Raw genomic sequence first — 60,948 nt, 5'->3', positions numbered from 1 at the left:
GACATTTTCGGTTTATTTTTCTTTCTCACACTTTTCAGACAGTCCTTTACTCCCAGACCCTTTTTTTTACTCGTTGCTGTAACATCAAAAGCTAGCTAGCATTTGTTTGCGTCTTTCTACAGCTATTTTTTTGAATTTAAGTCAGACTTTCTGCAGAAGAAAATGAGCACAAACGTGCTTCTTCCTCGTCACCAGTTTTGTTGTTAGCACACTGTATTACTAATACATCTAATACAAGGACAGGATATGAGACGGGAGTAGAAATTAATGTGGGCATTGTTTAATGCGTTTCACATGAAGAACATTCCAAGCATTTTAACGTAGGTAAGCAAGGGGGGTTACAGGTGCCCTAAAGGGACAAAACTAGAATATCAATGCACAACAGATCACCAAGGCCGTCCCCTACCCGAGCCACGGCCTGTTCAACCCACTATCATCCAGAAGGCGAGCTCAGTACAGGTGCATCAAAGCTGGGAACGAGAGACTGAAAAACAGCTTCGATCTCAAGGCCCTCAGACTGTTAAATAGCCATCACTTGCCAGCTACCACCCAGTTACTCAACCCTGCACCTTAGACATGGAATCACTCGTCACTTTAAATGGAACACTAGTCACTTTAATAATGTTTATATACTGCTTTACTCATTTCATGGGTGTATACTGTATTCTAGTGTATTTTATTCAATGCCACTCAGACATTGCTTAATTCCATTCTTTTACTTTTAGATTTGTGTGCATTGTTGTGATACCACCTCACTGTTGGAGTTAGGAACACAAGCATTTTACTACACCCGCAATAACATCTGCTAAATATGTGTACGTGACCAATATATATTGATTTTGATTTGATGCCCCTAATGTTCTTATATGTTCAGAAGGTTCAGTGCGTATGGCACAAATATATTTTGTACCTGAACAGTTTGCGCTGGGGAGTACGTCGCAATTCCTGGATGGCACAGCAGCTTGCATTGAGAGGCTGAGGGTTTAATGGTTCAGTGATGTGTTGGCAGCAGCAGTGGCTTCGCCGATCAAACTGTTGGTCTCCACAGCACAGGTGGTGACGGGACATTTTGGTCAGGACCTTCCTTCCTTTATCGACATGTCCACAGCAGAGCTGGTGGTCTTTATTGTAAAGCTCTGTGGAACAGGTAATAAGGATTGATCAAGTGCTTTCAAGCGCTCAGTTCAAGTGTTACAAGGTTGACAATGTGAAAGTGAACAAAAGAGCCATGAGGTGCAGGTGGGAAATTAGGCTGTCACAAAGACTTAGCATGAGAGAATTGGGAAACATCTCACAAACAGCTTTCGGAGTAGACAGACCTCGATGGTAAAAACAGTAAAACAACAGCACCTGTTTTTATGGTTTTGGGAAGAATGAAAGAAAAACACAACTACGTAATCGATGATGACAGCAAAGACGTCAATAGCTGTGATTAGACCTGATCTCGCTTACCTTTTCCACAACACTTGGAATGGGGTTGGGTCCTGGTTAGAATCTGTAAGTCACACTGGTTGAGTGGATCACAGGCCCTAGAGCCACAGCAATCTGACACCAGCTGGCTCACATGCGGAGTCAGCTGACCTGCAAGAAATGGTTGAATCACAGATAAACACATATCAAGCATATCAAAATTCATTAAAAATCCTACAATGTGATTTTCTGGATTTTTTTTTCTTATTTTGTCTGTCATAGTTGAAGTGTACCTATGATGAAAATTACAGGCCTCTCTCATCTTTTTAAGTGGGAGAACTTGCTCATTAATGTCTTAATCGAAATTACGGGTTGCCTCTTATCCGCTTGTCGTCCCCTTACGCCATAGTTTGTGGATCTCAATTGTCATTACAAAGCACATTTAAGCAAGTCAGCCATATCAGCTATGTTTCTTTTAAAGGCAGTAAATGAGGCTAAATCTTATCGCTGCCAGACAAGGCTCCGCTGATAGCCAGGTGTAGCAGTGGTAAGATGTTGAGGCTGCTGTTGGGACAGCTTTATGTAGGCCATTTGTGGGCACCGTTATAGTGCAATTAATGTATTGTTTAGTGTTGTGTAGTGGCTTTGCTGGCATGCATCCCACTTCTTATTTTTTCCCCACCAAGATTTACATGCTAAGATTGGCACTGCTCTCAGACTCAGACTCGCAAAGATGCACCCCTAGTCCGAAAGATAGGGAAAATATTTTCCACTGTTTATTATAGTGGAAACGCACACACACACACACACACACACACACACACACACTGCAGATAAGTAGTAAACCTTGTGCTGTCTTACCTGGAGTATGGCTGAGTGTTCCATCACAGCAGGTCTGGTCATGTGAGTAACTTTGTCCCTGGAGAGATGTAGGGTTCACACAGCAACGTTCTGTTATTGGGTTAAAGCAGGCACTTTGACCACAAGGCTTCTCCCCAGGCATACTGCATGTGGAGAAAGACACACACACACACACACACACAATTAGATGCATAATAAACATGTACATAAAGACACACATAAACAAACCATAAACATAATTATATGTACACAAATACACATGCTCAAGCTCAGTTACTCTTTTATTTATTTTTTAAATAATCCATAAGCATGTTTTTAATCATTCCACCCCTCTCAGACAAAAGGTTGACAGTTAAAGGTTGAGGTTTTCATAATATCAATGTGCTTGCCGGCAGACCATTCCAATGTCTCGGGCCAAGACCAAGAGCCTAAACCCACAAGGAAAATAAAACTATTTGTAACACCTACAAAGAACCTTCAGAAAAGCTGACATGTTTAAAATATATATATATATATTGCATCATTTAAAACAGGTGTCATTCCCATTGTGGCTTTGACCCAAAAGGACCACTTATGATTTTATAACCTGAATGTAAATGAAATGGTTGAATTGAACATTGAATAAAGAAAGTTAGACATGAGGTTCAGTGTATGGTTGAAGGGAAAAGGAAACCTTACCAGTTTGGAGAACTCTGAGCAATTGTTTTGTTCTGAAAAATAGAAAGAACAAAATACACACAAAGATGACAAACCATCATAATATGAAGTTTCATTACAACCATACAAAACGAGTAGGTTGCCTTTTACTAACATTAAACATTGTCCTTTCAGATGAGATATTTCTTAACGTTCAGTTTTTCACTGATATTTGCTTCATGTACAAGTAAAGGCATTGTGGTAGGAAAAGGTTCACAAAAAAGAGAGGCATGGCATAGGCTGTCACAAATCCCTGGCCATAGAGAGGCTTTTATTCTCTATTTTGGTTAGGACAGGGTGTGACTGGGGTGGGCTTTCTAGTTTCTTTATTTCTATGTTTTCTATTTCTTTGTGTTTGGCCGGGTGTGGTTCTCAATCAGAGGCAGCTGTCTATCGTTGTCTCTGATTGAGAATCATACTTAGGCAGCTTTTTCCCCACCTGTGTTTTGTGGGTAGTTATTTTCTGTTTTGTGTTTCTGCACCTGACAGAGCTGTTCGTTGTCGTTTTGCACTTTGTTATTTTGTTTCAGTGGTCAAGTGTTTTGAAAATAAATCATGAACACGTAGCACGCTGCGCTTTGGTCCTCTTCTTCAGACGAGCGTGACATAGGCTAGACATAACATCAAACAAAACAGCCTCCCCACCCTCCCCAGCTGAGGGACGGGGCTGGAGAAATGTAATCACTCTCTAATTCATAGAAAGAATCAATGGGTACATATTATTCATTTAAATGTCCAAAAATGGATGTAGCAACTGCTGATTGCCCCTTTAAGGACTTTTAACACCCTTCCACATTACATAACCCCCCCCCCATATACTCAATATTACACATCCCCTTAATATCCAAAATACCTGAATATTGCACATCCCTATAACCTCCCTTTTATATTACACACTTGGTTACATTTCACTGTAGTTCACTATCGCATGTTCACTAATGAGTGAGTCCAAATGTAGGGTGATGATGGCGCCGACAGACATGGCAGCTCTGCTTCTAGCTCCTAAGCAACTTTGCAGTATTTCATTTTTTTGTGTGTTATTTCTTACATTATTAACCCAGAAGGGTTTTTGTGTTATTACATACAGCCGGAAATAACTTTTGGATATCAGAGCGGTAACTCACCAACATTATAACCAGAAATATGACTTTTACCCGAATTGGATCCTTTGTTCGTACACCCCAGGGCAATTAACTTATCCCAGAGGCTGCTCCAAGATGCCACCAGCGGAGAAGAGATATTCAGAGATATACTTCTAGTCCAGTGCGACCAGCCACCGCTTCCGAGTATTTTACTCACTACTGTTTAGTCCCTGGATAATAAAGTAGATGAGCTCAGGGCGAGGATCTCCTTCCAGAGAGACATCAGGGACTGTAACATACTCTGTTTCATGGAATCATGGCTCCTTCCAGATATACTGTCACCGTCCATACAGCCAGCTGGGTTCTCAGTACATCGCGCAGACAGGAATAAAGACCTCTCCTCGAAGATGAAAGGCGGTTGTTTATGTTTCATGATTAGCTAATCTTGGTGTGCTTGTGATAATGTACAGGAACTTAAGTCCTTTTGTTCTCCCAGCCTAGAATATCTCCCAATCAAATGTCCACCATATTACCTCCCAAGAGCATTCGCTTCGGTTATAGTCACAGCCATGTATATTCCCCCTCGAGCCGATACCATAACGGCCCTCACTGAACTTTGTGCAAAGTGGAAACCACATATCCTGAGGCCACATTTATTATTGGCAATTCAACGGCTCAGACATGAGACGTATGTGGCAGGGTCTACAGACAAGCACGGACTACAAAGGGAAAGCCAGGCACGTTGCGGACACCTACGTCTTGCTTCTGAACAAGCTAAACACCTTCATTGCCCACTTTGAGGATAACACAGTGCCACCAACGTGGTCCGCTTCCAAGGACTGTGGGCTCTCGTTCTTCGTGGCCGACGTGAGTAAGACATTTAGGAGTGTTAACTCTCGCAAGGTTGCCGGCCCAGACGGTATCCCTAGCCGTGTCCTCAGAGCATGTGCAGACCAGCTGGCTGGAGTGTTTACGGACATATTCAATCTCTCCCGATCCCAGTCTGCTGTCCCCACTTGCGTCAAGATGTTCACCATTGCTCCTGTACCCAAGAAAGCAAAGGTAACTGAACTAAGTTACTATTGCCCCGTAGCACTCACTTCTGTTATCATTAAGTATTTTGAGAGGCTAGTTAAGGATCATATCATCTCCACCTTACCTGACACCCTTGACCCACTTCAATTTGCATACCGCCCCAATAGATTCACAGATGATGCACTCACCATTGTACTGCACACTGCCCTTTCCCATCTGGACAAGAGGAATACAAGTGTAAGAACACTGTTCGTTGACTAAAGCTCAGCCTTCAACACCATAGTACCCTCCAAGCTCATCATTAAGCTCGGGGCCCTGGGTCTGAACCCCGCCCTTTGCAACTAGGTACTGGACTTCCTGACGGGCAGCCTCCAGGTGGTGAAGGTAGGAAACAATACCTCCACTACGCTGATCCTCAACACAGGGGCCCCACAAGGGTGCATGCTCAGCCCCCTCCTGCACTCTCAGTTCACCCATGACCCATTACACGATGGCGCCGGAGGAGAGGGCTGCCGTCTTATTGGCTCTTAACCAACCATGCTATTTTGTTTGTTTTTTCTCTTTGTTCGTAACTTGTTTTGTACATAATGTTGCTGCTACCGTCTCTTATGACCGAAAAGAGTTTCTGGACATCAGAACTGCGATTGCTCACCTCAAGCTGGACAAAGAGTTCTTCTTCAAAGAGTCGGCCGGGAGGGATATACTACTACAGACACCTGACCAGGCCCAGATCCCCGTGATTCGCTGGAGAAGGAAACAGAGATTTCATGGAAAAAGATCAGGGTGCCTTGGGAGGAACAGGCAAAGAGTAGCTAATCTGACCTTGCCTTTCATCCTGTGAGCTGATGTTCAATCGCTGGAAAATAAATGGGACGAGCTGAAAGCATGTATGTCCTACCAGCGGGACAATAAAAACTGTAATATCTTACATTTCACTGAGTCATGACTGAACGACGACATTAAGAAAGGCTGGTCATGACTCACATCAACACCATTATCCCACAAATCCTAGACCTACTCCAATTTGCATACCGCCCAAACAGATCCACAGATGATGCAATCTCTATTGCACTCCACACTGCCCTTTCACACCTGGACAAAAGGTACTGTATGTGAGAATGCTATTCATTGACTACAGCTCAGCGTTCAACACCATAGTGCCCTCAAAGCTCATCACTAAGCTAAGGACCCTGGGACTAAACACCTCCCTCTGCAACTGGATCCTGTACTTCCTGATGGGCCGCCCCCAGGTGGTAAGGATAGGTAACAAGACATCTGCCATGCTGATCATCAACACGGGGGCCCCTCGGGGGTGTGTGCTCAGCTCCCTCCTGTACTTCCAGTTTACTCATGATGGCAAGGCCAGGCACGACTCCAACATCATCATTAAGTTTGCTGATGACACAACAGTGGCAGGCCTGATCACCGACAACAATGAGACAGCCTATAAGGAGGTGGTCAGAGACCTGACCATGTGGTGCAAGGGCAACAACCTCTCACTCAATGTGATCAAGACAAAGGAGATGATTGTGGACTACAGGAAAAGGAGGACCGAACATGTCCCCATTCTTGTCGACTGTGCTGTGGTGGAGCAGGTTGAGAGCTTCAAGTTCCTTGGCATCCACATCACCAACAAACTAACATTGTCCAAGCACACCAAGACAGTTGTGAAGAGGCAACGGCAAAACCTATTCCCCCTCAGGAGACTGAAAAGATTTGGCATGGGTCCTCAGATCCTCAAAACGTTTTACAGCTGCACCATCGAGAGCATCCTGACTGGTTGCATCACTGCCTGGTATGGCAACTGCTTGGCCTCTGACCGCAAGACTCTGTAGAGGGTAGTGCGTATGGCCTGGGACATCACCGGGGCAAAGCTTACAGCCATCCAGGACCTTTATACCAGGCGGTGTCAGAGGAAGACCCGAAAATGTGTCAAAGACTCCAGCCACCCTACTCATAGACTGTTTTCTCTGCTACCGCACGGCAAGCGTAACCGGTGCATCAAGTCTAGGTCCAAGAGCCTGCTAAATAGCTTCTACCCCGAAGCCATAAGACTCCTGAACAGCTAATCAAATGGCTACCCAGAATATTTGCATTGCCCCCCCCCTGCTACTCTCTGTTATTATCTATGCATAGTTACTTTAATAACTTTACCTACTTGTACATATTACCTCGATCACCTCGACATTGGTGCCCCCGCAAATTGACATTGACTCTATACCAGTACCCCTGTATATATAACCCCGCTATTGTTATTTACCTCTGCTCTTTAATTATTTGTTATTCTTATCTCTTACTTAAAAATATTACAAAAGTCTTAAAACTGCATTGTTGTTTAAGGGCTTTTAAATAAGCATTTGACTGTAAAGTCTACAACTGTTGTATTTGACGCATGTGACAAATAACATTTGATTTGACTGTGTTGCCACACACTCAATCATCACGTTTGCAGATGACACAACAGTAGTAGGCCTGATTATGACGAGAGAGCCCACAGGGAGGAGGTGAGGGCCCTGGGAGAGTGGTGCCAGGAAAATAATCTCTACCTCAACGTCAACAAAATGAAGGAGCTGATCGTGGACGTCATGGAGAGCACGCCCCTATTCACATCAACGGGACCGCAGTGGAGAAAGTGAAAAGCTTCAAGTTCCTTGCTGTACACATCATTGACAATCTGAAATGGTCCACCCACACAGACAGTGTGGTGAAGATGGCTCAACAGCGCCTCTTCAACCTCAGGAGGCCAAAAATATCATGTTGTATAGCACACTGTATTACTTATACAACTAATATAAGGACAGGACATGAGACGGGAGTAGAAATTAACGTGGACATGGTTTAATGCGTTTCACAGGAAGAACATTCCAAGCATTTTAATGTAGGTAAGCAAGGGGGGGTTACAGGTGCCCTAAAGGGACAAAACTAGAATATCAATACACAACATATTCCTCCCCTTTACCTTTGATGACTCATAAGGAAAAAGTAAATATTCACTGTTTTTCCTATTGTTTTCTTTTTAACATAAGTTCTCTTAATGTAAATAAATGAACTTTTCAGAATAACCTTTTCGAAACTAGGGAAAGAGGGTAGACTGCCTCACGTCCCAGACTTAACCCTGGGGTGTATTCTGCCCCAATGTCGGAAGTTAGTCTGAACTATATAGTCAACCTGTCAGGGGGTCGTCTTTCTCTTGCAGGGTAATGACGACGTACAGATGAGTCTACAGTCACATTGTCTCGGAGTCTTGTGATGATTTTAAAACTTGCTTCATCGTTTGGACAAACCTTTCAGCGAGGCCGTTCGTTGCAGGTTGATACGGCGCTGACTTGATGTGCTGAATTGCATATGCCATGAATGACCGGAACTCTTCAGCCACCAGTTGGGGGCCATTATCACAAACGAGTTGCGTTGTCAAGCCGAAGCGACTGAAGATTGACCGTAGCTCTTCGATGGTTCTCTCCGCTGAGGTGCTCTTCATCACTGTGACCTCAGGCCATTTGCTGTGTGCGTCAACTACGACTAAGAATATTACGATCCTCCAGTGGGCCTGCATAGTCTATGTGGACTTGCTGCCAAGGCTCTTCTGGTAAGTCCCATGGGTGTAGTGGCGCTAGGTGAAGCATGTTCCTCATCTTTTGACATGCAGAACATGACTTGACCTTGTCTTCGATAGCTTCATGCAATCTACTTCATTCGCACCATGCCACAGTGCCCTGAATGGAGTTCTTCAAGCACCTGCCTTCTCAGTGGCGGCGGTATGATAACTCGAAAACCCCATAGCAAGCATCCAAACTGAACTGTGAGCTCGTTTCTCCTCACTAGGTAAGGTTATAGGCTGTCCGGCATCTGTCCTTCTCCACGAGTGACAATATCCACGACCTCAGGCATCACTGGATCAGTGTGGGTGAACTTTTTCACTTGGACAGATGTAACTTGGGCATTCGTCACTTCCTTGAAGTAGAAGATTTCAGCCTGGGAGTGCTCAGTGTGTGCAACAGGTAAGGGGAGCCTTGAGAGGCCTTCTGCACTGCAGTGCTGCTCAGAACTTCTGAACTTGATATCGTAGTGGTGAGCAGATAACAATGATGCCCATCGGTGCACGCAGCTGGCTGCAAGCGATGGAATGCCGGTGTGGGGACCAAAGATGGAGGTGAGGGGTCTTTGTTCCGTCAGCAGTGTGAATCGTCGGCCAAACAGAAACTGATGAAATGTCTTAACTCCAAACACAATGGCGAGTGCGTCACGCTATATCTGTGCATAATTGCTCTCGGCTTTACTTAAGGTCCGTGATGTGAAAGCAATTGGCCTTTCTTCACCTGATGGCATGATGTGTGAGACAACCGCGCCAACGCCATAAGGCGATGCATCACATGCCAACTGTAATGGCAAGTTGGGGTTGAAGTGGGTTAGGGCCTCTGACTGAGCTAAGGCTGTTTTCACTTTCTTGAAGGCCTCCTCACATCTGTCTGTCCACTTCAACTGTTTGGTTTTGTTCAATAGTTCATGCAGTGGCTTTAACATGTTAGCTAGGTTTGGCACAAACTTTGCGTAGTATGTTAGTAGTAGAATTCGGTATCATTGAACGCTGACAACCGACAAAGACTGACAACCGCCGAAATATCTATTCTATAACGACATGAATGAATGTCACTCTGAACTATCCATTCTAACCACGGCCGAGAGAGAGAGAGGACGGACACTCTCCAACAGAAACAAGCTTTTCAACAGAGATCCCGATGACACGATGAGCATAAATATTTGGAAGCTAAAAATTACATTTAATATTTTCACCAATAATTTATATTCAAACATTTAAATTGAACAACAGTTCCATGTGAATCCGATAACTACAATGTGTAAACTTTCCACTGTAGAGTTTATGTCATCCAATCATTGATGACAATGTCTCAGATGACAACCAAACTTACATCATATTCATTAAATACCAACGCATATGTTCAACTGGTCGGATTACCAAAATATGGTTCATTTCCCCCCACCTTCTGATGTTCCCAGAATGTCTATTTAAAACGAGGGATTTTCAAATGTCACATCACTAGGGTAGAGAGAGGAAAAGGGGGAGAGGTATTTATGACCGTCATAAACCTACCCCCAGGCCAACTTCATGACACTAGGCTGCGCAATAGATTAAATGTTGTTCCTCTCATAACAGTCAAAAATGTTGGCACAACAACTTCTGCTTTAATTCCATTTGCCAAAAAAAGTACTCAAAATGTTCTGTGTAAGAACTCCATTGTTCTCCAGATTCATCAAATGTTCCTGTATTCAAACCAATGCAGACATTTTCGGTTTATTTTCTTTCTCACACTTTTCAGACAGTCCTTTACTCCCAGACCCTTTTTTTTACTCGTTGCTGTAACATCAAAAGCTAGCTAGCATTTGTTTGCGTCTTTCTACAGCTATTTTTTTAACGAATTTAAGTCAGACTTTCTGCAGAAGAAAATGAGCACAAACGTGAGAACGCTTCTTCCTCGTCACCAGTTTTGTTGTATAGCACACTGTATTACTAATACATCTAATACAAGGACAGGATATGAGACGGGAGTAGAAATTAATGTGGGCATTGTTTAATGCGTTTCACATGAAGAACATTCCAAGCATTTTAACGTAGGTAAGCAAGGGGGGTTACAGGTGCCCTAAAGGGACAAAACTAGAATATCAATGCACAACAGATCACCAAGGCCGTCCCCTATCCGAGCCACGGCCTGTTCAACCCACTATCATCCAGAAGGCGAGCTCAGTACAGGTGCATCAAAGCTGGGAACGAGAGACTGAAAAACAGCTTCGATCTCAAGGCCCTCAGACTGTTAAATAGCCATCACTTGCCAGCTACCACCCAGTTACTCAACCCTGCACCTTAGACATGGAATCACTCGTCACTTTAAATGGAACACTAGTCACTTTAATAATGTTTATATACTGCTTTACTCATTTCATGGGTGTATACTGTATTCTAGTGTATTTTATTCAATGCCACTCAGACATTGCTTAATTCCATTCTTTTACTTTTAGATTTGTGTGCATTGTTGTGATACCACCTCACTGTTGGAGCTAGGAACACAAGCATTTTACTACACCCGCAATAACATCTGCTAAATATGTGTACGTGACCAATATATATTGATTTTGATTTGATGCCCCTAATGTTCTTATATGTTCAGAAGGTTCAGTGCGTATGGCACAAATATATTTTGTACCTGAACAGTTTGCGCTGGGGGAGTACGTCGCAATTCCTGGATGGCACAGCAGCTTGCATTGAGAGGCTGAGGGTTTAATGGTTCAGTGATGTGTTGGCAGCAGCAGTGGCTTCGCCGATCAAACTGTTGGTCTCCACAGCACAGGTGGTGACGGGACATTTTGGTCAGGACCTTCCTTCCTTTATCGACATGTCCACAGCAGAGCTGGTGGTCTTTATTGTAAAGCTCTGTGGAACAGGTAATAAGGATTGATCAAGTGCTTTCAAGCGCTCAGTTCAAGTGTTACAAGGTTGACAATGTGAAAGTGAACAAAAGAGCCATGAGGTGCAGGTGGGAAATTAGGCTGTCACAAAGACTTAGCATGAGAGAATTGGGAAACATCTCACAAACAGCTTTCGGAGTAGACAGACCTCGATGGTAAAAACAGTAAAACAACAGCACCTGTTTTTATGGTTTTGGGAAGAATGAAAGAAAAACACAACTACGTAATCGATGATGACAGCAAAGACGTCAATAGCTGTGATTAGACCTGATCTCGCTTACCTTTTCCACAACACTTGGAATGGGGTTGGGTCCTGGTTAGAATCTGTAAGTCACACTGGTTGAGTGGATCACAGGCCCTAGAGCCACAGCAATCTGACACCAGCTGGCTCACATGCGGAGTCAGCTGACCTGCAAGAAATGGTTGAATCACAGATAAACACATATCAAGCATATCAAAATTCATTAAAAATCCTACAATGTGATTTTCTGGATTTTTTTTTTTCTTATTTTGTCTGTCATAGTTGAAGTGTACCTATGATGAAAATTACAGGCCTCTCTCATCTTTTTAAGTGGGAGAACTTGCTCATTAATGTCTTAATCGAAATTACGGGTTGCCTCTTATCCGCTTGTCGTCCCCTTACGCCATAGTTTGTGGATCTCAATTGTCATTACAAAGCACATTTAAGCAAGTCAGCCATATCAGCTATGTTTCTTTTAAAGGCAGTAAATGAGGCTAAATCTTATCGCTGCCAGACAAGGCTCCGCTGATAGCCAGGTGTAGCAGTGGTAAGATGTTGAGGCTGCTGTTGGGACAGCTTTATGTAGGCCATTTGTGGGCACCGTTATAGTGCAATTAATGTATTGTTTAGTGTTGTGTAGTGGCTTTGCTGGCATGCATCCCACTTCTTATTTTTTCCCCCACCAAGATTTACATGCTAAGATTGGCACTGCTCTCAGACTCAGACTCGCAAAGATGCACCCCTAGTCCGAAAGATAGGGAAAATATTTTCCACTGTTTATTATAGTGGAAACGCACACACACACAAACACACACACACACACACACACTGCAGATAAGTAGTAAACCTTGTGCTGTCTTACCTGGAGTATGGCTGAGTGTTCCATCACAGCAGGTCTGGTCATGTGAGTAACTTTGTCCCTGGAGAGATGTAGGGTTCACACAGCAACGTTCTGTTATTGGGTTAAAGCAGGCACTTTGACCACAAGGCTTCTCCCCAGGCATACTGCATGTGGAGAAAGACACACACAGACACACACACACACAATTAGATGCATAATAAACATGTACATAAAGACACACATAAACAAACCATAAACATAATTATATGTACACAAATACACATGCTCAAGCTCAGTTACTCTTTTATTTATTTTTTAAATAATCCATAAGCATGTTTTTAATCATTCCACCCCTCTCAGACAAAAGGTTGACAGTTAAAGGTTGAGGTTTTCATAATATCAATGTGCTTGCCGGCAGACCATTCCAATGTCTCGGGCCAAGACCAAGAGCCTAAACCCACAAGGAAAATAAAACTATTTGTAACACCTACAAAGAACCTTCAGAAAAGCTGACATGTTTAAAATATATATATATATATTGCATCATTTAAAACAGGTGTCATTCCCATTGTGGCTTTGACCCAAAAGGACCACTTATGATTTTATAACCTGAATGTAAATGAAATGGTTGAATTGAACATTGAATAAAGAAAGTTAGACATGAGGTTCAGTGTATGGTTGAAGGGAAAAGGAAACCTTACCAGTTTGGAGAACTCTGAGCAATTGTTTTGTTCTGAAAAATAGAAAGAACAAAATACACACAAAGATGACAAACCATCATAATATGAAGTTTCATTACAACCATACAAAACGAGTAGGTTGCCTTTTACTAACATTAAACATTGTCCTTTCAGATGAGATATTTCTTAACGTTCAGTTTTTCACTGATATTTGCTTCATGTACAAGTAAAGGCATTGTGGTAGGAAAAGGTTCACAAAAAAAAGAGAGGCATGGCATAGGCTGTCACAAATCCCTGGCCATAGAGAGGCTTTTATTCTCTATTTTGGTTAGGACAGGGTGTGACTGGGGTGGGCTTTCTAGTTTCTTTATTTCTATGTTTTCTATTTCTTTGTGTTTGGCCGGGTGTGGTTCTCAATCAGAGGCAGCTGTCTATCGTTGTCTCTGATTGAGAATCATACTTAGGCAGCTTTTTCCCCACCTGTGTTTTGTGGGTAGTTATTTTCTGTTTTGTGTTTCTGCACCTGACAGAGCTGTTCGTTGTCGTTTTGCACTTTGTTATTTTGTTTCAGTGGTCAAGTGTTTTGAAAATAAATCATGAACACGTAGCACGCTGCGCTTTGGTCCTCTTCTTCAGACGAGCGTGACATAGGCTAGACATAACATCAAACAAAACAGCCTCCCCACCCTCCCCAGCTGAGGGACGGGGCTGGAGAAATGTAATCACTCTCTAATTCATAGAAAGAATCAATGGGTACATATTATTCATTTAAATGTCCAAAAATGGATGTAGCAACTGCTGATTGCCCCTTTAAGGACTTTTAACACCCTTCCACATTACATACCCCCCATATACTCAATATTACACATCCCCTTAATATCCAAAATACCTGAATATTGCACATCCCTATAACCTCCCTTTTATATTACACACTTGGTTACATTTCACTGTAGTTCACTATCGCATGTTCACTAATGAGTGAGTCCAAATGTAGGGTGATGATGGCGCCGACAGACATGGCAGCTCTGCTTCTAGCTCCTAAGCAACTTTGCAGTATTTCATTTTTTTGTGTGTTATTTCTTACATTATTAACCCAGAAGGGTTTTTGTGTTATTACATACAGCCGGAAATAACTTTTGGATATCAGAGCGGTAACTCACCAACATTATAACCAGAAATATGACTTTTACCCGAATTGGATCCTTTGTTCGTACACCCCAGGGCAATTAACTTATCCCAGAGGCTGCTCCAAGATGCCACCAGCGGAGAAGAGATATACTTCTAGTCCAGTGCGACCAGCCACCGCTTCCGAGTATTTTACTCACTACTGTTTAGTCCCTGGATAATAAAGTAGATGAGCTCAGGGCGAGGATCTCCTTCCAGAGAGACATCAGGGACTGTAACATACTCTGTTTCATGGAATCATGGCTCCTTCCAGATATACTGTCACCGTCCATACAGCCAGCTGGGTTCTCAGTACATCGCGCAGACAGGAATAAAGACCTCTCCTCGAAGATGAAAGGCGGTTGTTTATGTTTCATGATTAGCTAATCTTGGTGTGCTTGTGATAATGTACAGGAACTTAAGTCCTTTTGTTCTCCCAGCCTAGAATATCTCCCAATCAAATGTCCACCATATTACCTCCCAAGAGCATTCGCTTCGGTTATAGTCACAGCCATGTATATTCCCCCTCGAGCCGATACCATAACGGCCCTCACTGAACTTTGTGCAAAGTGGAAACCACATATCCTGAGGCCACATTTATTATTGGCAATTCAACGGCTCAGACATGAGACGTATGTGGCAGGGTCTACAGACAAGCACGGACTACAAAGGGAAAGCCAGGCACGTTGCGGACACCTACGTCTTGCTTCTGAACAAGCTAAACACCTTCATTGCCCACTTTGAGGATAACACAGTGCCACCAACGTGGTCCGCTTCCAAGGACTGTGGGCTCTCGTTCTTCGTGGCCGACGTGAGTAAGACATTTAGGAGTGTTAACTCTCGCAAGGTTGCCGGCCCAGACGGTATCCCTAGCCGTGTCCTCAGAGCATGTGCAGACCAGCTGGCTGGAGTGTTTACGGACATATTCAATCTCTCCCGATCCCAGTCTGCTGTCCCCACTTGCGTCAAGATGTTCACCATTGCTCCTGTACCCAAGAAAGCAAAGGTAACTGAACTAAGTTACTATTGCCCCGTAGCACTCACTTCTGTTATCATTAAGTATTTTGAGAGGCTAGTTAAGGATCATATCATCTCCACCTTACCTGACACCCTTGACCCACTTCAATTTGCATACCGCCCCAATAGATTCACAGATGATGCACTCACCATTGTACTGCACACTGCCCTTTCCCATCTGGACAAGAGGAATACAAGTGTAAGAACACTGTTCGTTGACTAAAGCTCAGCCTTCAACACCATAGTACCCTCCAAGCTCATCATTAAGCTCGGGGCCCTGGGTCTGAACCCCGCCCTTTGCAACTAGGTACTGGACTTCCTGACGGGCAGCCTCCAGGTGGTGAAGGTAGGAAACAATACCTCCACTACGCTGATCCTCAACACAGGGGCCCCACAAGGGTGCATGCTCAGCCCCCTCCTGCACTCTCAGTTCACCCATGACCCATTACACGATGGCGCCGGAGGAGAGGGCTGCCGTCTTATTGGCTCTTAACCAACCATGCTATTTTGTTTGTTTTTTCTCTTTGTTCGTAACTTGTTTTGTACATAATGTTGCTGCTACCGTCTCTTATGACCGAAAAGAGTTTCTGGACATCAGAACTGCGATTGCTCACCTCAAGCTGGACAAAGAGTTCTTCTTCAAAGAGTCGGCCGGGAGGGATATACTACTACAGACACCTGACCAGGCCCAGATCCCCGTGATTCGCTGGAGAAGGAAACAGAGATTTCATGGAAAAAGATCAGGGTGCCTTGGGAGGAACAGGCAAAGAGTAGCTAATCTGACCTTGCCTTTCATCCTGTGAGCTGATGTTCAATCGCTGGAAAATAAATGGGACGAGCTGAAAGCATGTATGTCCTACCAGCGGGACAATAAAAACTGTAATATCTTACATTTCACTGAGTCATGACTGAACGACGACATTAAGAAAGGCTGGTCATGACTCACATCAACACCATTATCCCACAAATCCTAGACCTACTCCAATTTGCATACCGCCCAAACAGATCCACAGATGATGCAATCTCTATTGCACTCCACACTGCCCTTTCACACCTGGACAAAAGGTACTGTATGTGAGAATGCTATTCATTGACTACAGCTCAGCGTTCAACACCATAGTGCCCTCAAAGCTCATCACTAAGCCCTAAGGACCCTGGGACTAAACACCTCCCTCTGCAACTGGATCCTGTACTTCCTGATGGGCCGCCCCCAGGTGGTAAGGATAGGTAACAAGACATCTGCCATGCTGATCATCAACACGGGGCCCCTCGGGGGGTGTGTGCTCAGCTCCCTCCTGTACTTCCAGTTTACTCATGATGGCAAGGCCAGGCACGACTCCAACATCATCATTAAGTTTGCTGATGACACAACAGTGGCAGGCCTGATCACCGACAACAATGAGACAGCCTATAAGGAGGTGGTCAGAGACCTGACCATGTGGTGCAAGGGCAACAACCTCTCACTCAATGTGATCAAGACAAAGGAGATGATTGTGGACTACAGGAAAAGGAGGACCGAACATGTCCCCATTCTTGTCGACTGTGCTGTGGTGGAGCAGGTTGAGAGCTTCAAGTTCCTTGGCATCCACATCACCAACAAACTAACATTGTCCAAGCACACCAAGACAGTTGTGAAGAGGCAACGGCAAAACCTATTCCCCCTCAGGAGACTGAAAAGATTTGGCATGGGTCCTCAGATCCTCAAAACGTTTTACAGCTGCACCATCGAGAGCATCCTGACTGGTTGCATCACTGCCTGGTATGGCAACTGCTTGGCCTCTGACCGCAAGACTCTGTAGAGGGTAGTGCGTATGGCCTGGGACATCACCGGGGCAAAGCTTACAGCCATCCAGGACCTTTATACCAGGCGGTGTCAGAGGAAGACCCGAAAATGTGTCAAAGACTCCAGCCACCCTACTCATAGACTGTTTTCTCTGCTACCGCACGGCAAGCGTAACCGGTGCATCAAGTCTAGGTCCAAGAGCCTGCTAAATAGCTTCTACCCCGAAGCCATAAGACTCCTGAACAGCTAATCAAATGGCTACCCAGAATATTTGCATTGCCCCCCCCCTGCTACTCTCTGTTATTATCTATGCATAGTTACTTTAATAACTTTACCTACTTGTACATATTACCTCGATCACCTCGACATTGGTGCCCCCGCAAATTGACATTGACTCTATACCAGTACCCCCTGTATATATAACCCCGCTATTGTTATTTACCTCTGCTCTTTAATTATTTGTTATTCTTATCTCTTACTTAAAAATATTACAAAAGTCTTAAAACTGCATTGTTGTTTAAGGGCTTTTAAATAAGCATTTGACTGTAAAGTCTACAACTGTTGTATTTGACGCATGTGACAAATAACATTTGATTTGACTGTGTTGCCACACACTCAATCATCACGTTTGCAGATGACACAACAGTAGTAGGCCTGATTATGACGAGAGAGCCCACAGGGAGGAGGTGAGGGCCCTGGGAGAGTGGTGCCAGGAAAATAATCTCTACCTCAACGTCAACAAAATGAAGGAGCTGATCGTGGACGTCATGGAGAGCACGCCCTATTCACATCAACGGGACCGCAGTGGAGAAAGTGAAAAGCTTCAAGTTCCTTGCTGTACACATCATTGACAATCTGAAATGGTCCACCCACACAGACAGTGTGGTGAAGATGGCTCAACAGCGCCTCTTCAACCTCAGGAGGCCAAAAATATCATGTTGTATAGCACACTGTATTACTTATACAACTAATATAAGGACAGGACATGAGACGGGAGTAGAAATTAACGTGGACATGGTTTAATGCGTTTCACAGGAAGAACATTCCAAGCATTTTAATGTAGGTAAGCAAGGGGGTTACAGGTGCCCTAAAGGGACAAAACTAGAATATCAATACACAACATATTCCTCCCCTTTACCTTTGATGACTCATAAGGAAAAAGTAAATATTCACTGTTTTTCCTATTGTTTTCTTTTTAACATAAGTTCTCTTAATGTAAATAAATGAACTTTTCAGAATAACCTTTTCGAAACTAGGGAAAGAGGGTAGACTGCCTCACGTCCCAGACTTAACCCTGGGGTGTATTCTGCCCCAATGTCGGAAGTTAGTCTGAACTATATAGTCAACCTGTCAGGGGGTCGTCTTTCTCTTGCAGGGTAATGACGACGTACAGATGAGTCTACAGTCACATTGTCTCGGAGTCTTGTGATGATTTTAAAACTTGCTTCATCGTTTGGACAAACCTTTCAGCGAGGCCGTTCGTTGCAGGGTGATACGGCGCTGACTTGATGTGCTGAATTGCATATGCCATGAATGACCGGAACTCTTCAGCCACCAGTTGGGGGCCATTATCACAAACGAGTTGCGTTGTCAAGCCGAAGCGACTGAAGATTGACCGTAGCTCTTCGATGGTTCTCTCCGCTGAGGTGCTCTTCATCACTGTGACCTCAGGCCATTTGCTGTGTGCGTCAACTACGACTAAGAATATTACGATCCTCCAGTGGGCCTGCATAGTCTATGTGGACTTGCTGCCAAGGCTCTTCTGGTAAGTCCCATGGGTGTAGTGGCGCTAGGTGAAGCATGTTCCTCATCTTTTGACATGCAGAACATGACTTGACCTTGTCTTCGATAGCTTCATGCAATCTACTTCATTCGCACCATGCCACAGTGCCCTGAATGGAGTTCTTCAAGCACCTGCCTTCTCAGTGGCGGCGGTATGATAACTCGAAAACCCCATAGCAAGCATCCAAACTGAACTGTGAGCTCGTTTCTCCTCACTAGGTAAGGTTATAGGCTGTCCGGCATCCGTCCTTCTCCACGAGTGACAATATCCACGACCTCAGGCATCACTGGATCAGTGTGGGTGAACTTTTTCACTTGGACAGATGTAACTTGGGCATTCGTCACTTCCTTGAAGTAGAAGATTTCAGCCTGGGAGTGCTCAGTGTGTGCAACAGGTAAGGGGAGCCTTGAGAGGCCTTCTGCACTGCAGTGCTGCTCAGAACTTCTGAACTTGATATCGTAGTGGTGAGCAGATAACAATGATGCCCATCGGTGCACGCAGCTGGCTGCAAGCGATGGAATGCCGGTGTGGGGACCAAAGATGGAGGTGAGGGTCTTTGTTCCGTCAGCAGTGTGAATCGTCGGCCAAACAGAAACTGATGAAATGTCTTAACTCCAAACACAATGGCGAGTGCGTCACGCTATATCTGTGCATAATTGCTCTCGGCTTTACTTAAGGTCCGTGATGTGAAAGCAATTGGCCTTTCTTCACCTGATGGCATGATGTGTGAGACAACCGCGCCAACGCCATAAGGCGATGCATCACATGCCAACTGTAATGGCAAGTTGGGGTTGAAGTGGGTTAGGGCCTCTGACTGAGCTAAGGCTGTTTTCACTTTCTTGAAGGCCTCCTCACATCTGTCTGTCCACTTCAACTGTTTGGTTTTGTTCAATAGTTCATGCAGTGGCTTTAACATGTTAGCTAGGTTTGGCACAAACTTTGCGTAGTATGTTAGTAGTAGAATTCGGTATCATTGAACGCTGACAACCGACAAAGACTGACAACCGCCGAAATATCTATTCTATAACGACATGAATGAATGTCACTCTGAACTATCCATTCTAACCACGGCCGAGAGAGAGAGAGGACGGACACTCTCCAACAGAAACAAGCTTTTCAACAGAGATCCCGATGACACGATGAGCATAAATATTTGGAAGCTAAAAATTACATTTAATATTTTCACCAATAATTTATATTCAAACATTTAAATTGAACAACAGTTCCATGTGAATCCGATAACTACAATGTGTAAACTTTCCACTGTAGAGTTTATGTCATCCAATCATTGATGACAATGTCTCAGATGACAACCAAACTTACATCATATTCATTAAATACCAACGCATATGTTCAACTGGTCGGATTACCAAAATATGGTTCATTTCCCCCCACCTTCTGATGTTCCCAGAATGTCTATTTAAAACGAGGGATTTTCAAATGTCACATCACTAGGGTAGAGAGAGGAAAAGGGGGGAGAGGTATTTATGACCGTCATAAACCTACCCCCAGGCCAACTTCATGACACTAGGCTGCGCAATAGATTAAATGTTGTTCCTCTCATAACAGTCAAAAATGTTGGCACAACAACTTCTGCTTTAATTCCATTTGCCAAAATAAAGTACTCAAAATGTTCTGTCTAAGAACTCCATTGTTCTCCAGATTCATCAAATGTTCCTGTATTCAAACCAATGCAGACATTTTCGGTTTATTTTTCTTTCTCACACTTTTCAGACAGTCCTTTACTCCCAGACCCTTTTTTTTACTCGTTGCTGTAACATCAAAAGCTAGCTAGCATTTGTTTGCGTCTTTCTACAGCTATTTTTTTTACGAATTTAAGTCAGACTTTCTGCAGAAGAAAATGAGCACAAACGTGAGAACGCTTCTTCCTCGTCACCAGTTTTGTTGTATAGCACACTGTATTACTAATACATCTAATACAAGGACAGGATATGAGACGGGAGTAGAAATTAATGTGGGCATTGTTTAATGCGTTTCACATGAAGAACATTCCAAGCATTTTAACGTAGGTAAGCAAGGGGGGTTACAGGTACCCTAAAGGGACAAAACTAGAATATCAATGCACAACAGATCACCAAGGCCGTCCCCTACCCGAGCCACGGCCTGTTCAACCCGCTATCATCCAGAAGGCGAGCTCAGTACAGGTGCATCAAAGCTGGGAACGAGAGACTGAAAAACAGCTTCGATCTCAAGGCCCTCAGACTGTTAAATAGCCATCACTTGCCAGCTACCACCCAGTTACTCAACCCTGCACCTTAGAGGCTGCTTCCCTATGTACATAGACATGGAATCACTCGTCATTTTAAATGGAACACTAGTCACTTTAATAATGTTTATATACTGCTTTACTCATTTCATAGGTGTATACTGTATTCTAGTGTATTTTATTCAATGCCACTCAGACATTGCTTAATTCCATTCTTTTACTTTTAGATTTGTGTGCATTGTTGTGATACCACCTCACTGTTGGAGCTAGGAACACAAGCATTTTACTACACCCGCAATAACATCTGCTAAATATGTGTACGTGACCAATATATATTGATTTTGATTTGATGCCCCTAATGTTCTTATATGTTCAGAAGGTTCAGTGCGTATGGCACAAATATGTTTTGTACCTGAACAGTTTGCGCTGGGAGAGTATGTCGCAATTCCTGGATGGCACAGCAGCTTGCATTGAGAGGCTGAGGGTTTAATGGTTCAGTGATGTGTTGGCAGCAGCAGTGGCTTCGCCGATCAAACTGTTGGTCTCCACAGCACAGGTGGTAACGGGACATTTTGGTCAGGAGCTTCCTTCCTTTATCGACATGTCCACAGCAGAGCTGGTGGTCTTTATTGTAAAGCTCTGTGGAACAGGTAATAAGGATTGATCAAGTGCTTTCAAGCGCTCAGTTCAAGTGTTACAAGGTTGACAATGTGAAAGTGAACAAAAGAGCCATGAGGTGCAGGGGGGAAATTAGGCTGTCACAAAGACTTAGCATGAGAGAATTGGGAAACATCTCACAAACAGCTTTCGGAGTAGACAGACCTCGATGGTAAAAACAGTAAAACAACAGCACCTGTTTTTATGGTTTTGGGAAGAATGAAAGAAAAACACAACTACGTAATCGATGATGACAGCAAAGACGTCAATAGCTGTGATTAGACCTGATCTCGCTTACCTTTTCCACAACACTTGGAATGGGGTTGGGTCCTGGTTAGAATCTGTAAGTCACAGCATAGCTGGTTGAGTGGATCATATGCCCTAGAGCCACAGCAATCTGACACCAGCTGGCTCACATGCGGAGTCAGCTGACCTGCAAGAAATGGTTAAATCACAGATAAACACATATCAAGCATATCAAAACAAAACTTTCAAGGTGCTGAGAAAATAATGTTTTCACAGTTATCAGGTTAGAGTGAATAGATGCAGTGGGATACTGCTAGGAGACATGACTCTGTCTATCTCACCATCACAACATGAAGCCTGGATGAGGTTGAAGGACCTCTTTCCACAGCAGGACTGCCCAGCCCCCTCATGCCATTCTCCTTCACAGCAGGTGAACTCGAGAATGTCAATGTTCACCCTGGCGCATACTTGATCTCTGGGAGACCTGCAAGGCAGAGGCTCATCTTCATGTCTATAAGGCATTATGTGCAGCACATACACTCTTTAAAAAACGTGTTATCTAGAACCTCTCTGGGATATGTGGGACGGTAGCGTCCCACTTGGCCAAAAGCCAGAGAAAATGCAGAGCTCCAAATTCAAATAATTTCCTATTAAAATCAAACTTTCATGAAATCACACATGTAAGATCCCAAATTAAAGCTACACGTGTTGTGAATCCAGCCAACATGTCAGATTTCAAAAAGGCTTTTTGGCGAAAGCAATCGATTATCTGAGGATAGCACCTCCATAAACAAAAGAGATAAAACATTTCAACCGGGCGCAACACAAAACGCAGAAATACAAATATAAAACATGCCTTACCTTTGACGAGCTTCTTCTGTTGGCACTCCAATATGTCCCATAAACATCACAAATGGTCCTTTTGTTCGTTTAATTCTGTCCATATATATCCAAAATGTCCATTTATTTGTCGAGTTTGTTCCAGAAACACACAGGTTCCAACTTGCGCAATGTGACTACAAAATATCTCAAAGGTTACCTGTAAACTTTGCCAAAACATTTCAAACTACTTTTGTAATACAACTTTAGGTATTTTTTAAAAGTAAATAATTGATCAAATTGAAGACAGGGTGATCGGTGTTCAATACAGGAAGAAAACAAACTGAAGCATGCTTTCTGGTCATGCTCCTCTATCAAACAGTGACCCTCGTTCAAGATGGCCGTACTTCTTCATTACACAAAGGACATCCAGTGGAAGCGGTAGGAACTGCAAGCAAGTCCCTTAGAAATTTCACAGTCCCTTAGAAATTTGGATTCCCAATGAAAATCTATTGAAAAGAGGTTGAACTCAACAAAAAAAAAAGAATCTGAATGGTTTGTCCTCTGTAGCAGGTTTCGCCTGCTACATACAGTGGGGAGAACAAGTTTTTGATACACTGCCGATTTTGCAGGTTTTCCTACTTACAAAGCATGTAGAGGTCTGTAATTTTTTATCATAGGTACACTTCAACTGTGAGAGACAGAATCTAAAAAAATGTTTTTTTAATCCAGAAAATCACATTGTATGATTTTAAGTAATTAATTAGCATTTTATTGCATGACATAAGTATTTGATCACCTACCAACCAGTAAGAATTCCGGCTCTCACAGACCTGTTTGTTTTTCTTTAAGAAGCCCTCCTGTTCTCCACTCATTACCTGTATTAACTTTTTATGGCTGCAGGGGCAGTATTGAGTAGCTTGGATGAAAAGGTGCCCATTGTAAACGGCCAGCTCCTCAGTCTCAGTTGCTAATATATGCATATTATTATTAGTATTGGATAGAAAACACTCTAAAGTTTCCAAAACTGTCAAAATATTGTCTGTGAGTATAACAGAACTGATATTGCAGGCGAAACCCCGAGGAAAATCAAAACAGGAAGTGGCTTCTATTTTAAACTCCATGTTCCATAGCCTCCCGTTGCTCCATTTAAAGGGATATGAACCAGATTCCTTTTCCTATCGCTTCCTCAAGGTGTCAACAGTTTTCAGACATAGTTTCAGGCTTTTATTTTGAAAAATGAGCCTGAACGATAACATCGCGTCAAGTGGTCACACTTGTATCAAATACTTGTTCTCCCCACTGTAAGTTCTGTTATACTCACAGATTCAAACAGTTTTAGAAGCTTCAGAGTGTTTTCTATCCAAATGTACTAATAATATGCATATCTTATCTCCTGGGGATGAGCAGCAGGCAGTTAAATTTGGGCATGCTTTTCATCCAAAATTCCAAATCCTGCCCCCTTTCCTAGAGAAGTTATTAACGGTTCTTTGGCTGTGCCCATATAAGAGAACCATTTGAAGGACCATTTTTGGTTCCAGGTAGAAACTTTGAATTCCATGTAGAACTCGTTCCACAGAGGGTTCTACATCGAACCCAAAGGTGTTATACCAGGAACCAAAAAGAGTTCCACCTGGAACCAAAAAGGGTTCTTCAAATGGACATACTATGGGGGCAGCCAAGGAACCCCTTTGGAACTGTTTTTTCTAAGAGTAACTAGACATAGACAGAGTGGAAATGCAATCCTCACATATACAGGTCATGATGACACATCTTAATTAAAGAAAGGTAGTAGGATGAAGTTGACCCTAAACCAAAGCACTGTCGCAACGCGGTATATTGTACAGGGACGGCTGCAGCAGGAGCGAACTCCTCTGTAGGCTGCTCACGGAGAAAGTCGGGAAGGCTGTAATTTTTTGATTATAGGCCATGTTAATATTTTATCACATCTTGATACCTCTTCTTCACAAAATAAATCTGAGCTGCATGCAATTGAACAAGTCACAGGAAGCTTGAGCTGCATTCATTCATAGGTAAGAACAGAATATTGTATGTGGGCCTATATCCTACAGAAATGGGTTCACTCTATGTACTAAAATAAATTAGTTCATATCGGCAGAATTTTGTATAAAATATTTGGATGGTTAAAGGCTGACGTGGTCGTTTCAATTTTAAAAAACACTATGTAACATGGCTATAGAATTGGAAACACTGTGATTTTAGTGTGTGCAGAACGGCTGGCTGTGAAACTCTTTAAACCAGTCTATATTGACTTACTATATCTAGACCTAGGCAATATCTAGTTTTTTACCATGTAGACAGAATGAATAAAACAGGGATATGTGGATTACTTGAAAAATCTTGAATTGAAATTGACTCAAAAAAAGAGACATACAGTACCAGTCAAAAGTTTGGACACCTACTCATTCCAGGGTTTTCTTTATTTTTACTATTTTCTACATTGTATAATAATAGTGAAGATATCTAAACTATTAAATAACACATGGAATCATGTAGTAACCAAAAATGTGTTAAACAAATATATTTTATATTTGAGATTCTTCAAAGTAGCCACCCTTTGCCTTGATGACAGCTTTGCACACTCTTGGCATTCTCTCAACCAGCTTCATGAGCTAGTAACCTGGAATGCTTTTAAATTTACAGGGGTGCCTTGTTAAAAGTTAATTTGTGGAATTTCTTTCCTTCTTAATGCTTTTGAGCCAATCAGTTGTGTTGAGACAACGTAGGGGTGGTATACAGAAGATAGCCCTATTTGGTAGAAGACCAAGTCCATATTATGGCAAGAACAGCTCAAATAAGCAAAGAGAAATGACATTCCATCAGTCAATCCAGAAAATGTCAAGAACTTTGAAAGTTTCTTAAAGTGCAGTTGCAAAAACCATCAAGCCCTATGATGAAACTTGATCTTATGAGGACCGTCACAGGAAAGACCCAGAGTTACCTCTGTTGCAGAGGATAAGTTCGTTAGAGTTACCAGCCTTAGAAATTGCATCCCAAATAAAAGCTTCACAGAGTTCAAGTAACAGCCACATCTCAACATCAACTGTTCAGAGGAGACTGCGTGAATCAGGCCTTCGTGGTCGAATTGCTGCAAAGAAACCACTACTAAAGGACACTAATAAGAAGATGAAACTTGTTTGGGCCAAGAAACATGTGCAATGGACATTAGACCGGGGGAAATCTGTCCTTTGGTCGGATGAGTCCAAATTCAAGATTTTTGGTTCCAACCGCCGTGTCTTTGTGAGATGCAGAGTAGGTTAACGGATGATCTCCACATGTGTGGTTCCCACCATGAAGCATGGAGGAGGAGGTGCCATGGTGTGGGGGTGCTTCACTGGTGACACTGTCTGAGTTATTTAGAATTCAAGGCACACTTAACCAGCATGGCTACCACAGCATTCTGCAGCAATACGCCATCCCATCTGGATTGCGCTTAGTGGGACTTGTTTTTCAATAGGACAATGACCCAACACAGCTCCAGGCTGTGTAAGGGCTTTTGAACCAAGAAGGCGAGTGATGGAGTGCTGCATCAGATGACCTGGCTTCCACAATCATCTGACTCCACCCAATTCAGATGGTTTGGGATGAGTTGGACCGCAGAGTGAAGGAAAAGCAGCCAACAAGTGCTCAGCATATGTGGGAACTCCTTCAAGAAAAGCATTCCAGGTGAAGCTGGTTGAGGTAATGCCAAAAGTGTGCAAAGCTGTCGTGAAGGCAAAGGGTGGCTACTAACTATAAAATATATTTGGATTTGTTTAACACTTTTTTGATTACTACATCATTCCATGTGTTTTTTCATAGTTTTGATGTCTTCACTATTATTTTACAATGTAGAAAACAGTGAAAAATAATAGGGCCTCCAGGGTGGCGCAGTGGTTAAGGGCGCTGTGCTGCAGCACCAGCTGTGCCATCAGAGACTCTGGGTTCGCGCCCAGGCTCAGGTCCGTGGGGTGACGCACTGTGTTTTTCTGTGGCTTGGTGGTGACCTAACATAATCGTTTGTGGTGCTTTCGCTGTAAAGACTATTTGAAATCGGGCACTGTGGTGGGATTAACAACAAGATTAGCTTTAAAATGGTATGAGATATATGTATGTTTGAGGAATTTTAATGATGAGATTTCTGTTGTTTTGAATTTGGCGCCCTGCACTTTCACTGGCTGTTGTCATATCGATCCCGTTAACGAGATTTCAGCCCTAAGAAGTTTTAATAAAAATGTGTGCAATTACTTTCAATGGTTTGTTCATTTCATTTGTCCAACTAATTTAAATACTTTTTTAAGTGATTATAATTTACTCAATTGTAATAATATTTCGCTCTACTTAATAATTGTGAACTCTTGCAACAACTTGCTACGTGACTCCGATTCTGGGAAATTCCAAATGTTTTACTCTGTGATTATTTTACACAGTGCTGTATGCATGTTTGAAGAAAAAAAAGTATATTTCTAAATTAGTATTAAGCAGCTTGTTGTGCCCTGAGGTGTAATGGATCATGATGAATGGATGTCAAAACAGTCAGGCAAATTGACATTCAATGATGAGACCACGCATTCACACCATCACTACCCTTACAGATGTCGGCAAATACAGCACACTGAAATACTTGTAGTTCCTCTCTAGTTACTGCTGGTGAATTGAGCACCGTGCTCAACAAAATGGTTTAAAATGGAAAATGATCAAAATACATTAAAAAATGTTAAACATTCATGTTTGTGTAACACTAATATTTTGGATTAGTGTTTATCTGTAAGAATTATCTGTAAGAAATAGTACAAATGTTGAATTATGACGTGTGTTAAAATGTATGTACCAAATATTTTGAATGAAATCATTGGTTTTAAAAATGTATCTCACCCCTTAAAGAAAGGGGAAGCTGTCTTTTCTCTCACGCCCTGGTCTGTCGCAGAGAAATGCAATGTCTTTTAAAAAACAATGTATTCTTTTATGGTCTTTCCTACAATGGTATGTTATAAACATTACTGGTTATTAAAGTTTGTAATGATGTACAACTGTAGGCCTCCAATGTTTTTACATAAAACACTCGTGATGCATGTTTAAATATTAGGAACATTTGGTAATTAATTCTTAACATGTCTTAAAAAAGTTTGTACTAAATATTTTGGAATGAAATAAAAGGAATTTAAAACAGTATCTCACCCTTTAACGATAGGAACATGTATTTTACATCATCACCCCGGTCTGTCGTGAAGAAAAAAGACGCGGACAATCAGGGTGTGAGTGTGAGTGTGTGTGTAACGGGCCAGTAGGAGTGTGTGTGTGTGTGTGTGTGTGTGTGTGCGTGTGTGTGTGTGTGTGTGTGTGTATGTGTATGTGTATCTGCACTCAAGGCACTTTCTCTCTGTAGGGGATCGTTTGAAACCAAGGTTTGCACTATCATGCATACAGCATGTCCAGATATCTGCCGACCACCACCCAGGGTTAAACATTGATATTTCTAATCAGAGCCCGGTGCCCCCACCCCGGTTGTAGACAAAATGTCTCGATATCCCCTCCTGTTGTTTGAATTCACTGCCTTTGTTCTCTAAACCAAATATACAGGGTGTTGCATACATGATATCTCCTGGGGAAAAAAATGCCCACCACGGCCCTGTAAACTCATTCTGTACTTTCTCTAGTTAGGGACACGAACACGGAGCGAGTCTAGTGGAGCATACTTTAACACTATGTTAGCACAGCTTTAGCTTCAAGCCAACTTGACCCGCTTATTGATTAGAAAGTATGAATAGAAACCAAGGCCAACTATATTCAATCTGTGATTAGAAACAATAATTAGAAGCTATGACAAAACTATGATAATAAACTATAAACAACTATGAAGACAGGGCGGTGTGTGCGTGAATGATGACCTATTATTTAAGTGTGGAATATATTCTTTCTCTCTCTCAGGCTATGAAAAAGACAAAAGATAGGACATTGACTCCTGAGTGTTGAACTTATGCCCACTCTACAGCAACCCTGGTTGTTTTATGACCCTGAGGGTCATCTACAAACGTTGGAACATCTACAACTATTGAAGATGCAAAAAGGGGTTTTCAGAAATACATTTGGTTTGCAGATATGTATTATTATAAAAATAATCTAACATTATTATCATAATCTTTAGTATTATTATGTTACATGTGAGACATAACCAGAAATGTCAACGTAGACAATTTACAAGAATGTGTTTACCAGGCTGTGATGAAAACACTTTAAAGGAGCTCTAATTCAAACATGCAAGGATATATATATTTGATACAATTACCCCCTTTAAAACTGTTGCTGCAATATCACTTCTCAATGTGTACATTTCAAGCTTTCAACAACAATAAACCAACCATCTCAATTATGTTTCTCAGACTAACACACTGTTGAGGTTCCTATTTAGTAAAGAAACAACCACTAGGACAAAACACAAAAAGTTGTAATATAAGCTGTATACATGTCATTCTATACGGAAAACAGGTACATTTTGAAAGATTATGATGTTGATGTGATTTTTAATTAATCTCTCAATTTAGGATAATACTGTTTATTTTATACTTTACTTCAATTGTATTATTTATCATGTCTCATACTCAGCTAATACAATACCAAGCCATGCAAACAGCTATGGAATTAACCCAGAACAGGTGTGTGTCTTTTTTTGGATCAATAATTGATCAAGAATTCCCAATAGGCTTGTGTCATGCCCTGACCATAGTTTGCTTTGTATGTTTATATGTTTTGTTTGGTCAGGGTGTGATCTGAGTGGGCATTCTATGTTGTATGTCTAGTTTTTCTGTTTCTGTGTTTGGCCTGATATGGTTCTCAGAGGCAGGTGTTAGTCGTTATCTCTGATTGGGAACCATATTTAGGTAGCCTGTTTTGTCATTGTGGGTGATTGTCTATGTTAGTTGCTTGTGTCAGCACATTTGGTATATAGTGTCACGGTCGTTGTTCATTTATTGTTTTGTTCAGTTTACTTCGTGTTTTCGTCATCCATTAAAACGTTGCATTCACACCACGCTGCGCTTTGGTCCGCTTCTTACGACGATCGTGACAGCTTGATCTGATCCTCAACCCTATTATGACAGCATATAATGCACAGTCATATGCAAAACCATAAAACTCTGACAAGAAAACAATGAAAATCTTAACACGACTACACGCATTGCCATTATTTTAGTTACCATCCACCAATGGTTGAATTTGGTACTTTTTCTTTGTACATGCACCAAGCCGCCAAGTGGCTGACAACCGTATTCTTAATGAGAAATATAGTCTAAAACAAATGTCTGCATAATGAAAGACATGAAAACTGTATCCAACAATGTATTTAGATCTGTATAAAACGTTGATATTGTCAGTAAGGTCACGGAGACTAACAATAGACAATAGTTATTGTGGGAGGTTGTCATATATATATATATATATATATATATATATATATATATATATATATATATATATATATATATATATATATATATATATATATATATATATATATATGTAAACATTCATACACATAGCTCATATATTATACAGCGCCAAGCCAAACCGCCTGACTCAAGTCATCTTACCTACCCCTGTTAAAACAGGAACTAGCTCACACAGCCAGCAATAAAACTACCCCCTAACACTATCCCCTCAGCTTTGTTGTCTCCCGACCCCAGGAAACAAAGACATTCCATCAGCCATAAAACTGACCCAGTCTGCTCTCCTGTGTCAGATTTCCTGACACACACAAATGTCACCTTGTATAAACACACATCTCACCCCCTCTACTGGTCGGGTGCTCAGAACAAGACTCTGCTATGCACCAATGGGGCCCGCTCTGGCTAGAGCAAGGCCCGCCTCCAACCCTTTGTGACCAGTCAGAAGACCAAAACGACAAGACTCCACCTACTTTATTCTATGTATAAAAATGAATGTAACCTTTGTATAAGGCCTCTTTTTCACCTGACTCCTTGCCGAGTTATATGAACTAGATCCGTGCACGTAAAACTGCGGGACAGGATATCTTTGACTCATTAAAACTGTCTTTTGTTACAACTGAAATCCACTCGGTCCAGCGTCCGTGATTTGGTCTCAACTCTCCAATATTTAAACACTAACAACGTTTAGAGTTAAAATATATGGGAAGGATCAGGAATGTTAGAGATTTGGTCACAGTGGCGATTTTCAAAGAGGGAGGTTAAAACCACAAAGTAATAGGTTGGTAAGAGATCCTAAAGGTAATTTCATATTTCGGTTTAGGGGGTTATTAACTTTATGGAAAACAATAATCACACTATGTGGATTATAAACATGTACATACATAGAGAGCCAACACATCAAGATCTATCAGAGATGAGTGGTGATTCATAGTACAACAGGAGTCTTCTGTAACCTGCAATACGTGTTAAATATGTTTTACATACATCCATAACTGAATGGTTTCACAAACTCCCTTTAAAGGGTTTGTAAGAAAGTTGTAACAGGCCTCATTCAACAGTCTAGAGATTAACCTAGAGACACCAAAACATCAACGTTTAGAGCAGCTTGGTGATTATTAGGGAGGGGGGGCAAAGAGCTGATTTACCCAACTCTGTACAAACCTGACACTGGGTATGATAACTCTGACGCGTACGTCTAATGATTATTGTAGATGTTTACAACCAATGAGATGTATAAAGGCAAAGAGAGCAACAAATTGACCTAAGTGACCTCAAAGACCGACAGCCTACTTTATAATATAGAATGCAGGGATGTGTACTGAACATGTACCCATTATAAAACAAAATGGTCTACAGTCAAATGCACCTATAGTTTTTAATGAAGTGGTCGCTGCATTCATTTCGATTATTTCAACATAGTCTAGAACCAGTAAGAACATAGATTGAATTATCTGCTTTTTGCTATTGAGCAAGAGGCCTAACCCATTTCTATGTAAGAAGCCACACTTGTTATATTCAGCTTCTTAATTAACTAACTCATAAATATGTTTTTTAAGTCAGCTTAACGTATATACTAGTACAACATACTAGGTATATACACTTCAATCATTAGAATAATTTTCATACACTCGAGAAAACAACAAATACATAGTTTTTACAACTATTTTATAACCCCAGTTCAACCAGGTCCCTAGACATCAATCAGCATGACAACTTCAAAGGAATAGATGCAATATAGATATAAAATAACACACCCTCTAACACGTGACAACAGGAACAGGATGTCCTGGCCGGAGGCCCATATTTGGACATGTACGCCTCGTCTGGACACAGGGCCATAAATCAAAATTTTGACCTGTGCCGTCTACTTTATTCTCTCTAAAGCGCTGTGCAGATTCATTCATTTTAATTTTAGGATATTTTCTGCACAGCAGTTTATCGGCCCGAACATACGGAATATCTATCCATAGATTGGAGAAGTATTATTAGTGATTGCCACCAATATGGAAAGTCTGTATCAGTTGGCTGAATTTTTTCTAAATGAATATTAGAAACAGAAATGTGATGACCTGCACAGGTAGGAACGTGTCCAGACTGTGTGCTGATTGAACAGTTTAGCTGTGTTCTGGAAGCTTAATTCTATTCAATCATCTGAAAACAATAAGGAGCCCATCGAAACCTGATGGGCCATCAGTGGGACAATATTCTGATGGTGCGCTAAACGGCTGCTGGATGTTTTCTTTTGTTTCTGTGTGTCGAATTGGACACCTAGTTTTTCTCTCCATTATTCGGGACATTTAGAATGGCAACAAATGAGTCACCAAGTGGTCTTAAAATAAAATAATCTGTCAATCAGTTTATGAAATGTCATGACAAATAAATATTAAATTATAGTCCAAGATCTATTGTTGTTAGATGCAATGTGTCTCTCCTTACTGATGTCAGTGAATGCTCCCGAGTGACACAGCGGTCTAAGGCACTGCATCTCAGTGCTAGAGGCATCACTACAGACCCTGGTTCGATCCCGGGCTGTATCACAACCGGCCGTGATCGGGAGTCCCATTGGCGGCATATATATATGTAATTCTGTGTGATTATTTCGGTATTTATTAAATAAATAATTAAGCCAATTTGTGTATTGCTGATTCAACTTGTTAGCCAGGGTTTGTGCAGATGACCAAGTAATTTACAACAATCGGAATGAGACTGAATAAGGTGACGATTAATAATTGACTGCTATTGATATTAAAGATCTTCAGATCTTTAAGAGAGTGGATTCAGGAGATAACAGCTCTATATAAATGAATGCTTCCATGGTGCCCCAGGTTATTAATGATTTAATTTTTGCATGATTTAATTCAATCATATTAGGTAATCGATTTGATGAAATAGCATGTCATATAATTTAACAGTTTGCGTGTAGGGGGCAGTATTTTCGTTTTTGGCAAAAAAACATACCCATTTGAAACGGCCTATTTCTCAGCCCCAGAAACTAGAATATGCATATAATTGTCAGATTAGGATAGAAAACACTCTAAAGTTTCCAAAACTGTCAAAATATTGTATGTGAGTACAACAGAACTGATATTGCAGGCGAAAACCTGAGGAAAATCCAATCAGGAAGTGCCTCATATTTTGAAACCTCTCTGTTCCTATGCATGCCTATCCTCCATTTAAAGGCATATCAACCAGCTTCCTTTTTCTATGGCTTCCCTAAGGTGTCAACAGTCTTTAGACATAGTTTCAGGCTTTTGTTTAGAAAAATGAGCGAGAGAGATCACATTGCGTAAGTGGATAGGTGGGGGCTCTCAGAGTGAGTTTTGCATATCAGAGTAAAGCGGCCATTGTTTCTCCCGGTCCTATTGAAAAACCTACACTCCAGGTTGATATATTATCAAATATATATTTTAAAAACAACCTGAGGATTGATTATAAAAAATGTTTGACATGTTTCTGTGGACATTATGGATATTATTTGGAATTTCGTCTACGTTGTCGTGACCGCTCTTTCCTGTGGATTTCTGAACATAACGCAACAAACAAACTGAGGTATTTTGGATATAAAAATAATCTTTATGGAACAAAAGGAACATTTGTTGTGTAACTGGGAGTCTCGTGAGTGAAAATATCCGAAGATGATCAAAGGTAAACAATTAATTTGATTGCTTTTCTGATTTTCGTGACCAAGCTACCTGATGCTAAGTGTACTTAATGTTTTGTCATGCGATCAATAAACTTACACAAGCGCTTGGATTGCTTTCGCTGTAAAGCATAATTTCAAAATCTGAGATGACAGGTGGATTAACAAAAGGCTAAACTGTGTTTTGCAATATTGCACTTGTGATTTCATGAATATGAATATTTTTTATTAATATTATTTGACTGTCACGCTATGCTATTCAGCGTTGCTGATGACAATTATCCCGCTACCGGAATGGGGTGCGTCAACAAGTTAATCATAGTCAGAGACACAACATTGGGCTACTCCGAGGTGGAGTACCTGGGCTATCAAATCGGGCAGGGAAATGTGAAGCCCCAAGAAAAATATCCCGCTGCAATTAGGTAATGGCCGGTCCCCCGAACCAAGAGGAGGTTTAAGTTGTTCCTGGGGTTACCAGGCTACTACAGTCAATTTGTACCTAAGTTATTTTGTTGTTGTGTTTATTTTGTTTCCTAGTAAAGTCATGTTTTCTGACTAGAACCTCCCTGTCTCCGTGTTAATCTCTGCACACTCAACCCCACACCCCATGGGTTACCACAAGACTCATAAACAGGCAACAGGATAGCTGGCTTCGTAGTTTTTCTGCCAAGTTGAGTACATGGGAGTACGCAGCGTAGTAGGCCAACAAAAATACAAATAACCCCACTTAACACTGATCTAAGGTCAGTTTTAGGCAACTTCTACACAGAGCACAGATGAGGGAAATATATACTCACTATACTTACCTGACATAGAAATCCCTACTATGGGCAGAGACTGGAAGTCCAAAACGATTGATTTGCCCTGTGAGATGGAACAATAGGAACATCCACACATTAAGACAATATCCTGGCTATGTGTTCTGTGAGAAGCTCTAACGCTAACTGAAAAATGTCCTATGTAAATGTCCTATGCAAAATATTGTCAATGACAGTGGCTTAGAATTTCTTCCAAATAAAGAATTGAATCATTACTTGTTTCAATTCAGAAATTAAACCCACAATTCCTTTAACCATGTATTACAAAAGAGATGACAGTACATTTGATCTTGGCGTCAAGCTCCTTCAGGAGAGCTCATCGTCCGAGCAATGAGTCAATTATTACCCTTATTGATCAACTTCGGGCAGTGAGCGAGATATACATACCAATCTGACAGGAAAAGAAAGCAGAACCAAAACAGATGGAGGCCGTGCTGGTGGGAACCAAACAACGCATAGCGCGGTGGCAGATATGTTACAGCAGCAACATTAAGCAGCAAGAAAAGCCTATCGCATAGCTTAGCGCAACAGCAATGCAGGAGAAGAGAATGTGTGAGCAGAAAGAGTCAACTTAAATAGACCACAGAAATAAGGTTGGAGGGATTTGATTGCGACTGGTGTAAACCGACCTTCCTGCTTGAACTGGCTTTGCTTCGTAGTTCGTGGTAAAACATCACAGAGCTCTGTAAAACCACACAGCCACTATGCTCGAGAAGGCCGTTCTGTTTATGGTAATGATGATTCACCGGATTTCGCAAATGTATCATCTAGATTGCAGAGATACCCATATACAGGCAGAACTCTGCTTGTGATTTTAATCCAAAATCTATGCATTCCTGGTTGAGATTTGTTTTCAGCAGGCATATCAAGGAAGTAAGGTACATGATGCGCTAACTCTCAAGTCCAAGCCACAGAGAAATAATTCACAATCAATTTTGCTACTGCTTACTGTAAAAGAAGAGGAGCCCACATTTTACGACATACCATACACACATCAACCTGAGAGGAAGAGTAGTAGCCCACACAGCCCTACAACTCTCAACAGTTGGCTCCATTTTGTTCATGCAAACAGATGAATAACATGATAGAGCTTTCCACTTACCAGGTGCGCTGTAGCAGGGTAGAGCCAGAATAACTGCACAAATGAAACAAACAAATGTTAAGAAAAGTCCAGAGGATTGTACAGACAAATTCTAGCGAATGTGCAGAGTTTGATAGTGATGCTCACATACCAAACATCAGTAGTGGAGTGGTCATGGTAACTCTTTCAATAAAGCAGTCTCACTCTACAATGAAAGATTAAGATGTACTTCAGCCACACCTAAATGATGTCACGGCTGCTCCCGCTCCCCTTAACTTGTCACGCCTGTTGCTCACCCTCCCTGGCGCTCAAGGGTGCCACGCTGCCCATCATTACACATCATTGTTTTAACCCTTGTGTTATCTTAAGGGTGAAAAATGACCAACCACTATGTTTAACAACAGAGAAACAGATGACTTTTCCCTGAGTGACCCCAACATTAGATAAAGTGAAACATGGCCTTTGTTCATATTTCCATGAAAGCTGTACAAAAGGGTACAAAGATTGTCATTTTTGACCGGGCAGTTATAAAATCATTTGCACACCACAAAAACCTGAAAACCACAAAAACACACACACACACACACACACACACACACACACACACACACACACACACACACACACACACACACACACACACACACACACAAATAATGAGAAATGTAGATTATGTGTGCTACTGATTGAACTCAGACAAAACTAAAACTTTATTTTGCATGGGCAGCACCCCCACGACATCACACGACTCAGGTTCACAGACAAAATGTCACCAAGACAAGACTGAGACAGCCAATATGTGGTCTCGAGACCGGTCCCGAGTACGACAACACGGTCACACAGGACACCAGTGAGACAGGATTATTACACCAGGAAGGACAGACTGACCCTAGCCCCCCCCCCCGTCACATAGATTATTGCAGCATAGATACTGGAGACTGAGACAGTAGGGGCCAGGGGGAACTGGGTAAGGGAAAGGGGGATACTAGTCAGTTGTTCAACTGAATACATTCAACTGAAATGTGTCTTCCGCATTTAACCCAACCCCTCCGAATCAGAGAGGTGCGGAGGGCTGCCTTAATCAACATCCACGTCATCGGCGTATACATTTTAAAAGGAAATAGGAAGAATGGCAGGAAAATGTGAGGAAAATGTGAGGAGGACCAGGGGACCAGAGGCTGAGAGGGCTATTCTTTGATTAATGAGACTAGGTCAATAATAGGGCAATTTCAGCTTTACTCATCAACCACCACAGGTTATACGTACACCACCATTCTACACTACCGAGATCGTTCCATTTATTCAAATCCAGCCATTACAATGAGCCCGTCCTCCTATAGCTCCTCCCACCCGCCTCCACTGACCTGAGCATACAAACAAAGTTAGTAATTTCCAAAATGGAACAACATTCATAATTATTCCGCACTACTGTTTGTCCCAAGCAATGCAACTCATAGAGTAGGAATGTGTCCACAGTTCACGAGAAGAGGATTTTAGGGGAATTACTATGCAACCCACCCCGGACCTTTTGCCAAAAACACATTTAGATAAAATTGCATAATCTAAAAGAGATAGGTTCTTACGTAAACACCCAATAATGTATGTTGCTTCCTGTACTCAGGGACATTTCACACTACTGAGCCAAACCAAACGAGACAAATCAAGCTGTATTGAGCTATTCAAAGACTCACATCTTGCGACATTAATAGTCTTGGATGTGGCCTCCACTCAATGGAGTTCTTGCGCCTGGTTTTTCTTTACAAACACGTGATCATTACATCAACTATAAGTAATACAGCTTCACCTGGAATGCTTTTCCAACAGTCTTGAAGGAGTTCCCACATATGCTGAGCACTTGTTGGCTGCTTTTCCTTCATTCTGTGGTCCAACTCATCCCAAACCATCTCAATTGGGTTTAGGTTGGGTAATTGTGGAGGCCAGGTCATCTGATGCAGCACTCCATCACTCTCCTTCTTGGTCAAATAGCCCTTACACAGTCTGGAGGTGTGTTGGGTCAATGTCCTGTTGAAAAACAAATGATAGTCCCACTAAGTGCAAACCAGATGGGATAGTGTATCGCTGCAGAACGCTGTGGTAGCCATGTGCCTTGAATTCTAAATAACTCACAGACAGTTTCATCAGCAAAGCACCGCCCACACTGACACACCTCCTCCTCCTCCAAACTTCATGATGGGAAGCAACACATGCTGAGATTATCTGTTCAATTATTCTGCGTCTCACAAAGACACAGTGGTTGGAACCAAAAATCTAAAATTTGGACTCATCAGACCAAAGGACATATTTCCACCAGTCTAATGTCCATTGCTCGTGTTTCTTGGCCCAAGCAAGTTTCTTCTTCTTATTTGTGTCCTTTAGTTGTGGTTTCTTTGCAGTAATTCAACCATGAAGGCGTGATTCATACAGTCTCCTCTGAACAGTTTATGTTGAGATGTGTCTGTTACTTTAACATTTATTTGGGTTGGTAACTCTCATGAACTTATCCTCTGCAGCAGATGTAACTTTGGGTCTGTGGCGGTCCTCACAAGAGACAGTTTCATCACAGTGCTTGATGGTTTTTGCGACTGCACTTTAAGACACTTTCAAAGGTCTTGACATTTTCTGGATTGACTGACCTTCATGTCTTAGAGTAATGGTGGACTGTCATTTCTCTTTGCTTATTTGAGCTGTTCTTGCTTTTTTGGTCTTTTACCATATAGGGCTGTCTTCTATATACCAACCCTACCTTGTCACAACACAACTGATTGGCTCAAACGCTTTGAGAAGGAAAGACATTTCACAAATTAAATTTAACGACAACATCCAAGTGTGGAAGTTGTCTTAACTTCCACCTCTCTTGTTTCTCTACGAGCTCATGTTTCATTCTTATGTTTTAGGCCTTGTGTTTATTTGACATGATTATTTGAAGGGATTTGAGGATTGGTTTAAGAGTTGGCAGGGCAGGGTGTCATAACGTCTGTTGAATATTTTACACACGGGCCCCCCCAGACCATAATCGCAGCAGCCAGTTAATAGGTACTGTGAGTGGATTGCTGCGTGTTGCAAAATGAATATTACTATTGTGGTGCATAATTGCCATGGTCATTTTGAATGTCCAGTCAATGAGCATTATGATTGGATCTCAGGTAAATATTCAGGTAAGTCATTAGGCAGGTATGCATGTTAAAAGGCCACTTTGGTTAAGTAGGCCTATGAATGATTTAAAAGGCCACTGCAGGTAAGTATACATATTTTAAAAAGAGGATTATATGTATTTTTATTTTTCAAATGTAAAACGTTCTTAAAAGCTGGGAGTATCTGCATCCAAAGATGGTTTGAAATGGGTTTGGATAGTAAAAATGTATATAATGTCAGCCTCTAGCGTTAACAAGAAAAAAAAGTGTTGGAGTGTGCCCCTGACTGTCTGTAAATTTATATTAGGAATTATAAATTATTTATACTTTTACTTTTGATACTTAAGTATATCATTTAACAATTACATTTATTTTTTATACTTATACTTAGTATATTTAAAACCAAATACTTTTAGACTTTTACTCCAGCAGTATTTTCCTGGTTGATTTTCACTTCTACTTAAGTCATTTTCTATTAAAGTATATTTACTTGTAGTTAAGTATGACAATTGGGTACTTTTTCCATCACTGAAAAAAGGCTTCCAAAAGAGTTCTTAGGCTGTCCCCATAGGAGAACTATTTTTGGTTCCAGGTATAACTTGTTTGGGTTCCAAACTTGTATAACTTGTTTGGGTTCCCTCTGGGGAAAGGGTTCTACATGGAACCCAAAAGGGTTTTACCTGGAACGAAAAAGGGTTCTTCAAAGGGTTCTCAAATGGGGAAAGCCGAAGAATCCTTTTAGGTACTAGATAGCCCCTATTAATGTGACCGTGCAGCCAATGTCCGCAATAGCTATGCCGGGAGCCACTTGTGGATTTGACAGTTCGAACGCGGTTCCACCTCTAACACATCAAAACACCAGCTATGCAGGTGTCGGCTAGCGTGAATATGATTGAATCAAGGCCTATGTCTGTATGTGCACTATCTCCCTGTCAGCCGTTGTGACTGTTTCTCGCTGTGCTTAGCCCGGGGTTGTGTGAGAGGATTGTATGTTTTTAGAAGAACTGGCTGGTTTAGTCTCAGGCCCCGGCTAGGCCCTGCACTCCGTTCATCATGACAAACTTTGTTAGTCTAAATTCATCTGCTATGTTAATCTCTGTGTCAGGACCAGGGGTGCTGCGTGCTAGGAGCAAATGATTTCTCCCGGGTCAGATCTGAAAATCCTTCACCGCTCTTCTGCAGTGTTTTATGTTATGTTTTCTTAAACATGTCCTCAAGGACCCCGGAGATCAAAAGACACTTTGGACGTCTACTCTGTATACTCTACAGGTCCTACAGTGTCACGCCCTGGTCTAAGTATTTTGTGTTTTTCTTCATGTATTGGGTCAGGCCAGGGTGTGGCATGGGGTTTTTGTATTGTGGTGTGTTTTGTCTTGGGGTTTTGGTGTGTGTGTATTGGGATTGTAGCTAGTGGGGTTATCTAGCAAGGTCTATGGCTGTCTGGAGTGGTTCTCAATCAGAGGCAGGTGTTTATCGTTGTCTCTGATTGGGAACCATATTTAGGCAGCCATATTCTTTGAGTTTGTCGTGGGTGATTGTCCTTAGTGTCTTTGTTCCTGTCGCTGTGTTAGTTGACACAAGTATAGGCTGTTTCGGTTTTCGTTACGTTTATTGTTTTGTAGTGTTTTGTGTTAATTCGTGTTTACGTTGTTCATTACACATGGATCGCTGCAGTTTGGTCCGACTCTCCTTCACACCTAGAAAACCGTTACATACAGGATGCATGGAGCATGTGTCTGAGAGATGCCTCCAAATGGCACCCTATTTTCTATATAGTGCACTTCTTTTGACCATGGCCCATAATCACAATGCAGGGAATAGGGTGCCATTTGGGACACAATCTTGGGTTCAAGAGCTCATTTATAATATTGTTTGGTTTATCATTGATTTACTGGTTTTCGTATTGTAATATTTTAGTTTATACACATCCTTTTCCAGTAGTACTTTAAAGTACTACTTAAGTAGTTTTTTGGGGTATCTGTACTCTAGTTTACAATTTATATATTTTTTTACAACTTTTACAACTTTTACTCCACTACACTCCTAAAGAAAATATGTACTTTTTACTCCCATACATTTTCCCTGACACCAAAAAGTACTCATTACATTTTGAATGCTGAGGCAGGACAAAATTATGGTCCAATTCACGCACCAATCAATATAATGCGTTATCATCCTTACTGCTTCTGATCTGTGTACTGCGTTTGTAAATGATGTCTGATTGTTGGAGTGTGCCCGTCTGTCTGTAAATACATTTAAATCAGGAGGTCTGGTTTGCTTAATATAAGGAATTTTATGTATAGCATTTAGTTTTACTTTGTACTTTTACTCAAGTTAAAACATTTAGTACTTTTTCCACCACTGTACTTTTTACGGGAAAATGTGCCCTTGCGATTGGGCCAGTCAGGCAACAGTGATCCAATCAGCGGAACATCTGCCTCTACGATCACTTTGCTGAGAGATGTTTGGAGATTCAGGTAAGTGTAAACATCCAAAAATCTACATAAGCACACAGAACACAAGGCAACTGTAATGGACAAATAGACAATCATGTCATTGTGTGGCCCTGATTTTAGTGAAAGGAGTCGAGTCTGTAGCCTACTCATGAGTCATGCTGGGTTGGTTGGTTGGTTGAGATCAGGAAGATTTACATTTTCTCATGCCCATGGGAATGCATGTGAAAATGTGGTCAAAACGGAATACTCAATTGCTGTAGCTGAATAATCATATAAATAAGTATAGTCTAATTATATAAGTTAATGATGAGCAAGAGAATTGGAGTTCTCTCGGTTCAGGCTTCTCTCGTGCTCTTTTGAGTAAGGCACACACTTTTAATTAACTTGTGCGCACATTTTATTTTATTTCGTTCCACCAGGCCTGGTAGAGATTCTATTCATGTCTGTTGTAGAAACAATAGAAAAATAGTGGCCTACACTGATCACTGAACAAAGTTGTGAATGGTCTTGGCCTTTTTACCCCGAACCGTCACCAATCATTAGTCGCATCCATGAGTCCACTAAACGAGCCTATTGATCAGTCATTGACTGATTGCTTTCGACAAATAGTTTGTTATCTGAGAGTGTGATGTCAAGTAGCTCACTCTGTTAATTGAAGATAACAGAGTGGGCAACAATGGAATGAGAGTTTTGTGATTATGGCTGCAGAAAAGTGGATTGGGTGGGGGCTGTGGGGGCTGTGCTGATGACACACAGCTGCACATTTCGATGAAACATGATGAAGCCCCCAAATTTCCCACGGAATCACCCTATTATTGATGTAGTAAGCCTTACTCATCTGTGGGACTCAGAAACCACCACCGTTTGCACCTACACAACCATTCTACACTACTGGTTGTCTCAAGCAACTCACAAAATAGGAATGTTTCCAACCTTGACAAAAAAAGAATTTTAAGGATAATATGCAGCATGTATGCAGCCAAGACTGCCAAGACAACTGTAATGAAATGAAACGGAACCGGTTATCACGCCCTGACCTTAGAGATCCTTTATTCTCTATTTTGGTTAGGTCGGGGTGTGACTAGGGTGGGCATTCTAGTTTCTTTATTTCTAGGTTGGCTTGGCATGGTTCCCAATCAAAGGCAGCCGTCTATTGTTGTCTCTGATTGGGGATCATATTTAGGCAGCTTTTCCCCATCTGTTTCTTGTGGGATCTTGTTTATGTATAGTTGCCTGCGAGCACTACATTAGCTTCACGTTTCAATTTGCACTTTATTGTTTTCTGTGTGTTTGGAACCATACCATGCTGCACTTTGGTCCGTTAATTCTACAAACGATCGTGACACCGGTTATGAGTAACATCTCATTAAATCAAAGAATAGCCCTCTCAGTCTACGGTCTCCTGATCCTTCTCAAATTTTCCTGTCATTCTTCCTATTTCCTTTTAAAATGGATACTATAAAAACACACTGTGATATCCTGTTATACAATTAATTAATAATGCCCAGAAAGTCCGTGTCTGGAGGATACAGTATATTGGCACAGGTGTTTTATCAGAGTGTCAAATTAATCTATTATCTTGCTACATGCTTTCTTAACAGCTTGGCGACAAGATATCCATCAGAAAACTCCCCTCCAGAACAAACAATGACGTTGCATCCATATCGTTGCATCGACTCCCTTCAACAGATCTCCCATGAACAATCAATGACCAGTTGAGGAATAACATTCACACTGTGTGTGTTTGTGTGTGTGTGCGTGTGCGTCCGTTTATGCGTATGTGTGCACTGTGCAAATGGATCCTTTGAAATGAATGCTCCCTCTGGTAAACTGTGGAGGTGGATATAAGGAAAAACAAATAGTTTAACTTTCCCAGTATATACACTTCCTGTGCATTTCCTTGCTCTGAGTTGCACTTCCTGCAAAGGTGATCTCAGAACCTCCCCACTCGGTTTTGTATGTCTCTCCAGTCCTTGTAATCAGTATCCTAAGTAGCTGCTGTGTGTTGACCTTAGTCATCCAAATAAACTCAGCAAAAAAAGAAACGTCCTCTCACTGTCAGCTGCGTATATTTTCAGCAACCTTAACGTGTAAATATTTGTATGAACATAACTAGATTCAACAACTGAGACATAAACTGGACAAGTTCCACAGACATGTGACTAAAATAATTTGAATAATGTGTCCCTGAACAAAGGGGGAGGGGGTCAAAATCAAAAGTAACAGTCAGTATCTGGTGTGGCCACCAGCTGCATTAAGTATTGCAGTGAATCTCTTCCTCATGGACTGCACCAGATATTCCAGTTCTTGCTGTGAGATGTTACCCCACTCTTCCACCAAGGCACCTGCAAGTTCCCAGAGATTTCTGGGGGGAATGGCACTAGCCATCACCCTCCGATCCAACAGGTCCCAGATGTGCTCAATGGGATTGAGATCTGGGCTCTTCACTGGCCATGGCAGAACACTGATATTCCTGTCTTGCAGGAAATCACGCATAGAACGAGCAGTATTGCTGGTGGCATTGTCATGCTGGAGGGTCATGTCAGGATGAGCCTGCAGGAAGGGTACCACATGAGGGCGGAGGACATCTTCCCTGTAATCCACAGCGTTGAGTTTGCCAGCAATTGACAACAAGCACAGTCCGATGATGCTGTGAAACACCGCCCCAGACCATGACGGAACCTCCACCTCCAAATCGATCCCGCTCCAGAGTACAGGCCTCAGTGTAAGGCTCATTCCTTCGATGATAAACGAGAACCCGACCATCACCCCTGGTGAGACAAAACCGCGACTCGTCAGTGAAGAGCACTTTTTGCCAGTCCTGTCTGGTCCAACAACGGTGGGTTGTGCCCATAGGCGACGTTGTTGCCGGTGATGTCTGGTGAGAACCTGCCTTACTACAGCCCTACAAGCCCTCAGTCCAGCCTCTCTCAAGCCTATTGCGGACAGTCTGAGCACTGATGGAGGGATTGTGCGTTCCTGGTGTAACTCGAGAAGTTGTTGTTGCCATCCTGTACCTGTCCCGCAGGTGTGATGTTCGGATGTACTGATCCTGTGCAGGTGTTGTTACACGTGGTCTGCCACTGCGAGGATGATCAGCTGTACGTCCTGTCTCCCTGTAGCACTGTCTTAGGCGTCTCACAGTACGGACGTTTCAATTTATTGTCCTGGCCACATCTGCAGTCCTCATGTCTCCTTGCAGCATGCCTAAGACACGTTCACGCAGATGAGCAGGGACCCTGGGCATCTTTCTTTTGGTGTTTTTCAATGTCAGTAGAAAGGCCTCTTTAGTGGCTTAAGTCTTCATAACTGTGACCTTAACTGCCTACCGTCTGTAAGCTCAGTGTCTTTAACAACCGTTCCACAGTTGCATGTTCATTAATTGTTTATGGTTCATTGAACAAGCATGGGAAACAGTGTTTTAAACCCTTTACAATGAAGATGTGTGAAGTTATTTGGATTTTTACGAATTATCTTTGAAAGACAGGGTCCTGAAAAAGGGACGTTTCTTTTTTTGCTGAGTTTAGATCTTCAAGGTGCCAGTGGTTTGCGTCTAAATCTGGGACAACTGGGACTCAGTCTGTTTAGTCCTTCTCCAGGTGCCAGTGTGTGACTCATACTGTATGCATGTCAGTTGCGGTCAGTGCCGTTTAAGATGCTTAAGGTTTAGGCTACTACATGATACTAACATTTTCCCTATACCCATCATGTCATTATTACAACCTAGCCAATAAATGAAGTTTACAACGTAGATGCACACAGGTCAAGAGACAAATTTGCGTTGACAGTCAGTGACACATGGACTGACGTTGACATTCAATACCGCCTTGCATACTCTTGCCTGCATCGAGTTGATATAGGGTGTACTTACTAGTCCAACAGTTGCAAATGAGAGTTTCTATTGGACAAATTCAGATATGTTTATCCCCATTTTGTTCTGTTTTCTTCTGTTTAAGAAATCCTCTTAAGGATTAGCCCCTTTTTTTCAATTTTCGCCTAAAATGACATACCCACATCTAACTGCCTGTAGCTCAGGTCCTGAAGCAACGAAATGCATATTCTTGGTACCATTTGAAAGGAACCACTTTGAAGTTTATGGAAATGTGAAAGTAATGTAGTAGAATGTAACACAATAGATCTGTTAAAAGATAATACAGAGAAAAAACAAACTGTTTTCTTTTGTACCATCATCTTTGAAATACAAGAGAAAGGTCATAATGTATTATTCCAGCCCAGGTGCAATTTAGATATTGGCCACTAGATGGCATCAGTGTATGTGCAAAGTTTTAGACTGATCCAATGAACCATTGCATTTATGGTCAAAATGTTGTATCAAGACTGCCCAAATATGCCTAATTTGTTTATTAATAACTTTTCATATTCAAAATTGTGCACTCTCCTCTGTAATTGGACAGTGCAGTTAGAATACCAAGAATTTAAGCTTTCTGCCCATATCAGATATGTCGATGTCCTGGGAAATTTTCTTGTGACTTACAACCTCATGCTAATCGCATTAGCCTAAGTTAGCTCAACCGTCTCGTGGAAGGGACACCGATCCTGAATACGTTTTTTTTAACAGAATCCCCAGAATGAATACACCCCTGATCACGTGTAAACACAGTTCACTTTCATAGCAGCCACGTTGTATTCCTTCTTATATGTGCTCTCCTCCTCTCACCTCTTCCCTTCGGTTGTGGACTTCAGTGCACAACACAACAGTTGTTTGTGACCAGGCGGGAAAAAAAATCCAAGCCAAACCGCTACATTGTTGTCACCATATTTGCTAAAGTAACCTTCGTAGTTAGCATAGCTAATAAAACTAACCTGTTAGTAAACCCGCTACAATCATGTAGTATTTTGGGGTAGTGTTATATTTGGAGACAGGCCTGAATAAGCTAAATAGCCAATAGGCAGAGGATAGCATCATTTGTCTGATTCTCTGTAATAATGGTATGGGAATAATGATGCATTTTATTCTGCAAAGTGGTTTCTTGCATCAAACAACACAACAACAGTTTCAGCCACATCATTGTCTGAAGGAAAATATCACGCCTTCCTCATGACCTGAGATCGAGCTTTTCACAGAATACGTAGCCAGCGCTTTGTCTTGATGTGAGGATGTTCCACGTTTCACAGGGCAAGTCAATCCTTTTGAAGTTCCAGTCTCTGCCCATGCTGGGAAGTTCTACGACACGTGAGTATAGCAAGTACCCTTATTATCTGTGCTCTGGGTAGAAGCTGCCCTAGGGCTCAAATCTTAAGCGGGGATATGAAAAATTGACCTGATAGTGTTTAAGGGCAAATTCATCCTACTACCTTTGTTGTTCTACTGTATTATTGACTATGTTTTGTTTATTCCATGTGTAACTCTGTGTTGTATGTGTGGAATTGCTATGCTTTATCTTGGCCAGGTCGCAGTTGCAAATGAGAACTTGTTCTCAACTAGCCTACCTGGTTAAATAAAGGTGAAATATATATATATTTTTTTAAATACCTTTCTTTAATTAAGATGTGTCATCATGATGTGACTCTGTATTTGTGAGCATTGTGACTCCACTCTGTCTATGGCTGTGTTTCAAACTCATAAAAGACACACGCTCGTCAATTTACCCTTGCCTTATGTCCTTGGCGTAATCTCTGCGGCTATATTTGTCGTCGGTCCAAATGATTTGCCAAGCCAGGGAAGTTTACAACGTAAACCCCTCAGCCCTCATTTTAGTGGACTTTGCGAGTATACAATTATGTTCACTTCGAGCTTGAAACGACCTATAATTCAATTCGCAATGATTGTACAGTACATCCACTAAGAACAGTCTGCCAAAACTCAAAACCTCAACGTCAATATGGAGTCAACATACAAGTAAAAATGAATGTAAATAAGTTTGAAATGCACAAACACGTCTCGTAAACACGTCTCGTAAAACTGATGTTTTTGTTTGTTTAGCTTTTGGAAATTGTAGAAATAAAACATTTTCCTTCTTCAGAAGTTCCAGCTAGGAAGGCTGACGTTGGTTAGCTAATTAATTCGCTAGCTATCATACAGTAGGCGTATATTAATAAGGATATAGTTAATATAGGTAAACATGCAATCATAATTGACTGTGACACATATAATGCACCAATAAGCTACCTGTGGCTGAAAACACAGCTGACGAGTGACGAATTTCCAGGCAAGGAAGGTCCATTTAAAAATCATTCCTTCCTCCCTCGCCCTGCAAGTGTATACTCGTCAGACGTCATGATACATCATCAGAAGTCCACTAAATTTGAGGGCTGAGGGGAGGAATGCAGCCTATGTCTAGTATATGTGCTGCACATAGATATAGAAAATGACCTGTAGACATGAAGATGAGCCTCTGCCTTTCAGGTCTGCCAGGGATCACATCTGGGTTGGGTTGAATTATGACGTTCTAGATTACACTTGCTGTGAAAGAGTACTGCATACAGAGGCGCGGCTGTCTTTAACCTCACCCAGGCTTCCTGTTGTGAAGGTGAGATAGACAGTCATGTCTCCTAGCAGTATCCCATGGCATCTACAGTATTCACTCAAACCTGGTAACTGTGAAAAGTTATTTTCTCAGCACCTCCCAAGTTTTCTTTCAATATGTGTTTATCTGTTATTCAATCGATGCAGGTCAGCTGACTCTTAATGTGAGCCAGCTGGTGTCAGATTGCTGTGGGTGTCAGGCCTATGACCCACTCAACCAGCTGTGCTGTGACTCTCAGATCCTAACCAGGACCCAACCCCATTCCAAGTGTTGCGGAAAAGGTCAGCGAGATCAGGTCTATTTACATCTATTGATGTCATCATCGATTATGTAGTTGTGTTTGTTTTATTCTTCACAAAGGCATAAACAGAGATGTTGTCGTGGTGTGCATTTTAGACTTTGCTCTCAAACTGTCTTTCCAATAGAGGTCGGGTCCTCTCCTTGTTCGGGCTGCGCTCGGCGTCGCCAGTCTTCTAGCCATCATCGAAACACTTTTCATTTTCCATGTGTTTTGTGTTGTTTTTCCTCAATTCCCTCAATCATTTGTTGTGTATATAACCCTCTGTTCACCTCATGTCTTTGTGTGGGATTGTTTATTGTAAGTGCTTGTGCATGTGTTGTTTGGTGCGTGACGGGTTTTTGGACCCAATTATCTTGTTATTTTTATGCCGTGGGTTTTACTGTTAAACTGCTCCGGCTATTACCAAGTTCAGCTCTCCTGCGTCTGACTTCCCTGCCATCGATTACGCACCCCTTACATCTGTCTGCTCCGAAAACTGTTTGGAAGATGTTTCCCAATTTCCCACCTGCACCTCACGGCTTCTATGCTCACTCCCCGTCACAATGTCAAGACCGTTAGACTTGAGCACTTGAAAGCCCTTCAGTCATTTAAACAGTACATCTGATCAGTCCTTATTACCTGTTCTGCAGAGCTTTACAATGAAGACCACCAGCTTTGCTGTGGAAATGTCGTTAAAGGAAAGAAGGTCCTGACCAAAATGTCCATTCACCACCAGTGCTGTGGAGACCACCAGTTTGACCAGCGAAGCCACTGCTGTTGCTTCGATTCTGAACCACTCTCTCCAGAGCCTCTCAATGCAAGCTGCTGTGCATCATCAGGGTCTAATGTTAGTAAAAAAAAGGAAACCTACTGGTTTTGTATGGTTGTAATGAAACTTCACGTTATGATACTTTGTCATCTTTGTGTGTGCTTTGTTCTTTTTTTCCAGCACTTGGGAATTGCTCCGACTTCTCCAAAATGGTAAGGTTGCCTTTGGCCTTCAACCATATACTGAACCTCATGTTTCACTTTCTTTATTCAATGTTCAATTCAACCATTTCATTAACAGTCAGGTTTGAATATAATATAATTGATGTCCAATGGCTAAAAGCCACAATGGGATGGCATCCATTATAAATGATGCAACATCATTAAGATGCAAATAAAAACACCCACTACATGTCAATTTTTCCAAATGTTCTTTAATATTTACTGAACATCTGCAGGTGTCAGATATTGCTTTATTTCTGCTTGTGGGTTTTGCCTTTTGGCATTGGTCTGCCAACAAGCACATTGACACTGAGATAACCTCCAATGGGCACGTTAACTGTAAAGGTTTGCCTGTAGAACAAGTGTGGTGGAATAATTAGAAACATGATAGATTGTTTTATTTTTTTAAATAATATTTTTAACTATGCTTGTATGTGTGTATTTGTATACATTTCTACTGTATGTTTATGGTATGTTAATGTATTTATGTGCATGTGTTGTATGGCATCTAATTGTGGGTGTGCACTGTGCATATGGATCCTTTGAAATGAATGTCTTCCTCTGGTAAACTGTGGAGGCAGATGCAATGACAAAAAATAGTTTAACTTTCCCAGTTTATAGACTTCCTGTACATTACCTTGCTCTGAGCTGCACTTCCTGCAGAGGTCCTCCCCACTTTTTCTCCATCTGCCTCCAGTATGTCCGGGAATCAGCCCTGTGGTCTAGGTGCCTGTTTCAACCCAACAACAGAACGTTGCTGTGTGAACCCTACATCTCTCCAGGGACAAAGTTACTCCTACGACCAGACCTGCTGTGAGGGAACACTACGCCACACCCCATGTAAGACAGTATACACGTGCAGACAGAGAAGCACACGCGATGGAGACATTGGAAATGTATTCCATGAGACTCCAGAAAGCGTTATTAAATCTATAATGAAAATTAAAATATAAAATCTTAAATGAGACACGTGTGTGTGAGTTCTTGTGGAAGATTAGGTGCTCTACCACGAAAATAAGATAATGTTCTCTGAGCGCCAATGACGTGGAGGCACCTCTGATTCAGAGGGGTTGGGTTAAATGAGGAGGACACATTTTGGTTGAATGCATTCAGTCGTGCAACTGACTAGGTATCCACTTTCCCACAATCCACACATGGGAGGAAACAGCATTAAACAGCTGTTTTATATCATCAGTCGAATCACCCAATCTCTCTGCAAATTCTGGGGGTTTTCACAAAGGCCATATTGCATCATATGTAGGTGAAAGAGCAGCCCATATGTGTAACAGATGACCCGTTTTGTTCAGCAGTCATCGCACTGTATTGTATGGATGCTGATTTTACAGTATGTACAGTAAATGCTGCCAGGTTAGACAGATTATTTACCAGTCTTGATCTGATCATCACCACCATCCCCATCTCTTTCCTTCCTCCTTCCCATCTCTCTAACCAGATCTCTACAATGGTGCTAGCTGTGGCTCTCAGGTTTACAATCCAGACAGTAAAATCTGCTGTGCCGGGAAGCTGTCCAATAGGGTGCTTGGAAAAAACCTGGTAAGTCCATTAGCCCACAGAGCTTACAGGCCTACAGCTGAAGCTTAGTTCACTGAACCTCCTCCACTACATAAAAATCAGTTCTCCTCATCTCAGTCAAATTGAAGTAAAACAGCTAAATCCTCCATACGCTTGTTGAGTTGTTGTTTGTCAAGGCATAAAGACAATGCTGTACAGCACAGGGATGTATCTGTGTATTTGTACATTTTTAAATGGTCAAAATAACTAAAAAAAGTGGCATTTTAAGGCAAGGCTGACACTATATGTTGTCCACAGACCCATTTCAGTCCACTCAGAATGTTTAGACAGGGCCCCCGTGGGAAGAGGGTGTCCCTATACTCAAGGCCAATTTTCTAGAGTGCTGCTTGATCTAAAAGTCTGCCAGGGAGAAACTCTGCCCCGTGATTTACCAGTAACAATAACTATATATGGTGTTTGCTTTACTTGGGCTCTATGCGGTACCATGTCAGTTCTGACAGCACATTTAGTTCTGTAAGCCCCACCCTGCAACCAGTTGAGAGTAGAGCAGCTCCTCTTGTGTGAGAGCGTGTCAGACGACGGATAACTAGAGGTCTCTTTTCTAACGCTTTGCACTGTTGGTAGAGGATGAGTGCACAGGTCCCCTGGTAAGAAAGTTAGACTCTCTTTTTTGGTATGTGCATGCCACGGTGTGTCTGCATGTCTGTTATTCATGTTGTGTGTGTGTTGTTGATACCCTGCTGACTGGTGTGTCTCTCTCCCAGTGCTGTGGTACAACTCCGTATGGTGTAGAGGACCGAGGGGTGCTGTGCTGTAACCAGACCTTGCACCATGTGGTGGAGGATGGGTACCAGTGCTCCCCAGGTGGCCACTTGTATCTGCCATCCCGTGACATGGTGTGTGGCTCACGAGTTCATCTGAACGATCCAGGCAAACACTGCTGTGGGGAGGAGACATATTACCCTCAGAATGAAATCTGCTGCAACGGACACAAGTGAGCTGCACTGTAGTGTGGAAACTGTAGGGAGTTGAACCTAGCCAGGATTCTTCTTTGCTCATACAAGAGTAATAAAGGCCTAGTACACAATTTATTTAATTTTAAATAAAAAAATAAATATATATTTTATTGTGATTTTTCAAGTGGTGCTACAGCACCCTCAGCATCCCTACTTCCCGTTGCAATGGGAGGAAGCTGGTCGATGGTTGTTTGGGATTTTAGGAACATTACTAATGTATTTTTCATTTAAACTGTGTTTATTATTGACTGAAGTCTGTTAATTGGAAATACGTAAAAATGTATCATGACCTGACAGACTGGAAATATATATATATTTATTTTGTATGTATTTTACCCCTCATTCCACTTCCCCCCACAATTTCGATCTTGTCTCATTGGGTTTCACACGCGGATCTAAATTCTCTAGAGAACAAGTGGAAACGTGGGCGAACACATAATTAACAAACAATGCTCTAATGTGAAAAGGCTCAGACCCTGTCATTCAAACTGTGGGTCGCAACCTGTAGTGCTTTCCCCAAGAACTTGCATGGCAGTCTGAATTTACACTGATACCATTACTCAATACTTTGGTCAAGAAATAAGCGGGAGGTCTGTGCAGTGCAGTTTTCAGTGACGCACTTGAATCTACTTTCGTTTGAATCAAAATAAATTCAACTACACTTTTGTTTCATCACAAAACTGGAGAGCAAGCTCTGTCTGGTGATGTCCACAAAGCATATTACATGGTCAAGCAAGAATGTTTCCGACTACTAAACAACTAATGATTTAGAACCATAGAGAGTTACCGCAAGTTGCAAAGAAAACAGGAGCTGCCTTCACTATTTCAGCACCATTTCGACTTCAACATTTCAGCATCAGCAAATCACCTCTGCTTAGTCTAATACAGTGACAACTAAAAGATCTATGGTCTATGACACTGTCAATTTTTTGTTTTCCTAGGCTACTTGGCTAAAATGCTTGCTTGCTAGCCTAACTTCCTTTCGTGGGCAACGTTAGCTAATTAACATTGGCCTTCTACATCTAGCTACATATTGAACTTCCATCCTCTCAGGCCAAGCGCACAACAATGTATGAATTAATGGGTGGATCAGAATCACCGTTATAATCATTGGCCGGTACGGAGAATTAAGTAAAACCACAAGTCCAAATCCCTATCGCCATCCATGACTAATTTGGCAAAGGGACAATTTCAGTTAGCTAGCCACCAGAGGACAACAACACAACGAGATGCAACAATTGAAATAGTTTCTGTCAACAACGTATTTGATTTGATAAGAGTGAAGCCAAATCCAAACTTGTTTCCCTTGACACTCTGTTTTGGTCCACCAGGAACATTCACAGTTGAGCTCACTCAGTATAGCTCAATGTTGATGGGCTATTATTTTATACTTTTTTTTTTTTATCAAGGGAGGCCGAGTGCTCAACGGTTTCCCTTGCATCTAATGCTATACGTGGCAACAATGTCATACTCTTTATGACCTGACAGCATCAGATAGATGGCCGACATACAGAGGGGCTCTGTTTCGCTCTTTCGGATGCTTTCTCCGGTGAGATACATTCAGCCTCTTGCTAATTGAAGGAAAATTATAAAAACAAAAAGAGAGATTTTTTTCTTGGTACATTTTTGGGGGAAGCCTGGCTTCCCATGGCATCCATGAATACATGCTACTGGTCATCTCTCTTCATTTGTCAATCTGTCGATTTCAAGTAATCAATTGGCTAAAACTCATTTTTATAGCTAGAACTCTCCAGATCCCATTTCCTTGAGAGCTATTCATCGAAATAGAATGGGTCAAATCTAATCAATGATAAATAATCATCAGTACATATGGCTCTGATCTCACCCAACATGACAGCACAACCGGAACCAAATTCTGAGAGATGATATGGACTCTTTTGATATAGAGAGATCAAATATTTTTCTCTGCCCAGACACAGCAGGTGGGGGAACAAGTCCTGCTGCGGAGTCAAGGCTTATGACCCCAGCTGTGACCAGATGAAGTGCTGTGCAGGGACTCTGTACGACCTGCAGTTTCAGGACAGACTCTCAGAGGAGGCCCAGTGCTGTGGGAGTGTCCTGATGGAGGCCGGTTCCACCCAGACCTGCTGCTCTGCCCCAGGGCTAGACCTGCTCTATCCTACCCAGCAAGGGTTCACCTGCTGTGGGCACCGCTACCCCAACTCATCCCTGTGGTCCTGCTGCGCGGGGGTCCTGCACCCAAGGCCTGAACCACACACCACCAGCAAGAACATGATTCCAGGTCAGTGGGAACCGGATACAATCCAAACTTGATACCCATTTTTCATCCATACATGATTTATCTCTGAAAGACCTACCTACAGGGCAGACGAGTGATATGAAGATTCTATATGAAGATTCTATGTTATTCTTGTGGTCCTTTGTAGCTCAGTTGGTAGAGCGTGGCGCTTGTAATGCTGGGGTAGTGGGTTTGATTCCTAGGACAACCCATATGTAAAAATGCACTCGGGACTAAGTTTCTTTTGGATAAAAGCGTCCCCTAAATGGCATACATGCATAAGATAAAGGGGATGTCTTTTTATGGGTCCCTGCCTGGAGTCTGTCTCTGTCCATTTGATTAGACTGTTGTTCATTATCCCAGGACCCAGGCTTCTACCACTGGGGGATCTGAAGACTGAAGTCCTGTGTCACAGCAGAGGTAAGGCCTCCAGTCTGAAGCACAAGATGACAGGAAACATTACTCAATACTTTGACCTTTAGCAAGGGCATTGGGAAGCCCTTGAATCTACTTTTGTGGGAAGTACTTGAATCCCTTTGGGAAGCACTTAGACTAATTGATTTACAGTAGCTTCACAACACGGATCTAAAGTGTGTGTGTGTGTGTGTCTCAGTTCTGGTAGGGACAGTGGAGAGTGTGTCTGTGAAGATGAATGAGCGGTCCATCGTGATGGTGAACGCCATGTACATGCTGGCCTCGCGTGGCCATGTCAGCGCCGTGCCTTCCCCTCACTACGTCACATTACCCGACCACTGCAGCTTCCCTGAACTGGTGCCGGGCAACACTTACATCTGGGTGAAAAATTATTTCTCAGACACCATAAGATTCATCTCTGATCATTCCTCCCCTCTCCATTCCATTCTCTCCAGGTGCTCAAAATGATACTGTTAACCATGTTTTGAGGCAATACAGTGTTTTGTTCACAAATACATTGCTTACAAAAAATGTATTTAAAACAAAACCCGTCTATTTTGGGTTCTGATGGGGTAGGACAGATTAACTGAGCTCATGAGGCATACGTTATATTCTTCAAGAGTCAATTTGTATATAATTAATTTAAAACTCAAACAAAAATGTATGTGGATGATGACCCATTTAAGATATCAGTATATCTTTAAGCAATTTGTATTTGCTTACAAAAAACCCAACCATGTTTATGATATCTCATGAGTCATATCTCAGGATAAGTCATATTTTATTATGTTTGTCTGGGTAGTGGTTTTCTGTTATATTATCGCAAACGTTCCTTTAATGTTAATGCAATATTTTCTTAATAATGTCTATTCCATACTGAAGCTATTTACTCACTGAAACTCTTTGTTCAATGTGACACTAACATCATTGGCGTGAATCTGTCTGTGAAGTGATTGCACCACATTGTGAAACGGCAGGAAATAAGCCTATTTTCTAACCAAGCAATTGTGTGTAGGTGTGCGACTTCACCATGACCTCGTGACTTTTTCCACATTGTGTTACGTTACAGCCTTATTCTAAAATTCATTCAATTGTCGTCGTCCCCCCCCCTTAAATATGACATTTACATAAGTACTCGGACCCTTTACTAAGTACTTTGTCGAAGCACCTTTGGCAGAGCGATTACAGCCTCGAGACTTGTTGGCACACTTGTCAGAGAAGACAGAGGAGCATCTATCAACATAGCAACCGTCACAAGAACAATAAAGGACTATTCTAATAAATGAAGATACTCCAAACTCAGATATTGACTGAGATATAGCACATAAAACATTGTCCTGCCACGGACAAATAAGATTCTTGCTGATCCTCTCTTTTAGTTGTGACTATTGTACAAGGCTGGGTGGGAGGCCACAGCCATGCTGGCACCTGCATGACAACAGAACTATGGTATGAAAGAAAGTAGAGTTGGTTCAGTTCCATTTCACTTTAAAAAAAAAACATCAAACAAAGCTGTCCAGTTACAGGGCAAACAACTGTATAAACTGCAAACACATAGTGTTATAATTTTAGTGTTCCTGAACATTGTGCTAAAAATAATGGAAGGATTGAAGAAAGCGATAGGATATTTTAGTGGAGCCTCAGAAACCACAATGAAATGACTGTATATCAAAACAATAGGTTGACACCGGCGCCAAACAATTGCTTGAAACTGTGAGCGAGAAATTGCATCTTTCATATGCTTCCTTCCAGGCTCTTGTCGTGGGAGATGGTCCAAGTCCTTGGACACATTCCCAGTTAACCACACCGTTCTAAAGTGGACCACACAACCTCTTCCTGTATGAAGCTCTGACCGAAAGTGTCTCAAAGTAAGCCAAAACGTGGCACTATTATAAAACAGTTCTAACACAGCAGATCTATGCTCTCTAATGGCCTACACAAAGAAAATGTCATGTTATGAACACCACATATCTTTTGTTTCACACAAATTGTTTAAAACAGAACATAGACAGGAATGCATAAGCTTACATGTCAAATGTCATTTCATCCTATTTTAGAGACTAATGAAAATACTGTATCCTATCACTACTGTGTGTAGGGGGAAAGCATAGGGCCACTATCCCTTGAATAAATTCAGGGACAAGAGGCTAATTTGAGCTGGCGAGGGTTATAAATGGACAATAAAGTGATTATTATTAACACAGAGAAGCTATGTTAATAAAGAAGTAAGTTCACTGACAGCAGGCTGGAGAGTTAGGTCGTAAACATACACACCTCAGATGCTGTCGAAGACTCAGTCTACTTACTCAACACTTAGAAAAAAGGGTTACAAAAGGGTTCTTCGCCTGTCCCCATAGGAGAACCCTCAGTGGAAAGGGTTCTACATGGAACCCAAAAACGGTTCTACCTGGAACCAAAAAGGGTTCTTCTATGGGGACAGCCGAATAACCCTTATTGGTTCTAGATAGCACCTTTGTTTTCTAAGCGTGTATAGGAAAGCAGTCGACATACACACCTCAGATGCTGTCGAAGACTCGGTCTACTTACTCTACTTGCAAGGTGTGTGTCAAAGCATCTATTAGGAGTATAATAACAGTATAATAGGAGACTCCATTTGGATGAATGATCTCCAAATGATCTGATAAAAGGAGGAACTTCAGCATAGCTTGGGAATGACTATCCAGAAGAATGAGATTGGGTTGACTTGCTGACAGAAAGAAACTTAGCACAGCATTTGCACTTCTTCTCGACATCCCCTTCGGGATGCACTTTTCAACAATTGCCTTTTCAGGGATGATTGGAATAGTGTGGTTTCTGAGATTAAATTTCAAAATCGTATAAAAGTGATCTGACATGTTTCAGCAATAAGGTTCGAGGAAGTGTGATATATGGCCAATATACCACAGCTAATGGCTGTTCTTACAAATCAAATCAAATTTTATTTGTCACATACACATGGTTAGCAGATGTTAATGCGAGTGTAGCGAAATACTTGTGCTTCTTATTCCGACAATGCAGTAATAACCAACAAGTAATCTAACTAACAATTCCAAAACTACTGTCTTATACACAGTGTAAGGGGATAAAGAATATGTACATAAGGATATATGAATGAGTGATGGTACAGAGCAGCATAGGCAAGATACAGTAGATGGTATCGAGTACAGTATATACATATGAGATGAGTATGTAAACAAAGTGGCATAGTTAAAGTGGCTAGTGATACATGTATTACATAAGGATGCAGTCGATGATATAGAGTACAGTATATATGTATGCATATGAGATGAATAATGTAGGGTAAGTAACATTATATAAGGTAGCATTGTTTAAAGTGGCTAGTGATATATTTACATCATTTCCCATCAATTCCCATTATTAAAGTGGCTGGAGTTGAGTCAGTGTCAGTGTCAGTGTGTTGGCAGCAGCCACTCAATGTTAGTGGTGGCTGTTTAACAGTCTGATGGCCTTGAGATAGAAGCTGTTTTTCAGTCTCTCGGTCCCAGCTTTGATGCACCTGTACTGACCTCGCCTTCTGGATGATAGCGGGGTGAACAGGCAGTGGCTCGGGTGGTTGATGTCCTTGATGATCTTTATGGCCTTCCTGTAACATCGGGTGGTGTAGGTGTCCTGGAGGGCAGGTAGTTTGCCCCGGTGATGCGTTGTGCAGACCTCACTACCCTCTGGAGAGCCTTACGGTTGAGGGCGGAGCAGTTGCCGTACCAGGCGGTGATACAGCCCGCCAGGATGCTCTCGATTGTGCATCTGTAGAAGTTTGTGAGTGCTTTTGGTGACAAGCCGAATTTCTTCAGCCTCCTGAGGTTGAAGAGGCGCTGCTGCGCCTTCTTCACAATGCTGTCTGTGTGAGTGGACCAATTCAGTTTGTCTGTGATGTGTATGCCGAGGAACTTAAAACTTGCTACCCTCTCCACTACTGTTCCATCGATGTGGATAGGGGGGTGTTCCCTCTGCTGTTTCCTGAAGTCCACAATCATCTCCTTAGTTTTGTTGACGTTGAGTGTGAGGTTATTTTCCTGACACCACACTCCGAGGGCCCTCACCTCCTCCCTGTAGGCCGTCTCGACGTTGTTGGTAATCAAGCCTACCACTGTTGTGTCGTCCGCAAACTTGATGATTGAGTTGGAGGCGTGCGTGGCCACGCAGTCGTGGGTGAACAGGGAGTACAGGAGAGGGCTCAGAACGCACCCTTGTGGGGCCCCAGTGTTGAGGATCAGCGGGGAGGAGATGTTGTTGCCTACCCTCACCACCTGGGGGCGGCCCGTCAGGAAGTCCAGTACCCAGTTGCACAGGGCGGGGTCGAGACCCAGGGTCTCGAGCTTGATGACGAGCTTGGAGGGTACTATGGTGTTGAATGCCGAGCTGTAGTCGATGAACAGCATTCTCACATAGGTATTCCTCTTGTCCAGATGGGTTAGGGCAGTGTGCAGTGTGGTTGAGATTGCATCGTCTGTGGACCTATTTGGGCGGTAAGCAAATTGGAGTGGGTCTAGGGTGTCAGGTAGGGGGAGGTGATATGGTCCTTGACTAGTCTCTCAAAGCACTTCATGATGACGGAAGTGAGTGCTACGGGCGGTAGTCGTTTAGCTCAGTTACCTTAGCTTTCTTGGGAACAGGAACAATGGTGGCCCTCTTGAAGCATGTGGGAACAGCAGACTGGTATAGGGATTGATTGAATATGTCCGTAAACACACCGGCCAGCTGGTCTGCGCATGCTCTGAGGGCGCGGCTGGGGATGCCGTCTGGGCCTGCAGCCTTGTGAGGGTTAACACGTTTAAATGTCTTACTCACCTCGGCTGCAGTGAAGGAGAGACCGCATGTTTTCGTTGCAGGCCGTGTCAGTGGCACTGTATTGTCCTCAAAGCGGGCAAAAAAGTTATTTAGTCTGCCTGGGAGCAAGACATCCTGGTCCGTGACTGGGCTGGATTTCTTCCTGTAGTCCGTGATTGACTGTAGACCCTGCCACATGCCTCTTGTGTCTGAGCCGTTGAATTGAGATTCTACTTTGTCTCTGTACTGACACTTAGCTTGTTTGATAGCCTTGCGGAGGGAATAGCTGCACTGTTTGTATTCGGTCATGTTACCAGACACCTTGCCCTGATTAAAAGCAGTGGTTCGCGCTTTCAGTTTCACGCGAATGCTGCCATCAATCCACGGTTTCTGGTTAGGGAATGTTTTAATCGTTGCTATGGGAACGACATCTTCAACGCACGTTCTAATGAACTCGCACACCGAATCAGCGTATTCGTCAATATTGTTATCTGACGCAATACGAAACATATCCCAGTCCACGTGATGGAAGCAGTCTTGGAGTGTGGAGTCAGCTTGGTCGGACCAGCGTTGGACAGACCTCAGCGTGGGAGCCTCTTGTTTTAGTTTCTGTCTGTAGGCAGGGATCAACAAAATGGAGTCGTGGTCAGCTTTTCTGAAAGGGGGGCGGGGCAGGGCCTTATATGCGGCGCGGAAGTTAGAATAACAATGATCCAAGGTCTTTCCACCCCTGGTTGCGCAATCGATATGCTGATAAAATTTAGGGAGTCTTGTTTTCAGATTAGCCTTGTTAAAATCCCCAGCTACAATGAATGCCTCCGGATAAATGGTTTCCAGTTTGCAAAGAGTTAAATAAAGTTCGTTCAGAGCCATCGATGTGTCTGCTTGGGGGGGGGATATATACGGCTGTGATTATAATCGAAGAGAATTCTCTTGGTAGATAATGCGGTCTACATTTGATTGTGAGGAATTCTAAATCAGGTGAACAGAAGGATTTGAGTTCCTGTATGTTTCTTTCATCACACCATGTCTCGTTAGCCATAAGGCATACGCCCCCGCCCCTCTTCTTACCAGAAAGATGTTTATTCCTGTCGGCGCGATGCGTGGAGAAACCCGTTGGCTGCACCGCCTCGGATAGCGTCTCTCCAGTGAGCCATGTTTCCGTGAAGCAAAGAACGTTACAGTCTCTGATGTCCCTCTGGAATGCTACCCTCGGATTTCATCAACCTTGTTGTCAAGAGACTGGACATTGGCAAGAAGAATGCTAGGGAGTGGTGCACGGTGTGCCCGTCTCCGGAGTCTGACCAGAAGACCGCCTCGTTTCCCTCTTTTTCTGAGTCATTTTTTGGGTCGCTGCATGGGATCCACTCCGTTGTCCTGTTTGTAAGGCTCGCGTCGCGAAAAACATATTCTTGGTCGTACTGATGGTGAGTTGACGCTGATCTTATATTCAGTAGTTCTTCTCGACTGTATGTAATGAAACCTAAGATGACCTGGGGTACTAATGTGAGAAATAACACGTAAAAAAACAAAAAACTGCATAGTTTCCTAGGAACGCGAGCGAGGCGGCCATCTCTGTCGGCGCCGGA

The 60,948-nt window shown here is 42.2% G+C and overlaps 2 protein-coding genes across 2 annotated transcripts; one reads left to right on the top strand and one right to left on the bottom strand.

Moving 5' to 3' along the window:
- Positions 1 to 879: 879 nt before the first annotated feature.
- LOC112265075 lies at positions 880 to 36,245 on the bottom strand. Its single transcript, XM_042294930.1, has 14 exons — positions 36,155 to 36,245; positions 36,025 to 36,057; positions 34,911 to 34,968; positions 22,545 to 22,687; positions 22,256 to 22,390; positions 21,713 to 21,939; positions 13,348 to 13,379; positions 12,668 to 12,810; positions 11,846 to 11,974; positions 11,303 to 11,529; positions 2,950 to 2,981; positions 2,272 to 2,414; positions 1,453 to 1,581; positions 880 to 1,136 (listed from the first exon to the last, which is right to left on the bottom strand). The coding sequence occupies exons 1-14, from the start codon at positions 36,177 to 36,179 to the stop codon at positions 880 to 882; spliced, it is 1,713 nt and encodes a 570-aa protein (XP_042150864.1). The 5' UTR covers positions 36,180 to 36,245.
- Positions 36,246 to 51,544: 15,299 nt separating this feature from the next.
- Positions 51,545 to 55,284, top strand: LOC121839085 (galaxin-2-like). The gene is made up of 4 exons (XM_042295868.1): positions 51,545 to 51,875; positions 53,832 to 54,160; positions 54,521 to 54,577; positions 54,771 to 55,284. The coding sequence occupies exons 1-4, from the start codon at positions 51,775 to 51,777 to the stop codon at positions 55,037 to 55,039; spliced, it is 756 nt and encodes a 251-aa protein (XP_042151802.1). The 5' UTR covers positions 51,545 to 51,774; the 3' UTR covers positions 55,040 to 55,284.
- The last annotated feature ends 5,664 nt before the right edge of the window (positions 55,285 to 60,948 follow it).

Source organism: Oncorhynchus tshawytscha, linkage group LG13 (genome assembly GCF_018296145.1).
Source record: "Oncorhynchus tshawytscha isolate Ot180627B linkage group LG13, Otsh_v2.0, whole genome shotgun sequence".
Classification (NCBI taxonomy): Eukaryota; Metazoa; Chordata; class Actinopteri; order Salmoniformes; family Salmonidae; genus Oncorhynchus; species Oncorhynchus tshawytscha.
This window is presented reverse-complemented; position numbering and strand designations above follow the sequence as displayed.

What these genes read in the sequence shown, in the direction of transcription:
- LOC121839085 (XM_042295868.1), top strand. Translation starts at nt 51,775, where the DNA reads ATGGTGTGTGGCTCACGAGTTCATCTGAACGATCCAGGCAAACACTGC. An exon ending in ATCTGCTGCAACGGACACAA is followed by an intron (nt 51,876 to 53,831) that starts GTGAGCTGCACT and finishes TTCTCTGCCCAG; the next exon opens with ACACAGCAGGTGGGGGAACA. An exon ending in CAGCAAGAACATGATTCCAG is followed by an intron (nt 54,161 to 54,520) that starts GTCAGTGGGAAC and finishes TCATTATCCCAG; the next exon opens with GACCCAGGCTTCTACCACTG.
- LOC112265075 (XM_042294930.1), bottom strand. Translation starts at nt 36,179, where the DNA reads ATGACCACTCCACTACTGATGTTTG. An exon ending in CCAGGCTTCATGTTGTGATG is followed by an intron (nt 22,391 to 22,544) that starts GTGAGATAGACA and finishes CATTTCTTGCAG; the next exon opens with GTCAGCTGACTCCGCATGTG. An exon ending in TTCCAAGTGTTGTGGAAAAG is followed by an intron (nt 21,940 to 22,255) that starts GTAAGCGAGATC and finishes CCTGTTCCACAG; the next exon opens with AGCTTTACAATAAAGACCAC.